Raw genomic sequence first — 58,014 nt, 5'->3', positions numbered from 1 at the left:
TCCCTCTGCCTATGTCTCTGCCTCTCTCTCTCTCTCTCTCTCTCTCTGACTATCATAAATAAATAAAAAAAATTTTTAAAAAAGAGTAAAAGATTGTGCTCATAAAAACAGTGAACAGATTTGTGATCGCCAGAGGTAGGAGTGGGATGGTGAGTGAAACAGGTGAAGGGGGCCAACAGTTATAGATTTCCAATTGTAAAGGAAGCTACAAGGCTGTTGTATAGCATGATGACTAGTTAACAATACTGCTTTGTGTATTTGAACGTTGCTAGGAGAGGAAATCTTGAAAGAAAAAAATTCATGTCATCTGCAAACAGAGACAGTTTCACCTCTTCCTTTCCAATTTGGACGCTTTTTATTTCTTTTCCTTGCCTCAGTGCTCTGGCTAGGATTTCCAGTACTATGATGAATAGACATGGTGAGAGTGAGCATCCTTGTCTTGTTCCCCATCTTGGAGTAAAGGCCTTTGCTTTTCACCATTGAGGATGATGTTAGTGGGCGCTTGGTATATATGGCCTTTATTATGTTGACAAACATTTCTTCTATACCCAGTTTCTTGAGAGTTTTGATCATGAAAGGATATTGACTTTTGTCAAATGTATTTTGAAGCATCGCTGGATCCCAGGCATAAATCTCACTTGATCATGGTATATGTTCCTTTTAAACAGCTTTTGAATTCATTTTGCTGGTATTTTGTTGAGGATGGTTGCATCTTCATTCATCCATGATATTAGCCCGTCATTTTCTTTTCTCATAATGTCCTTGTCTGGCTTTGCTATCAGCATGAAGTTGGCCACATTAAATGAGTTTGGAAGTCTATCTTCCTCTGTAGTATTTTAGAAGAGTCTGAGAAAGATTGGTATTGATTCTTCCTTATGCTTGATAGAATTCACCAGTGAAGTTGCATGGGTGCTTTCTTTTGTAGGGAGACTTTCTATTCCCCATTCAATCTTCTACTAGTTATTGATCTGTTCAGATTCGCTAAATTTTCATGATTCAGTCTCGGTAACTTTTATGTTTTTAGGAATTTATCCAATATTTCTATTTAATTTGTTGGCATTTACTGTCATAATAGAGTCTTATGCTCATACATACCTTTGTGGGATCAGTGGTGATGTCTCCCTGTTTTGTTCATAATTGTATGTATTTGAGTGATTACTATTATCATATAATAATTATTTATATTATAACTATATTAAATTGTATTTATGTAAATATAAATATTTTATGTAAATATAAATGTATGTATTTTATTTATTTTATTTACTGAAAATAATACATTTTTTTCTTAGTGTAGCTAACCAATTGTCAATTTTGTTTTTCTTATCATAAAGTCAACTCTTCATTTCATTGATCTTTTCTAATGTGTTTTTTATCACAATTTCATTTCTTTCCATTCAGATATTTATTTTCATCCTTCTAATAACTTTGGGCTTGTTTGTTCTTCTTTTTCTAGTTTTTTGAAGTGTCACATGAGGTTGTTTATTTGCGATCTTTCTTACATAGGCATTTATTGTCATAAACGTCCCTCTTAAGAAATGATTTTGCTACATCTCATAAGACTTGATATGTCTGTATCCATTTTTATTATCTCAAGATATTTTTCTGACTGTGCGACTGCGTTTAAGAAGGCGGCTGTGGCAGCTGTGCCAGCGGCTGAGGCGGTGGCTGAGGCAGCAAGGAAGGAAACAGAAGATGGCAGATTTTTTTGAAAGGACTGCCTGTCTACGACAAAAGCAATTTTAGTCGATTTCGTGCTGACTCTGTGTGCAAAGCTTCGAACCGGCGTCCTTCAGTCTACCTGCCCACCTGGGAGTACCCATCTGAACAGATCATTGTGACAGAAAAGACAAACATCCTTTTGCGCTACCTACATCAGCAATAGGACAAAAAGAACACCGCCAAGAAGAGAGACCAGAAGCAAGTGGACCTTGAGGGTGAGAACTCTGTACCCCCCCACACCCACACCCCCACAAGGTCGCTCGGACCAACAGCCGGACATGCATGAGGACACTTAAGACTCTCACTCCCCCACAGGCGCCTCCTGTCTTGTCTGCTCCAGGCCCGCCCTCCTTGTGTAAGCGCCCCCTGTCCTGCCCCTACTGGCCCACCCACACCTGACTATCCATACCACTTCCAACCTCATAGGAGCAGAAGTATTTATTTTCCTTGAGTTTTTATTTATGCTGTAAAATGTACCAAGCAATGGTTAAAGGGGACATCAGACCCAGTAGTGTGATGTTGGTAGATGCTTTCTAAAAAACATTGTTATTCACAAACTCCACTACCCAGAATCCCCTTTCACTCCCCCACCCCCCTCCAGGTCTCCTCCGGAAAAACCAGAGTATGTCTGCAAGGGTCTAGAGCCAGGGCCATGCTGTGGCCCAGCAGCATGGGTGGGAGCCTTTCTCCCTGCTCCTACTCTCTAGTCCGGGCCTTAAAGACTTGGCTGGGACCTATTCTGTGCCCAGGCTTTGCTCTGAATGTGTGCCAGAGGGAGAAGTTGGCATTTCCGGATCTTTCTCTTAAGTCATTTTATCACAGACTAGTGCGTGCTCCGTGTCCACCCCAATAAAAAAGGATCTTTCCTACTCGAAAAATAAAAGTGGGGGGGGTATTTTTCTGATCTCCTTTTTTATTTCATCTTTGACTCGTGATTGTTCAGGTGGGTCTTGTTTCATTTCCACTTATTTATCAATTTTCCACTTTTGCTACTGTTACTGATTTCTGGATTCATACCATCCTGGCTGGAAAAGATACTTACACGATTTCAAGTTCTGAATCATGTTAAGGCTTGTTTGGGACCTACGCTATCCCAGATAGTATTCTGTGTGCACTTGGGAAGAATGTGTATCCCCCTCTGTTGAATGTAGTATTCTGGATGTGTCTGTTAGATCTCTAGTTCAAGTCCAAGATTTCCTTATGGTTTTATATCTGAATGACCTATCCATTGTTGAAAGAAAGTGGGGCAATGAAGTCCTTCTATTATTGCATTGCTGTCTATTTTCGCCTTCAGATCTGTTCATAATTGCTTAATATATGTAGGTGCTCCAGTGGTGGTTGCATCCATATTTACAGCTGTTATCTCCTCCTGCTGAATTGACCCCTTTGACATCATATAATGACCTTCGTTGTTTACACTTTTTGTCTGATCCAACTCTAGTAACTCCTGCTCCCTTTTGCTCTCCACTTGCTGCAATACTTTATCTATCCCTTCACTCTGAGCCTCTGAGTGGCCTTAAAGCTAACAATAGTATCCTTTTAAAAATAGCAGAGCCGGGGATCCCTGGGCGGCGCAGCGGTTTAGCGCCTGCCTTTGGCCCAGGGCGCGATCCTGGAGACCCGGGATCGAATCCCACATCAGGCTCCCGGCATGGAGCCTGTTTCTCCCTCTGCCTGTGTCTCTGCCTCTCTCTCTCTCTCTCTGTGACTATCATAAGTAAATTAAAAAAAAAAAAAAAAACAACAACAACAACAGCAGAGCCTTTTCTTAATCCACTCAGGAGCTCTCTTTTGACTGGGGAATTGAATCCATTCACCCTTAGAATCACTGTTGATAGATAAAAACCTACTATTTTGTTAACTGTTTTTCTGCTTGTTTTGTTCCTTTGTTCCGGTCTTCCTCCCTTTCTGCCTTCATTGTGAGTTGGTGATGTTTTGTAGTAGAATGCTTTGGCTCTTTTCTCTTTATCCCTTGTGTATCTACTGTAGGTGGGTGCTCTGTGGTTCCCAGGAGGCTATCATATCCATCCTTGCAGTTATCACAGCCTATTTTAAGCTGATATCAACTTAACTTCAACTGCACAGAAAACTCTACACATCTACTCCTCCGCCCACATTTTATGTTGTTGATGTCACAATTTACATATTTTTTGTGTGTATTCATTAACCAAATATTGAAATTCTAGTTATTTTAACACTTTTGTCTTTTAAGTTTTATACTAGAGTATAAATTTATATGGATTTATACTCCACCATACAGTGCTAGAGACTTCTGAGTATATATTTACCTTTATCATTGAATTCATATCTTCCTATGTTTTCATGTCAATACTTAGTGTTTTTCATTTATTTCTTTTTAATAAGATTTTATTTATTATTTGAGAGGAAGAGAAGCACGTATTAGGTGAGGAGCAGAGGGAGAAGCATGTTCCCTGCTGAGCAAGTAGCTTGATCCTGGGGCTCCATCCTAGGACTCGATCTCAGAACTCTGGGGTCATGACCTGAGCTGAGGGCAGATGCTCAACTGACTGAGCCACCCAGGTGCCCTTGTTTCATTTCTATTTCAAGAAATCCATTTGGCATTTCTTCTAAGGCAGGTCTAGTAGAGATGAACTCCTTCAGTTTTGTCTGGGAAGGTCTTGATCTCTCCTTCATTTCCAAAAGACAATTTTGCTGGATAAATATTCTTGGTTAATAGCTTTTGCCTTGAGCATTTTAAATATATCAAACCCATACACATGGCCTATAAGGTATCTGTGTTAATCTCTTCAATCTTGCTGAGCTTCTTTAAAATAACCATTTGGAATTCATTTTCAGAGAACTCACAGATGTCCATTTCTTTGTGGGTTCTGCTGTCTCCTCGTGATAGTCCAGAGCTTTCCCAGAGGTGCTGCCCTCAATTTGTGTTATTTATTTATCATTTTTGTTGATGTTTTTACAGAATCAAAGTTGGTACACTCTTATTTATTTATTTTTACATTTTTAACACTTGATTTTTGTGTTTGTTGTTTCTATGGAGAGATCAGCAGTGGGAGCTCCTACTCTGCTGTCACCTGACTTCAGCGGGAACATCTGTAAGGCTATTGTTTTAACATCTTTCTCTAGCAGGTTTGCCATCTATTCTTTCTCAGACAGTTCTACTCATTGATTTTTTTCCTTTCAACAGTCAAACTTTCCTGATTCTTCATAGGCTCGTGATTTTTTGTTTTGAAAACTGCATATTTAAATCCTCTGTGATAACTCTGGAATTCAGACTCTCCCCTTCCCCAGAGTTTGCACAGCTTTGTTGGTTGCTATTTGTCACTTCTGTTTCTTGGTCGTTCTGTTGCGTAGTGTCCTGTGGGAGGAATCCACCTAAGGTGTCAACTTGAGAACCTCTCAGATCATTTAGGAGCCTGTGCCTTTCCCTGGGCACATGTAAGGCCGTAAAGTCCCTGTATTTGCAGCTGCTTTTCCATGTTGTAGTCCTTATATCTTGCCTCCCAAAATGGAAAAAAGGAGGAAATGAGGGGGAAGTTCCCAGGCGTTTCAAATACCCGTGAAGTTTCTTCAACCACAGGAGCAAGGTTTGTCCCATGGGTGGTGGGCGTTGCAAACACGGTTGCCTGCATCTTTGCTGCATCCCCGTGACCAAAAGCAGCCAGCAGCGATCAGAACATTTATTCCTGGGGCAGCCCCAGTGGCACAGCGGTTTAGCGCCGCCTGCGGCCCAGGGTGTGATCCTAAAGACCCTGGATCGAGTCCCACGTCGGGCTCCCTGCATGGAGCCTGCTTCTCCCTTTGCCTGCTTCTCCCTCTGCCTGTGTCTCTGCCCCTCTCTCTCTCTCTCTCTGTGTCTCTCATGAATAAATAAATAAAATCTTTTAAAAAAAAAAAGAACATTTATTCCTGATGTTCACAAACAGCGCCCTAATTGCTCACCTTAGCTTCCACTACCTGTGCCAACTGCTGTGGGGACTCCTGCCGGCTGTTGGCCACAGGCCTAGAGGCCAGAGGACAGTTGCCTCATCTATGGCACAGGCTGGAAGTGCCTGAAGTGACCTGCCCTCTACCCTCCCAGCCTTCCCCCTGCAAGAGCAAGCCTTCAGTAGACCCCAGCTTTCCCCGACAGCTCTAAACCCTCAGTGCATCTGTCATCCAGGAGGACATGTGGTCCCAGGTGCTTCCTGCCCCTCCAGCCACCCTGACAGCACCTCTTCACAGCCAGTCAGCGTGATGCGAGGTTCTAGTGGATTTAGCAGATCATCTCATTGTGGGTTTGTTATTACAGCTTTACTGAGATCTTATTCACTCTCCATTCACTGATTTAAGTGTACAATTCAACAGTTTAGGATGTTCACAGAGTTGTGCGACTATCGCTACAACCAATTTTATTTTTCTTAAGATTTTATTAATTTATTTATGAGAGACACGGAGAGAGAGGCAGAGACATAAGCAGAGGGAGAAGCAGGCTCCCTGCAGGGGAGCTCAATCCCGGGACCCCGGAATCACGACCTGAGCCAAAGGCAGATGTGGGACTCAAATACCCAAGTATTTTAGTTCTTAAAGAGTGTGTGTGTGTGTGTGCGCGCGCACGCATACATGTGTGAGACTATGCGTTGTCTTTTTTTCACATGTAGAATTTTATCCAGAAGTCCCTTCACTTATATTGAGGTGAAAAGAGATAATGTTCAAAGATTATGTAATGGATTTGGATCTGTGCGTGTGGGAATCAATCCCGGGACCCTGGAATCATGACCTGAGCCAAAGGCAGATGGCCAACTGCTGAGCCACCCAGGCTTCCTGTTACAACCAATTTTAGATTATTTTCATCAGCCCTAAAGAAACCTTGTGCTCATTAGCAGTCACCCCTCACTTCTCCTGTCACCTCTCCCCAATCCTGCGCAACCACTAAACTACTGTCTGTAGATTTGCCTTTTATCGACATTTCTTAAAATATCACCTTGATTTCTTTGTCACTTTCCCATTTATCCCCCTTCCCACTGCTCACCACGTCTGTGCCCTGGGAGACCATCCTCTACCCTCCACTCAGGGAGTGGACTCCTGTGTCTCCAGATGCTCCTGGCTGCCACTACAGTTTGGCAAATGGGAAGCTCCAGTAAGTAGTGTGTCCGATGCTCACTGATCTGAGCAGCACTGACATGTTCTGTGGGCTAGTCTTGGTTGCTAACATGCATGGCAAAGATTCCTCCCAATACGTGGCCTGTCTTTTCACTTTCTTGATGACGTCTTTAGATGAACAGCACTATTAGTTATAACTAATAACATAGAGGATTCTTTCTCTATTGCAAATGTCTTCCATTGTTCTGCTAAGTTCTTTCTTAAATCAGAGTCATAGTGATATTTTTCTGTAATATTTTCTGAAATTTTATAGATTGTAATTGATTTGTTTTTGCATGTGTATGGTGTGAAGAAAAGGTTCACATCTATCTTTTTTCCTTCATGAATGGCCAGTAGTTGATTCACTTTTATTGAAAACTCCATCCTTTCCCCTCTCTCCTCAAGTCTTACCTCTATCAACAATCCTGTATCCACATATATGTGGAATTATTTCTAAATTCCTTATTTGGTACACTGGTCTCCTTTTTTATCTCTTTGACAATTTTCTTCTTGTTATCCTAGATTTCGGTCCTTTTACTACAAGGGATCTATGGTCAAAGACCAGAGGTAGCCTATGGGATAATAAAAATATTTGGTCCCCAAGCCATTAGGATATCCTGAGTGATAAGAGTGTCTCTGATATGTTAATGAGGTGACTTGGGTGAGGGTCCTAGATAGCTTCACGCTGGGACTGGTGACCAGGAGGACCAAACCATGATTACAGAGTTAGAGACATTGGCCTCACTCACCGACCTCTGGGGAGAGGCACTGGAGGCTGACCTCCATCACCGATGGTCGATGGCCAGTGAATGAATCATGCCTATGTCATGAACCTTCCATGAAAACTTCTCAACAACAGGGTTCACAGAGCTTCTGAAATGACAAACACATCTGAGGGTGGCACATTCCAACTCCACAGTGACAGAAGCTCCTGCACTGGAACCTTCACACTCCCACACTCCTGTACCTCCTTATCTGGCTGCTCATATGTATCCTTATAATAAACCATAAGAGTAAGCAGAAAATTTTCCTGAGTTTCTAGGAGTCATTCTAGAACTTTGAGGGTTCTAGAGTTACCCCCACTCTGTAGCCAACTTGAAGAAAAGTGCAGGTGACATGAATAGCTGATAGTTGAGACTTGCTCATGAGCTGTGGGCAATCTTGCAGGATGAATCCTTACACCTGTGGGTTCCATGCTCACTCCAGGTCGACAATGTCAGAACTGAAATGAACTGGAGCACCTGGGGCTCAGTCAGTTAGGAATCTGCCTCATGTCATGATCTTGGGGTCCTGGGATCGACCTGAGGTGGGCTCCCTGCTCAGTGGGAAGTCTGCTTCTCCCTCTCCCTCTGCCACTCCCCTATGTATTCTCTGTCTCCTCAGGTGGAGGAATAAATCTTCACCACTCCACAAGGAGAAATTCAGAGTAAGAGCAAGCAAGTAAACCTGTACCTCATCTTACAAGAGCAAAGGATAAGGCAGAAGCATTCCTATCATGTCCTTCTGTCTGCAACCAGATGCTCATGGTCCTGTTAGCAGGCCCAAAATGAAGTCATTTATGCTAAACACCACCAAGAACTTAATACTTAGCCTAACTGCAGCTTCAGCTTCTCCCAGAAATGTGACCTATAATCAGCCACCAGAAGTTCCTGGTCAGCACTGGAGGGATGCCACTGAAAGACCACTTCCTTTCCCCTTAGCAGGGCCACCTTGCTTACAACAAGGCATTTTTTTTACCAATAGTTTCCTTTTCTCCATTCCCCTATGCCTTTAAAATACTTTCCTTTCTGCAGCTAGAAGAGGTTCCTTGCGATTTGCTAGCTGGGCAGCTGCCCAATTCATGAACCATTGAATAAACTCCCCTTTTCATTTTCTCAGCCAAACTGTTGTGAATGAACAGTTCAGACTTTGAGGGACACTATAGCTACACTAGAAAACCAGGCTGGTGCTCTGAGTTCTTTCACTGTTTGGTTTTTCATCCTTGGCAAGCAGTCACATAAAAGCTGATAGATGTTAAGAGATTCTCTCCCCCAGGATGTCGCCAGGCACAAGGAAATATAAACGTCAGCATGACACATTGGTACCCACACAGACCCATTGAAGTCGTACAGACCTGGGTGTTCTCCTCTTTGCAAGGAGCCAAAGGCAGGGCAAACACATCCTGAGTCATCATGCCACCAGCCCACAACACCATTGCATGTATCTGTGAGCGAACACTGGAGTGGACAAAAGCTGGATCTAATCATGTAGTACCAAGGGAATTAGAAGACAGGTGTCATTTATTAGACACTTGTTCCTTCGGTCAAACCTGAGTGCCTACAAAGCACACCAGATCAAGTTTCAGCCTCAGATCTGTGCTCCAAGAATGGCTTTCTCCATCCCTCTCCATCCCTCACCCCAACTGCCTTCCTACATGAGGAGAATTCCAAATTTAGGGTCTTTAGAAGAGACCGCCTCTCTCCACAGAGGAGGAAGTCCTATTTTCCCAACATCCTTCTAGTTACACACAGCATGAGACTCCACCAAACAGGTGACAACACGCTGGCCCTGACTCACGACCTGGGGACAGAGAGAAGCTGCCACTATGCAGAAGGCATGGGCATAGGTGGCAGGATGGCAGTGTGTCATCCAGTCCCACAAGCAGCAGCTATGGCAGTCCCAGCCAAGGGGGCCAGTGTTCTGGATTAACTGAGTCAGTGGTGTGAGCAGTGACAACTGTGCCCAGCAGCAGAAGCCATGGTTCCTGTGTGAGACCTGGTTTACTGTGCAATTGTGGATTCTGTTCCTGGCTGTGTAGCCTAAGCCTGTGGTATGATTTTCCCCCAAACAATATTTTATATACATAGAAGACATAGATAAGTATGTATGTATCCCCTATCCTTTGTCTAAGTTCAAGAAAAGTTGGATTCCATTCTTTGCTCCAAGAAATCAATCAGAGGAATAGTTGCAGAGAACAAGCATTCAGAGATGTTTGTCATACTGAACTGTGAACCGCTCCCTAATCCTCCCACCTGACCATATCCCATGATAAAACAATGCCACATATCTTACAACAGCATGTCTCATACTGACAACAAATGCCTTGTCTCTATGAGGGGAAAAAGTCCACATTTAAAAGAAACTTGAATGCCCTCCCCACCCAGGCTTGCTCTGATCACGGATCGCAGTGGTTCCCGCTGAGCACTAGGATCAAGCACTAGGATCACTCATGCAGCTTCTCACAAAATGCACAGGCCTCTCCCCAGACTCAGAGACTCAGAATATTAGGCACAAGATCAAGGAATTGCCTGTTTAATAAGCCCTACAGGTAAGGCTGATGCACAGCCACATGGGAATCTTAATGTACATTCCTGCTGTTAAAAGTATGATGTGAAGACCTGCAGCAGAGTAGCACCTCGTGAAAAACACAGAACTTCACCCATACTTCCCAGATGCAAAACGTGGCGTGTCATGTATCTCACACAACACAGTGTTGGAGTGAAGTGAAGTGTCATGTATCTTCACACAACCAGTGAAGGAGTGACCGGTGTAGAGCATCTCCCTATTCCAGAGTCAGTATCTTTGCTAATGCAGCCTCAGACCACATCTGCTCTGGGGCAGCTCCAGCACTGTGACCTATCAGGCTGCCAGCAGCGCCTCTATGCTTCTCTCACCATCCTATCCCTCCTCCCTCCCTCCCCACTCTCACAGCACCTTTCCTGCACACCACGTACATTCCATTTTCAAAAAACAACCACCCTTGACTCACAACAGCTATCTCCCAACCGAAGAGAAACCAAGGAGACTCTGCTTCATAACACCTTGACTTTGGATTGGAGCCAGCACAGGATCACTAGGGCAGAGCACAGGCAAGCAGGGGATGGAAACACAACAAGAACTGATTTTAAATGAGAAATTACAGCATGCTTCCTGTCTGCCAATCCAGTATCTGTTCCTCTGAGAAGACTGGGGAAACGATGGAAAGAACAGTCGAGCCCTAGAAGGAGGATAAGACTTGAATGAGTCTGAAAATAACCTCTGGATACACAGATGCCTGTGCACAGGGGCTGCCCTGGGCCTTGCGGAGATACTGACGGCCAACCACCTCCTGCTGCTGTCAGACAGGAGACCCCCGAAGATGAATGAGGCCAGAACTCCCACAGGAACATGAGAAAAGGACTGATCCTCTACAGACACACAGAAACAGCAAATAAACACCAAGAGCTGGGGCTGAGAGCCCAAACCCAGGCCCGATCCTAGGCTGACCCTGCCACACAACATTGCTGCCCATGGTCCCGGAGGCAGGACAAGGTCTGGGTGATGCCCAAGTCTCTATGATCACAGGTCCTGGAAGGACAGGTTCTACTGGAGGGACAAGGACAAAACAGCAGAGAGAGTCCTCAGCTGAGTGACCATGTCACACCCTTGCTGCACTGAGCACCAAGTGGGCATGAGGCTCCTCCATACTAGGCTCCTCACAGCGTCTCCTGTCCTCACATAGAGCAGACACAGTACACCAAATCTGCAGGTTCTGGAAGAGTCTCAGTGCTCCCATTTATTTCCTCTCTCAAACTTTAGGAATCTTCTCCTTTCAGATCAGATCTGACTAACTGATCAGCTCCTCATGACAAGAACTGGAAAAAACAATTTCACATCCACAGTCCTATGTTCAATAAGGAAGTAAGAAGTTGTAGCTCGGTGTAACATAAAGACAGGGATGGAGATGACCCGCTCTCCCTCAGCTGCAACACAAAAGCAACACAAAAGCAGAACACAGGTCTGTCGGGGGAGGGGAGTCACGTGGGGAGGGAGCCAGTCTGCCCACCTCCTCACATTATGTTAATAGGAACATATTTCAGACACATTCAGACATGCCCTTTGCAGAAAGAGAAATCAGGGGTGTTGACATCACAAGGTGGGAAAGTGAACAAATCCTGCATCACTCAGTCCCCCACGAGGCAGCTGGTTCACACTATGAAATAAAATAATCATGAACAGATTTGGGTCAGTCATATACATGCTGACTTTCTCAACAGCTCAGCACATGCTCAAAATATCCTACTCAAAGAATCCCCACTACCCAATCACGGCCCAGTCCCCTCCCCACTCCCCCCTTCAGGCCCTCTAAGGTCTCACCAGTAGAAGCAGAGAGAGAGCCCTGGGCACTGTCACTGCCTGGGGCAGAACAGATAGAATGTGGTCAGAGCCAAAGGAGATGAGACCAAAGGAGGAGCTAGTGGGGGGGGTGCCAAGATCCCCATGGGGTCCTGTCTGTACCACCCCGGGGTTTCAGGGATCACCCCCTCCATACTCATGTGCAACCTCAGCATAATTCTTCTTCCACCTGTGGAAAGAAAACATCACATGAGGTGCCATGGAGAAGGCATGACCCGAGATCCTAGGTGAAACTCATAGCCTGGACCACACGGAAGTTTCCAAAACTTTAACTACAGACCTATGGAAGAATCAGGGACATGAAGAAAAGAGATAGCAGGATGAGACCAACCATTCTCCTGGAGTCTGTCCTCAGCAAGGACCTTGCTCTCTGACCTGTGACCACTGGGGATCAGATTCCATCACCACATTCAACAGGAGGGATGAGTTTGTCCTTCACTCTCACACGTGCTTTACTACACAGTGAATGTAGCAATGAGCTGCACAATGGAGTGGACAAGCACATGTGTGCGGGTAGCACTTCCCCTAAATGAGATAGGACAAACTTCTACCTGGGCTTGAAACGCTGAGAAAACTCAGAGCATCCCCTCCCTACCTGAGATCTACTTCCTCCACAGGACAGCTCCAGCCACCATAGTACCAGAGACCACAAAGACAAGCAGACCAGCAACGATGCCCACGATGGGGATGGTGAGCCGAGGAGGGGACTCTGGGAAGAGAGGATGAGGTGAGGGCCTTGCCCCTCAGGTCTCACCCTCAACTCTACTGAAGTTCTCCCACAAGGGCTCCTGATTTCCTTACCCCATCTCCGGGTGACAGGCTCCGCCAGCCCCTCATGCTGCACGTGGCACGTGTATCTCTGCTCCTGTCCAGAGGGCACCACCACAGCCGCCCACTTCTGGAAGGTCCCATCTCCTGCAGGCCTGGTCTCCACAAGCTCTGTGTCCTGGGTCTGGTCCTCCCCATCCCATTTGGCAGGTCAGGGTGACCTCACAGTCAGAGAAGGGGTGGTGGGTGAGAGTGCCTTTGGGGGATCTGAAGAGAAGGGTCAGAAAATTCAGGAACTTAGGGAGGAGTTAAGATGGCAGAGGAATAGGAGACCTTAACTTCATCTGGTCCCCGGAATACAGCTAGATATTTATCAAATCATTCTGAAAACCTGAGAAATAGATCGGAAATCTGAGAAAAGAAATGCTGCAATTGTACAAGTAGAAAACCAACCACTTTGTGGGAGGTAGGAGGTGCGAGGACCCAAATCCAGTGCGAAATATCAGAGGATACGTCAGAGGGGAGGGCGCCGCCCACAGGGGCTACTGCAAAGCATTGTATGCAGCGGGAGCACAAAATGAGAACTTCTAGAAGTCTCCTACAGTGGGGAGTCCCTGGCTTAAAGGGACTCAGGTGGCGATGGAGGCAAAATCCCAGGTGGGACAGCAGAGTCTCAGGATGAAGAATGGGAGTGTCTGAGCGCAGCAGGTCCCAGGCACCCACTGGGGAAGCCAGCTGCCATCAGCGAGTTTTGGTGCCGGGTTTCTGCTCAGTGTGGCCATGAACCACAAACCGCTACACAGTCAGGCAAACTGCTCTCTGAGCAGGGGCCCAGCAGGTGGGAGAAGCACAGCTATACCCCTCTTCCTTCCTGGGGAGGAACTGTATGGGTCCACACAGCTGGAGTGTGTCAGGTTTGGCGGCCTAAAACTCAGTTGCCTGCCTGAGATAAAAATGCTCAGTTGGGCAGCCCCAGTGGCTCAGCAGTTTAGCACCGCCTGCAGCCCAGGGTGTGATCCTGGAGACTCGGGATAGAGTCCCACATCCGGCTCCCTGCGTGAAGCCTGCTTCTCCCTCTGCCTGTGTCTCTGCCTCTTTCTCTCTCCTCTCTGTGTATTCTCATGAATAGATAAATAAAATCTTTTTAAAAAAATGCTCAGTCACAGGCTAGGTGAACACCTGGGAGACAAGGTGATCAACTGCTTTTCATGAGGGCTCACTGAAGAGTGCGGGTGTGAATTTTCAGCTCCAAGACTAGAGAGCGGGATGCAGCCCTATTCATCCTGCTCATGAGAGCCAAAAGCCTTCAGGGAGCAAAACAGGGCCACTTAGTGGAATCCAGAGCCACTTACACTGAGCTCGGCCTCTGTGCAAGAGAAGTGCACTTCCACCGGGGCAAAGTCCACCTGAGGATCAGCGCAGCAGGACTCTCCCACAGAAGACCAGCACAACCAGCGGGCACCAGGTTTACTGATCAGAGCAGACAGCAAAGCTTCAGCTCTCAAGGAAAACAGTATATACCATTTATGTTTTTTTTTATTCTCTAGTCTTTCAGTATTATTTTTCAGTTATTTTCCTATTTTTTCAATTCTTTTTTATTCTTTAATTTTTATTTTCATATATGCATTATATATTTTTATTTTGCTTCCTTTTATTGAATTTTATTTTTGTATATATATATATATATATAAATGTTTCTTTCTTATTTTGGGATCTAGTTTCTTTTATTTATTTAATTTTTTGTAAGATTTTTTTTTTTAATTTATTTATGATAGGCATGCAGTGAGAGAGAGAGAGGCAGAGACACAGGCAGAGGGAGAAGCAGGCTCCATGCACCGGGAGCCCGACGCGGGATTCGATTCCGGGTCTCCAGGATCGCGCCCTGGGCCAAAGGCAAGCGCCAAACCGCTGCGCCACCCAGGGATCCCTTTTTGTAAGATTTTATTTATTTATTCATGAGAGACACAGAGAGGCAGAGACATAGGCAGAGGGAGAAGCAGGCTCCCTGAAAGGAGCCCAGTGCAGAACTTGATCCCTGGATCCCAAGATCATGCCCTGAGCCAAATGCAGATGCTCAACCACTGAACCACCCAGCCATCACTGAGATCTAGTTTCTTTTATAAGCAGACCAAAACACACCCAGGGGATGCCTCAGGGATAAGAGTTCCTTAACCTACAAGGGTAGACACATAAGGCTGACAGCAGTCCTGTCCACAGAAACTGGACAAGCCAGAAAGGGCTGGCATGATATATTCAATGTGCTAAATGGGAAAAATATGCAGCCAAGAATATTTTATCCATCAAGGCTGTAATTCAAAATAGAAGGAGAGATAAAGAGTGTCCAGGAAAAATAAAAACTAGAGGAATTTGGGATGCCTGGGTGGCTCAGTGGTCGAGTGTCTGCCTTTGGCTCAGGGCATGATCCTGGAATCCCAAGATTGAGTACCACATTGGGCTCCCTGCATGGAGCCTATTTCTCCTCCCTCTGCCTGTGCCTCTGCCTCTCTCTGTGTGTCTCTCATGAATAAATAAATAAAATCTAAAAAAAAAAAAAAAAAAGAGGAATTTGTGAATACTAAATCAGCCCTGCAAGGAATATTAAAGGGGATCCTTTGAGTGAAGGGAGAGCCCAAAAGTAACAAAGATCAGAAAGGAAAGGAGACAATTTATAGGAATAGCGACTTTACAGGTAATAGAATGGCACTAAATTCATATCTTTCAAAATTACTCTGAATGTAAATGGACTAAATGCTCCAATCAAAAGACACAGGGTATCATAATGGATTAAAAAAAACAAAACAAAACAAGACCCATCAATATGCTGCTTACAAGAGACTCATTTTAGACTCATTTAGACCCAAAGACACTTCTAGAGGTGGAGGGATGCCTGAGGGTGGCTCCGCGGTTAAGCACCTGCCTTTGGCTCAGGGCGTGATCCTGGGGTCCTGGGATTGAGTCTCGCATTGGGCTCCCTGCATGGAGCCTTCTTCTTCCTCTGCCTGTGTCTCTGCCTCTCTCTCTGTGTCTCTCATGAATAAATAAAATTTTTTAAAATACCAAAGAAATACAAACAATTATAAGAACATATTATGAGCAACTACATACCAACAAATTAGGCAATCTGGAAGAAATTGATGCATTCCTAGAAACATATAAACTACCAAACTGAAACAGGAATAAATAGAAAACCTGAACAGACCCATAACCAGGAAAGAAATTGAAGAAGTAATCAAAAATTCCCAACAAACAAGAGTCCAGGGCTGGATGACTTCCCAGGGGAATTCTACCAAACATTTAAAGAAGAATTAATATCTATTCTTCTAAAGCTGTTTCAAAAAATAGAAATGGAAGGAAAACTTGCAAACTCATTCTATGAGGCCAGCATTACTTTGATCCCATAACCAAACAACGGCCTCACTAAATAGGAGAATTACAGGTCAATATCCCTGATGAACATGGATGCAAAAATTCTCACCAAGATACTAGCTGATAGGATCCAACTGTACATTAAAAGGATTATTCAGGGATCCCTGGGTGGCGCAGCGGTTTGGCGCCTGCCTTTGGCCCAGGGCGCGATCCTAGAGACCCGGGATCGAATCCCACATCGGGCTCCCGGTGCATGGGAGCCTGCTTCTCCCTCTGCCTGTGTCTCTGCCTCTCTCTCTCTGTGACTATCATAAATAAATAAATAATTAAAAAAATTTTAATTAAAAAAAAATAAATAAAAGGATTATTCACCACAACCAAGTGGGATTTATCACTGGACTGCATAGGTGGTTCAACTTCCACAAATTAATAAAAGAAAGGAAAAGAATCATATGATTCTGTCAATATATGGAGAAAAAGCGTTTGACAAAACACAGAATCCTTTCTTTTTTAAAAAAAGATTTTATTATTTATTCATGGAAGACAAACAGAGAGAGAGGCAGAGACACAGGCAGAGGGAGAAGCAGGCTCCCTGCAAGGAGCCTGACGTGGGACTCGATCCTGGGTCTCCAGGATCACATCCTGGGCCGAAGGCAGCGCTAAACCGCTGAGCCACCCAGGCTGTCCCAGCATCCTTTCTTGATTAAAAACTCTCCACCATGTAGGTATCAAGGGAACATATTTCAATATCATAAAAGCCATATGAAAGACCCACAATGATTATCATCCTCAAGGGGGAAAAACTGAGAGCTTTTCCCCTAAGGTCAGGAACAAAACAGGGATATCCACTCTCACCACTGCTGTTCAACACAGTACCAGAAATCCTAGCCTCAGCGATGAGACAACAAAAAGAAATAAAAGGCATCCAAATTGGCCGGGAAGTCAAACTTTAACTCTTCACAGATGACATGATACTCTATGTAGAAAACCCAAGAAACTCTACAAAAAATAGCTGGATCTGATACAGGAATTCAGCAAAGTCACATGATATAAAATTGATGCATAGAAGTCAATTGCATTTCTATACACTAACAAAGAGGTAGAAGAAAGAGAAATCAAAGAATCGATCCCATTTACAGTTGCACCAAAAACCATAAGATACCTAGGAATAAATCTAACCAAAGTGGTAAAAGATCTGCACTCTGAAAACTGTAGAACACTTATGAAAGAAATTGAGAAGAGATAAAGAGATGGAAAAATGTTCCATGCTCATGGATTAGAAGAACAAATACAGTTAAAATGTCTATGCTACCCAGGACAATCCACTCATTTAATGCAATCCCTATCAAAATACCATCAGCATTTTTCACAGAGCCAGAGTAAATAATCCTAAAATTTGTATGGAACCAGAGAAGACCCTGAATAGCCAAAGCAATGTTGAAAAAGAAAATCAAAGCTGGTGTCGTCATAATTCCAGACTTCAAGTTATATTACAAAGCTGTAATCATCAAGAAAGTATGGTACTGGCACAAAAACAGACACATAGATCATTGGAACAGAACAGAGAACCCAGAAATGGACCCTCAATTCTATGGTCAACTCATCTTTGACAAAGCAAGAAAGAATCCCCAAGTTAAAAAAAACAGTCTCTTCAACAAATGGCATTGGGAAAATTGGATAGCCACATGCAGAAGAATGAAATTGAACCACTCTCTTACACTATACACAAAAACAAAATGGATCAAAGACCTAAATGTGAGACAGGAACTCCTCAAAATCCTAGAGAACACAGACAGCAACTCTTTGACCTCAGCCACAGCAACTTCTTGCTAGACTGTCTCCAAAGGCAAACAAAACCAAATGAACAATTGGGACTTCACCAAGATAAAAAGCTTTTGCACAGCAAAGAAAACAATCAACAAAACTAAAAGGCAACCTACAGAATGGGAGAAGATATTTGCAAATGACATATCAGACAAAGGGTTAGTATCCAAGAGCTAAAGAAACTTATCAAACTCATAAAACAAAAATCCAGTTAAGAAAGGTAGAACTAGAACTACCCTACTACCCAGCAATTGCACTACTAGGTATTTATCCAAAGAATACAGACATAATGATTCCAAGGGGTACATGCACCCCAATATTTATAGCAGCAATGTCCACAACAGCCAAACTATTTAAAGAGCCCAGATGACCATAACAGACGAATGGATAATGAAAATGTGGTACATATATACAATGGAATATTACTTAGCCATCAAAAAGAATGAAATCTTGCCATTTGCAATTATGTGGATGAACTAGAGAGTATTATGCTAAGTGAAATAAGTCCATCAGAGAAAGACAAATATCATATGATTTCACTCATATGTGGAATTTAAGAAACAAAACATAAACACAGGTGAATGGAAGGAAAAATGAAATAAGATGAAATCAGAGAGGGAGACAAACCATAAGCGTCTCTTAACTCTGGGAAACAAACTACGAGTTGCTAAAGCAGAGGTTGGTGGGGGGAAAGGATAACTGGGTGATGGGCATTATGGAGAGCAGGTACTGTAATGAGTGCTGGGTGTTATACACAATTGATGAATCATGTAAATTCTATCTCTGAAACTAATAATACAGCATATGTTAACTAAACTGAATTTAAGTTTAAAATTTATTTTAGGGATCCCTGGGTGGCGCAGCAGTTTGGCACCTGCCTTTGGCCCAGGGCGCGATCCTGGAGACCCGGGATCAAGTCCCACGTCGGGCTCCCGGTGCATGGAGCCTGCTTCTCCCTCTGCCTATGTCTCTGCCTCTCTCTCTCTCTCTCTCTGTATGACTATCATAAATTTAAAAAAATAAATAAATAAATAAATAAAATAAAATTTATTTTAGGGATCCCTGGCTCAGTGGTTTAGCACCTGCTCTTGGCCCAGGGCATGATCCTGGAGTCCCGGGATGGAGTCCTGCATTGGGCTCCCTGTGTGGAGCCTGCTTCTCCCTCTGCCTCTGTCTCAGCATCTCTCTCTCTGTCTCTCCCTCTCTCTCTCTCTCTCTCTGTGTCTCTCATGAATAAATGGATAAAATCTTTAAAAAAATAAAATAAATAAAATAAAATTTATTTTAAAAAAGGAAGAAAGGAAAGGAAAGGAAGAAAGAAAGAAAGAAAAAGAAAGAAAGAAAGAAAGAAAGAAAGAGAAAGAAAGAAAGAAGAAAGAAAGAAAGAAAGAAAGAAGAAGAAAGAAAGAAAGAAAGAAAGAAAGAAAGAAAGAAAGAAAGAAAGAAAGAAAGAAAGAAAGAAAGAAAGAAAGGAAGAAAGAAAGATTTAAATTCAGGAACTCTGTATCTGTCTTGGTCCACTGAAGCAGCTTTCATGTGGTCATCCTGAGAATGAATAGGACAACTGGGGTGGGGGAAAGGAGCAATAACCCAGACACCAGCCTGAACACATAATCTCTTCTTGTTTGGAAAGTTCTAGAATTAGGATGAGATGGCCCAGTGTAGAAGGCAGGTTTTTGAGAGGTAAAAAGGAATTTCTGGTCCTGGCCTGGCTGGAGGCCAAGTGACTCAAACAGGTGAGGCCTGATTCCAAACACTTGAGGTACAGGGCTGAGAACAAAGCCTGAGAAAATCCCCCAAGGCTCCCAAAGGGAGTGAGTCAAAAAGAACTGCTCATCAGTTATTTCAGAAATGGTCTCCTCCTCCATCCCTGGAGGGAATGTGACCTTAATGGTCCCTAGGAGAAAGGCAGACCCTTAGGGCCACTCTCTAGTACCGGATCTGAAAACCTAGGCAGAGTTAGTCTCTCCATCCATGACGCATGGGAGGGCCATATACTGGTGTGGATTCTATTTCTTCCTATCCTCTCCCACGGCCTCAGCCTGAGGCGAGATCGGGGAGGCCCGGGGCCCCGGTACCTGCGCGCAGCAGCGTCTCCTTCCCCATCTCCAGGTACCTCCGCAGCCACTCCACGCACGTCGTCTCCAGGTAGTTCCTCCATTGTAGCTCTGCTACACCTGCCGCCTCCCACTTGCGCCGGGTGATCTGCGCCGCCGTGTCCGCCGCGGTCCAGGAGCGCAGGTCCTCGTTCAGGGCGATGTAATCGGCGCCGTCGTAGGCGTCCTGCCTGTACCCGCGGAGGAGGCGCCCGCCGGGCCCCAGGTCACAGCCGTACATGGTCTGGATGGTGTGAGACCCTGGCCCCGCCCCGACAGGCCGCCAATCAGTCCAAAGAGAAAGTAAAACCTCCCGGGAGTTCCCGCGGGTTCGGGACGGGGACGAGGGGGAGGGGCGGGGGCCTCGGACTCGGGGTGACGCCCGGACCCGGACCCTCGGGGCGACCCGGCCGGTCGGGGGGATGGGGGTCGTGCCCCGGCCCCGGGCCCGCGCCGCTCACCGGCCTCGCTCTGGTTGTAGTAGCCGCGCAGGGTGTCCAGGTCCACTCGGTACACCTGTGCGGTCTCCTTGATGGTCCGCGTCTGCCGGTCCCAATACTCCGGCCCCTCCTGCTCCACCCACGGCGCCCGCGGCTCCGTCCTCCCAGTGGCCGCGTCGCTGTCGAACCGCACGAACTGCGTGTCGTCCACGTAGCCGACGGCGATGAAGCGGGGGTCCCCGCGGCCGGGCCGGGACACGGAGGTGTAGAAATACCTCAGGGAGTGGGAGCCTGCGGAGCCGACGGGTGAGACCCCGCCCGACCCCCTCCCGCCGCGGGGCCCGGGGCCCGGGGGAGATGCCCGGGGCGGGGCGGAGGCGGGAGGGGCCGGGGGCGGCGGAGAGGCGGCTTCCCGGGGTCCCGCGTCCCCGCCCGCCGGTCCCCTCGCTCCCGCCCGCACTCACCCGCCCGGGTCAGGGTCACGGCCAGGGCCCCCGAAGGCAGCAGGGGCGGGGGGGGGGGGGGTGCCGCGCATCACGACTCGCATCCTTGAGGTTCCAGAGACCCGAAGAGCCGGCAGGGGTGGCCCCGCAGGCCCGGACCCCGGGGACGCCGACCGGCTCCCCTAGAACCCCGCCGCCCAATGGGGGTGCGCGCTGGGGCCAAGTCCGGAGTATCCAGGCGGGAGGCCCTGAGGCGGGTTGGGAGAGGGGAGGGAGGCGCGCGGGGGACGGAACTGGGCTTCCCCGCCCCCAGACACCGCTCTAGGTCTTCCCGGAGACCCAGGGCTTTGCCCTGATTCCCCTCCACCTGCACGGAGCGCTTTCTCTCACCGTCTCCCTGAGGCCTGGCCGGCGGTCCTTCTGAGGAAACCGGGGACAGACACCAGGCAGGGATCAGCCCCTTTTTGTCCCTTACGTTTGTGGAAACCCTCGACTTGAGCTGAACTACTCCTTACTTCTCCGTACTCTTCTGAAAGAAAAATCACCGCCAGGAAACTGGATGCCAGATAGTGAGCTCGCCTGGGAACGGAGATGGAGAGACAGGGATTTTCTCTTTAAACCTGAAGTTGTGGGCACCTGGGCCGCTCAGTGGTTGAGCTTCTGCCGGTGGCTCAGGTCATGATCCCTGGAGTCTTGGGATCAAGGCCCGAATAGGGAGCCTGTGTCTCTGCCTCTGTGTGTCTCTCATGAATAAATAAATAAAATCTTTAAAAATAAACAAAACAATCTTCATTCCATAGCCCCAAATTTCTGTGAGTTCCCCTCATATCCTCAATACATGGAAGCATGGTTTGATACTATACATTTCGATCAGGAGCATGTACAAACTTGAAGCACCTCAAATTTGCAACGTTCCATGCAGTCAAAATGCCCTTCGCCAGTGCTCCTGCATTGCCTCTTTTTATGCATTATTCACATCTAAGCAGTGCACATATTTCGTCTAGACATTTTTTAAACTGATTTGCATAAGGAGGCAACTGATTTTCAGGCAGCCCCACAGAATATAGTAAATTCTAGATGCAAAAAATATCTTGCTAAGACCTGGAAATAGAGATTCCATTTTTAAAAAGGCTGTATAACAACGTATTTAAATGTGAGGATTCCACTGCTGTAAAACTGGTCACCTCTGCTTCTCTCCCTCCGCCTGGGTCTGCAGCCCTTCTCTCCATCTCTCATCAATTAGGGCCTCTCATCCCGAGTCTCCACCCCCTCTCACTCCTGATTGGGGCCCTGCTGCCACTCCAACACTTGCTACCCTAAGGCCACTCTCGCCACCTGGGACAGACAGCGATCCTGCTGATATGAGTCAGGTTGTGTCATTTCATCACTGAAAATGCTTCAGGGGCTCTATTATTTTTAAAGATTTTATTTATTTATTTGAGCTAGAACACACACACAGGTAGGGTAAAGAGCAGAGGGAGAAGCAGGCTCCCCGCTGAGCAGGGAGCCCAACTTGGGGCTCCATCCCAGGACCCCGAGATCACGACTTGAGCCAAAAGCAGACACTTAACCAACTGAGCCACTCAAATGCTCCTCCATCTCACTTAGGAAGCCTCTAGAGGGACACCTGGGTGGTTCAGAGGTTGAGCGTCTGCCTGTGGCTCAGGTCCTGATCCTGGGGTCCTGGGATCAAGTTCCACAGTGGGCTCCCCACAGGGAGCCTGCTTCTCCCTCTGCCTGTGTCTCTCTGCCTCTCTCTGTGTGTCTCTCATAAATAAAATCTTTAAAAGAAAGAAAAAAGAAGTACTGGAAGGGCTCCTGGGCGGCTCAGTCAGGCATTCAACTCTTTGATCTCGGCTTGGATCTTGGTCATGAGTTCAACCTCCATGCTGGGCATGAAACATACTTTTTAAAAAATAAAAAAGTCCTGAAAAGAAATAGGAAAATAAAATGTTTCTTTTCGGCTTTTCTGGGCGCTGTCATCAAGGAGCTGGAGAGAGGGGTCACAGTGGAGAAGCAGAAACCTGATGGATGACTCAAGGTTCCTACATCTCCTCTCCTTCAATCCTTGCCGCATTCCTGATCTTGACACCTGTGAAGTCCAGGGCTGTTCAGAAGCTTCTTTGTGGCAGTATTGATGATGCTCCCAAGCTCCAGGTCAGCCTCCCCTGAGCAACTTACAGCCCAGACCCTCCCAGGCTGCTCGGTCAGAATTCAGGAGCAGCGCAGCGGCGCCCCCGTGTGGTCACAGGGATGAGGTTGGAAGACCAAGTTCTCCCTTTCTCTTGCACAGCAAGGACCTCCCAGGGTCTCCCTCTGCTCCCAACACCAGATCAGGGCTTTGAACACAAAAGGTTGCCCCTGTCCATGTCAGGCTGGGTTGCAAAATGTTCCCCCAAATCCACAATAACATAGATGTTTTCTTTGCATGATCACTGATTCCGCCCTCAGGGGCAAGTTCTCCAGGCAATCACAGCTGGTTCCCAGATCTGGTATGGACCGCACAAAGAAATTGAGTGCCCGGTCTCCAAAGATAGGACCTAGGACTCCTAAGTTCCTGTCACTTCTTTCTGCTGCTGCCTCTGGGGCTGGACTCAGTTCAGTAAGTCTGAGAACATAGCATGAAGGATGAGGGGCAGAAGCCCACAGTGCATTGGGTCTAGAAAAGGGAGGATGCTCCTGGGGAGTGAGGCTAGGGTGTAAATAAGAACATGAGAGGGGAAGAGCTTCCAAGGAGGGAAGGAGTCAGGGAGAAGAGGGGCATGGGAAGGGCTGGTCTAAGGAACACCTGTTTACATGGAGAGGGCTCTCTGGGTCCTGGACCAGAGTGAAGGGCAGATGCGGTACCAGCCCTATAGGGACCACCAACCCTGGGTTTTCAAGGTCCCACTCCGTGTTAGTACCTTATGACCATGGCTGAGCACACTTCAGTCGTCAGCCTTCAGTTGTTCCTTCCTCCTCTATGGCAAGCAGAGCCTCCCCACCAAGCTGAGGAGCCCCTCAGCTGAACATGTAGTGTGGGCTGGACACTGATGTGGACTACAAGGACCTCAGTAACAGGACCCAGGGTGCTGACCACCCATTTCCCAGCAGTCCCTACACCCTCCATAACTCACTGCCGAGGAGTCTGCATGCTTCCTCTCTGGTAACCCAAGCACCCTGAGAGTGGACCCCTCAGGCCCTGTTCTCTGCTACTCTCAACCCCTGAACTTAGAAACTCATGCTACATCCCCAGTCCCAAATCTCATTTCTACCCTAACCACTGGCCCAACACTATGGCGGTGCTGTAGACTGAATGTGCCCCACCCAGATACACATGTTGAAATATAATCTTCAGTATGATGGTATTAGAAGTTGAGGCTTTTGGGGGTGATGATATCATGAGTAGAGCCCTCATCAACGGGTTTAGAGTCCTTATAAGAGAGACTCCAGAGAGTATGTTGTTTAAGCCACTCGATCTGTGATATTTTGTGATGAATACCCAAGCAGACTAAGACAATCTCCAAAACCAAACACCGCGAAGCTCTTTCAGTTTCAGACCCACTTTAAGGAAAGTGGCCACAGCATGTATTCATTTATTCACAAATATTTAGTGTCTCTGTGCAGGGCATGATTTTAGGCCTGGTTATCATTTAATCAAGAGAAAAAATGCCTACTCTCCTGATGCTTACAGTCTGATAGGAAAGACAGACAATAAAAATAGTAGTATTATGATATTATATAATATGCATTCCTGTTACCTATTGCTGGCTGGGTAACAATCCCAAAATAAAACTACCTTTTTATTAGCGGTCATTCTATGCATTGACTGGGCTCAGCAGGCAGCTCTTCTGCTCCATCTGACATGGTCTGTGGCTGTTGTCATCTGGAGGCTCACCCTCATTCAAGAGGTTTCTCTCATAAGGCCGCAGTCAGTGCTGTCAACAGCTGGCAGCCTTCTAGGACTACTGGCACGGAGCCACCCAGGGATCCCATACCACATCTTCTGTATCCATTCATCTGTTGGACATCTGGGCTCTTTCCATAGTTTAGCTATTGTGGACATTGCTGCTATAAACACTGGAGTGCAGGTGCCCCTTCAGATCACTACGTTTGTATCTTTGGGGTAGATACCTAGTTATGCAATTGTTGGGTTGTAAGGTAGGTCTATTTTCAACTTTCTGAGGAATCTACTGTTTTCTAGAGTGGCTGTACCGACTGTACTCCCACCAACAGTACTCTCTTTCTCCACATCAGCACCAACACTTATTGTTTCTTGACTTGTTAATTTTAGTCATTCTGACCAGTGTGAGGTATATCTCATTGTGGTTTTGATTAAAAAATTCATTTAATACACCTAACCTACCAAACACAGTAGCTAAGTCTAGCCTACCTTAAACAAACACTCAGAACACTTACGTTAGCTTAGAGTTGGGCAAAATTATCTCACACAAAGCCAATTTTATAATAAAGTGTTGAGGGGCATTTGGCTGGCTCAACCAGAACACGGGACTCTTATTCTTGGGGTTGTGAATTTGAGCCCCATGTTGGGTGTAGAGATTACTTATATAAATAAAAACTTTTTAGGGACTGCTGGGTGGCTCAGCAGTTGAGCATCTGCCTTTGGCTCAGGGCATGATCCTAGGGTCTTGGGATTGAGTCCCGCATCAGGTCCCTGTGGGGAGCCTGCTTCTCCCTCTGCCTATATCTCTGCCCTCTGTGTCTCTCATAAATAAATAAAATCTTAAAAAAAAAAAAACTTTTTAAAAAGTGTTGGATAAAATATGCAACTTCTTGAATACTGTATTGAAAGTGAAAAGCAAGATAATTGTATGGGTACAGAATTGGTGTAAGTGTATTGGTTGTTTACCCTCACAGTTACATGTCTGACTGGGAGCTGTGACTCACTGCTGCTGCCCAGAATCACAAGAGTACTATACTACATCACTAGCCTGGGAAAAGATCAAAATTCAAAATCTGAATTACACTTTCTACTGAATGTGTACAGCCAAAAAAAATTGCAAGTCAAACCGTTGTAAATTGGGGACCATCTGTATACTAGCAATGCACAAGTGGAAGTTGACAAAACCCTGATAAAAGAAATCAAAGAACTAAATAATGAAAGATATTCCATATTCATGGGTAGGAAGACTTGATATTGCCAAAATGTCAGTTCTTCCCAACTTGGTCTTTAAATTCAACTCGATCCCATTCAAAATCTCAAGTTTTTTTCTTTTTTTAAGATCTTATTTATTCATGAGAGACAGAATAATCAGAGACATAGCAGAGGGAGAAGCAGAGCTCCCTGCAGGGAGCCTGACACAGGACTCAATCCCAGGAACCCAAGACCTGAGCCAAAGGCAGACATTCAACCAAGCCACCCAGGCGCCCCTCAGCAAGTTATTTTGTGGATAACAAGGTGACTCTGAAGTTTATGTGGAGAGGCAAAAGAGCCAGAATAGCCAGTCTACCATAAGAACACAGAATTACGAGAACTGATACTACCTGACTTCAAGACTTACTATAAAGCTATAGTAATCAAGACAGTGTATACAGTACTGGTGAAAAAAGAAGTATATCAATGGAAGAGAACAGAAAATCCAGAAACAGACCCACATAAATATAGTCAACTTATTTTGACATGAAAGCAAGGGCCATCATAAAATGGAGAAAAGGTAATCTGTTAATAAACAGTGCTAGAGGGATCCCTGGGTGGCGCAGCGGTTTGGCGCCTGCCTTTGGCCCAGGGCGCGATCCTGGAGACCCGGGATCGAATCCCACGTCAGGCTCCAGGTGCATGGAGCCTGCTTCTCCCTCTGCCTGTGTCTCTGCCTCTCTCTCTCTCTCTTTGTGACTATCATAAATAAATAAAAAAAAATTAAAAAAAAAAAAAACCGTGCTAGAACAATTGCTGGACAACCACATGCAAAAAAAAAAAAAAAAAAAAAAAGTGAAATGAGAAAGCTCTCTTGAAAGGTTACTGTGAAGGTCACCTATGACAAAAACAAAAACTGTCCAGCAGATTCAATGGATTTCAATATTCTTAAGGACCCACCTCCACAAGTTTCATATAGAGGGTACAGTAATTCAGGTCAGTCACCTCAGTCCTGCCAATTCACTGGGTAGGATGCAGTACCAGCACATTGGCCTCAGGGAGCTCTGCAGCCCTTCAACCTTGTGGATGATGTTTCCCATAATCCTGTGCTTCTCTCTGGCTGAAAACAGGCTCCTCCTCCAGAAGCCAGACCCAACTCTCATTTGAATGTCTGTATTAAACATAAAAGCCGGTAGATCCCTGGGTGGCTCAGCGGTTTAGTGCCTGCCTTCAGCCCAGGGCATGATTCTGGAGCCCTGGGATTGAGTCCCACATCAGGCTCCTACATGGAGCCTGCTTTTCCCTCTGCCTGTGTCTCTGCCTCTCTCTCTCTCTGTGTCTCTCATAAATAAATAAAATCTTAAAAAAGAACACCTTTAAAAAAATAATAATAAATAAATAAACATAAAGCCAGGATCCCTGGGTGGCCAGCGGTTTGGCGCCTGCCTTTGGCCCAGGGTGCGATCCCGGATCCCACATCAGGCTCCCGGTGCATGGAGCCTGCTTCTCCCTCTCCTCTGCCTGTGTCTCTGCCTCTCTCTCTCTCTCTGTGTGACTATCATAAATACATAAAAATTTTTAAAAAATAAACATAAAGCCTTTTCATATAAAGGGGGGGAAAAAGACTATCAATACACTATGACAGGTTCCCTGCTCAGCAGCGGGGAGTCTGCTTCTCCTTCTGTCCCTTCCCACCCCCACGCTCATTCTCTCTTAAATGATTATTCTTTTCTAAAGAGACACTGTGAGATACCCAGAAGTAAAAAAAAAAAAAAAAAATATATATATATATATACACACAGTAACACAAAATTAGGTAATCTGGCTTACAGATATTTACCTTCATTCCTTCATTTCCATGATTATGAGATCCAAAACTCATTCAATAGAATTGAACTGACTCAAATAGTCTTTCCCTTATACCAATTCTCATAGATGAACATCCAAATTCAGACTCTATTTTAGAGTTCAGGAATATCTACTGTAAATTATTGGAGGTTAATCCATTTTAGAGCTCATAACCTAAAATAGAAAAACTCAGATGGTAGAAATCCCTACTTTTCAGGAAGGATACTTTATTATTAGTGCATCATTTAGATTGTCCTACAGTAGTCTCATCTGCTGTATTTTCTTAAAGGCTACAAATCTTGCTTTTAATTTATAGATGGTGGTTAGTTTAGCTTCAATATTAGTTGCTTATAGTCTCTTTAACCTTATACTGGATAGTTTCCCACATTAGTTTGGGCTTCTTATGTTCCAATAACTAATACTTTAAGCCATACATATACAAGTCAAATATGAATCATACATAACCCTATCGCTAAGAAACATGAAGCTTCTCATCCCCCAAAATCCTACCAAAGTTCTTGGTTCTTTTTCCACTGAAAAGTGAGAACATGGGATGCCTGGAAGGCTCAGTGGTTGAGCATCTGCCTTTAACTCAGGGCATGATCCTGGGGTCCAGGATCAAGTCCCACATTGAGCTCCCTGCATGGAGCCTGCTTCTCCCTCTGCCTATATCTCTGCCTCTCCATCTCTCGTGAATAAATAAATAAAAATCTTTAAAAAGTGATAACATGTCAGCTAATGGAGAATGTGAGGTCTTGGTGGTTCAACTCTCCCTGCCCCAAGTTTGAGAGCCACTGACCTCCAGGAAGGTCACCCTTCCCAGTTCCTGGATCTCCATGCTATGGCAGAGGCCATCTTCCCACCAAATTCAGCATGATGTCACAAAAACAGTGAGCTGGTTAGCAACTGTCCACTCTCCAGCCATCTTGTTTCCTGAGATACATTTTTCTGAGGGCCTACCTTTCTCCCAGATGATCAAAACTGGGACCATCCACTCCCTTCTGAGCCACCTCTACACATAAGGACGGAACTATACACTCCAGCCACAGGACATTTCAGAATATACTGCAAAAAGGTTAACACATGTACACAAGGCTCACATCATACATCTGTTTTACTACAGATTTATAGTGAGGGCTCACAAGTTCAACAAAGCTCAAAATCGATTACTAGTGGTCACATTCTTTTCAAAAGCCAAGGGTACAATGACACAACAGTGCTCAAAACTACTAAAGAATGCAAATCCCTACAACATGCAATGCACAACAGACAAGAAATGTCATTCTGGGCCAGCAAAAAGAGAAACAGGAAATAAAGGGGTAATCATTACTTCAGCCAAGTCAATAGATCTGAGCTTTTCAGGTAGACCTGGGAATGAATTCTCCAGGCTTTCCCACCAACCAGCTGCAGACCTTGAGCGTATCTGGCCCAGAGAGGGACTAAGAGATACTTGCTGAATGAGCCCTTCTGATTGCAATGGCATATTAGATAAAGGGCTAGTATCCAAGATCTATAAAGAACTTATTAAAACTCAACAGCAAAGAAACAATCCAATCATGAAATGGGCAAAGACATGAACAGAAATTTCACCAAAGAAGACATACACATGGCCAACAAGCACATGAGAAAATGCTCCGCATCACTGGCCATCAGGGAAATACAAATCAAAACCACAAGATAACCACCTCACACCTGTGAGAACAGTGAAAATTAACAAGACAGGAAATAACAAATGTTGGAGAGGATGTGGAGAAAGGGGAACCCTCTTGCACTGTTGGTGGGAATGTGAACTGGTGCAGCCACTCTGGAAAACTGTGTGGAGGCTCCTCATCAGAGTTAAAAATAGAACTGCCCTACGACCCAGCAGTTGCCCTGCTGGGGATTTACCCCAAAGATACAGATGCAGTGAAACGGCAGGATACCTACACCCCAATGTTTAGAGCAGCAATGTCCACAATAGCCAAACTGTGGAAGGAGCCTCGGTGTCCATCAAAAGATGAACGGATAGAGATGTGGTCTCTATATACAATGGATTATTACTTGGCCACCAGAAAGGACAAATACCCACCATTTGCCTCAATGTGGATGGAACTGGAGGGTATCATGCTGAGTGAAGTTAAGTCAATTGGAGGACAATCATATGGTTTCATTCATTCAGGGAATATAAAAAATAGTGAAAGGGACTATAGGGGAAAGGAGGCAAAAAGTGGGAAATATCAGTGAGGGGTACAGAACATGAGAGACTCCTAACTCTGTGAAACGAACAAGGGATAGTGGAAGGGGAGGCGGGCGGGGGAATGGGGTGACTGGGTTACGGGCACTGAGAGGGGCACTTGACCAGATGACGCACTGGGTGTTACAGTGTTATGTTGGCAAATTACTCTAACTAAAAAAAATACGAAAAAAAAACAAAACACCAAAAACCCTTCTGAGCCAGTTTCCAGCACACCAGCAATGTAACTTTTACCTTGCAGAACTGAGAAAGGAGAACAGTTTTTAGAGTGTTATAAAGCAAGTTCTGCCTCAACTGGCAGGAACTTTTTCACATCAGTCTTGTCTAGGGCCAGGTTGGGAGGGAGGTTAAGTTAGGGGCAGGGCCCTGGGCAGGGCCAGTCACTGAAGCGAGGCCAAGGCCTGGAGGGAAGGAGCCAGTTCCTGGTGGCTGTTGGGCAGTTCAGACAGCTCCCTGCTACACCAGCCATGGTACTCCCTCTGCCCTGGCTCTCCTGTTGCTGCCGTCGCCTGCTCCTGCCTTCCTGGCCCCTGGCCCCCCAGAGCTCCTGGAGGTGCTGCTCCCAGAGCCCCAAGGCGAGCACAAAAGAGCAGACCAGCTCCACAAGCAGTGGGAAGAGGTCACCCCCAAGGGTAAGTGGCACCAAAAGTAGGGAGACAGAGGGGTGGAGGAATCCCTTTAATCTTATATTCACAGGCCTGTTCCAAATAGATACCAACCCCAACCCAGTCCTTGGACTAGTCCCAACTCCCAGATCCCCAGCAGTTTCCCCACACGCCCTACACCTCGAGGGCTCTCTCCCCACAGCCCTCCCTCCCTGCAGAGTCCAAGAAGTCCTTGACCAGGAATTTCCCCTCCTCTAACAGTTAATTATTTCTTGGTGGGGGGAGGGACAGCCAGTCCTCTCCTCTCCATATCCTTCCTTGCACAAGGAGTCCAGTTTAACCCCTGAGCCGCAAACTGCCCCCCACAGGCCTATGCCTAAGACCAGAAGCTACCCTCGCTTCACAGTACAGAGAACCTTATTAATAAAAGGGGGTGGAAATGTGAGAGGCACAACACCGGACTTCCAGCAAGCCTCAGCTTCCTGCCCTGGCTGATGCTCCCTCCCCTCTGCCCCCCTCATTCAGGGTCCCAGGCCCCGCCCCACAGCTGAGCTGGCCCAAGCTGAGGAGTTGCTGGAGCAGCAGCTGGAGCTGTACCAGGCTCTTCTGGAAGGGCAAGAAGGGGCTTGGGAAGCCCAGGCCCTGGTGCTCAAGATCCAGAAGCTGAAGGAACAGATGAGGAGACACCGGGAGAGCCTAGGAGACGCCTAAACTTTCCATCAGTTCCCATTTTACCTTCCAACACTGGAAACACTACACACCACCCACACTGGGGCCTTTGGGTCAGAAACATCCCAGCCCCTCCTAGGTCACTGAAAAAAAAAAAAAAAAAAAAGGGAAGACACTTTCACAAAGGGCAGAAATTGAAGTAGCAAGGAGCAATGGCTTCTGCAGTCTTAGTCACATCCCCCTCCCCCCCTCTGATCCCTCCCAACTGACCTGAGCCCCACAGCAGGGCACACAGTCCTTATAAGAATGAATATACACTGAATCATGACCTAATCTCACCCCAAACCCAATAAAGGCATGGAGCACTTACAGACACCACAGACGCATGTGTTTTTTAGTTTTGTTAAAAAAAAAAAAAAAATTTCCGACAATTCAGGAAACAGGGATTCAGGAGTGGTGGTGATGCAAAAGGGGGAAGCCATGGGGTGGGGGGTGGGGGTTGTCACGGGTAGGTGGCAGTAGTGTCTCCTTCACCCCATGTCTACTGTCGTCTCCTGAAGAGGGACAGACTGTCACATTCCAAAATGGGTGGGTAAGTCCTCTACCGCGTCTGTTCAACTGGAGAGAAAACATGGCACAATTACAAGACATGGAAAAGGCAAGGCTGGCAGAAAACATGCCCCCACCCCCCACTACATGCAGATGTCTGTAGTTTGTGGGTGCAAAGGATAGACTGGGGGTAGGGAAAAATAAACTAGCTTGTTAAGAAAAGAGACATACAGATCAACTAAACATCCCAGCAGGGGCATCAAGATCCAAAGGACATAATTAAGTGCCTGTTACACACTAGAGGCTCTTTGTGTACATGATGGGATTTAAGACAAACACACTAAGGAACAAGGAGACTGAAGAGTTGAGCCAGTTTCTTAAGATCCATACTCACTGTAAGAGGAAATGTCTATCTCATCTGGCAGCTCACTAATATTGACTTCAAAGCGATCCTGCACATCATTGAGGATCTTGGCATCATTTTCATCTGATACAAATGTGATGGCCAAGCCCTTGGTGCCAAACCGGCCTGCTCGGGCCACCTGGAAGGAGACAGAGGATAGTCCTGGGAGATCCCGAAGTAGGAAGACATCCAAAAAGAAGGGAGAGGCTATCAGGTATGAAGATACAAAATCAGGGGGAGGGGACACTGGAATGCACGTGTGGGTGTGGAGCTTACCCGATGCAGGTAAGTGTCAGAATCCTCAGGCATGTCATAGTTGAAGGCAATGTTCACCCGCTCAATGTCCATGCCTCGGCCAAATAGGTTGGTAGCCACAAGAATTCGTCGTTGAAAATCTTTAAACTGCTGATACCGAGAAAGCCTTCGTGAGAAAGGAAATTAGAAAAATACTGAGTCCCTTCGCTTCAACGGTCTCTTTTCCTTCCCAAGGACACAAAACATCTTTCCATTTCTGACTTACCTCTCCTCCTGGGGCATCCCTCGGTGGATGGCAATGGCTGGGAAGTTCTGCTCTACCAGCAGCTGGGCGAGGGCAATGCAACGCTGCACAGACTTCACAAAGATCACCACCTGGGTGTGTGACAGTTGGGGGACATGGGTCCATGTGGGATAAGTGAGAGATTAAGTGTGAGAAGAGTTTTCAGTAACTACTCTTTTACTCTTCCTGAAACTTCTCCAATCCCCATTACATATTCCTCTTCTGTTCTAAATACAACTTAGCCTTTCTCACTCAGTTCTGATTTTTCCTGAGCAGACATGCTGAAGAGAAGATACAGAGAAAAGTAACTAAAACTACCAGATATGTTAGGGAGACAAGGATGAAGCTAATGGTAAAAATGAAAGTGGTAAAAATTTAAAGTGTGGAAAAAAAAAATTTAAAGTGTGGAGAGTAGTTTCTGCTCATCAAAAACATCAAACATATGCAATTTACCTTAATTTTAGAAAGTTTTTGGTGCAAACGAACCACAGCAGGTAAAGTAGTGGAACATTTCTTCTCAGTAAACAGTACAAGAAAAAACAAATTTTAAAAACCCAAGAAACCCAAGATATTTTGGAACTTTTACAAGTTTATGAAATCCTCTCAAGGATTTTGAGATTTTTCTTTACTCAATACCTGGCTGTGACAGCCAAAGAACAGAACAGCAGCTCCCATCTTGTTCACACTCAGCACCAAAGGCACTTAAATTCTCATTTAAAAGAATTTCATTTGAAGGTAATTTCCCCACTGTTCTCGCTCACATCACCTATGTCATATCCTCAACAAAAAGGTACTTAACCAGGTTTCTGCTACAGTTGGAGACGTGCTCATCCCCCTACTGGACTTTGAACAACTGACCTGATTGAACTCAAGGACATCGAGAAGGTCAAAGAGCTTCCGGTTCTTCTCGTTGTCCTTCAGTTTCACGTAGTACTGCTGCAACCCATGCAGCGTCAGCTTCGTCTCATCATCCACGAAGATCTCCATTGGCTGGGGGAGGGAGGGGGGAGTAGGGGGGGAACGGGAGGAGGGCAGAGTGGGGGGGTTAAACCTGGGGGGGTGGAGGAACTTGATCTCCAAAACACCCCATTGGGGGATGGGAAAAGAGAAGACTGAAAACCCCACCACACCCCCAAAAATATCCTCATTTTAATGTGGTCTCTTCCACGTTAGCTCTAATTTCCTTCCTAGCAGTTGTTTTAAGATTGCCCAAGTATCACGGGAAGGTAACCTGGCAAGGAGTTTGAAAAGGAGCAGTGAGACCACCCAATGGCAAGATGCCATGACCTCAAAAGGAGGTAGCAGAGGAAAGAAAACAATGGGAGAGGATCCCCAAAGGGAAAATGTAATCCAAACACCTGGGAATTGGTGGACATGGTGACTCGAGGTCAGGAATTCCACCACTATTGGTTGTAAAAATAGAGGGGAAGACAGGGATTGCTCCATTTGAGTATTCTCCCAACTAAGAGAATCAGGGGGCACCTGGGTGGCTCAATCGGTTAGGCGTCTGCCTTCGGCTCAGGTCATAATCTCAGGGTCCTAGGATCAAGCTCCGAGTCAGGCTCCCTCCTCAGTGGGGATCTGCTTCTCCCTCTCCCTCTGCTCCTCCACCTGCTTGTGCTTGCTCTCTCTCAAATCAATACATAAAATATTAAGGAAAAAACCAAACAACTAAGAGAATCAGATCCACATCAGGAGGGTGGATTATCTGTCAAGATCAGAATGCTAAAATGAACATAGTCAAAAATACCATGAAAAGTTACTCAGGATGAGTAACAACTCGCCCTCAGACCACAAGGGAATAGTTCAGATGGCACTGGTCTCTGAACTAGGAGTCAAATCAACTAGTGTTACATGGACAGTACCAATAAATGGTGTTAAGAAACAAATTCAGAGCAGCAGATATACAACCATCTTGTAATATATATATGTATATATATATATATATATACACACATATATATGTATATATGTATATACACACACATACACACACGCACGCACACATAAAACCCTTTAAGGGGAGGAAGATAGCAAAAAAAAAACAAACTGACACAAGACTCAACTCCTGAGTCCAAGTTTCCTAGCACTCTTCACTAACCTGGGGACATAATTAACATGAACACCCAGGGCCCAAGGTTTCAGGAAAGGATGAGTGGCACGGGAGAGAACCAGAAGCCCAATCCCAGAAAGCAGGCTTGCAAAAGCAGGCTTTTCAAAATGAAGCTTCATGGCCTCCTTCAAATCTAGCCCCAAGTATAACTAAAGGTAACTGACATCCCACGGGAAGGAGCAGTACAGGATAAGAAAGAATACACTGCACTGTTTATACAATAGGGCCCGTCTAGTGCCAAACCCTAACACCCACCTGGTTACATCCAAGTGGAGCTCCTCACATTACTTTTCCCATATCCCTCTCCTTGGAGTATTAAAAAATTGTTTTAAAAAAGAAAAAAAACTACCCCCCGTTTCAGGACACCCCTCCCCCCAACACATATGGGGAAAAACAGGGAGCACGGCACGCCTTGGATTCAGGAAAAAAACCGGGAACAGAAAAAGAGGCTGGTTTGGTCCTCAGCTTCCTGGTCAGGTTTCCCCGCGGCCTCCGCTGCCGCCATCCACCGCTGGGTGCCGTCTGCATTTCCCCCGCCGTTCCATGGTGCTTCTCCGCTGCCGGCTCACATCAGCCGAGATTCCGGATGGGTGCGAGGAGGTATGGACGGAAGGAGTAAGGGATCGGGGACTGAGGTGCCAAAGGCCCCCACCCCTGGAGGTGGGGAGGGAGCGGATTCATTTGTGCTGTTTGCTCTTCTTTTGGACATGCCCTGCCATCTGTCTGTCCCTCTCTTGCTCTCCTGCCACCGGGGGGTTGAGTTTTGGGGAGCAGAAGGCTCCAACTGTCTGCTCCATGCCACCTTGAGGGTGCGTGGCTGTAAAGGGGTATGTAGGAGACGACGGGTGGGTAGTAGGGCAGAAAATCCTGCCCTCCCCCAAAAAGGAAGAAGAGGTTCAAAAATGCTGTGATGAAAAAAAAAAAAAAAAAGGTCGAACACTACCCGCTCTCAAGTTAACCCGACCAAGTCTTCCGGAGTTTCCCTGGCACCCGCGCAGACCCTAACACTAGCTGTCTCTGCCTCTGTGTGTCTCTTCAAGGAGTCATCACTCCCAGATGGGCACGTGCCCCCTTCTTGGCATTTGAAGGACAAGGGAGTCTGGAGGAAGAGGGCGCAGAAGGGGAGGAGGCAGTGGGCGGGGAGTGGAGGGAGAGAAGGTAGAAGGGTATTTACGTCTTGCATGAACTTGCGGCAGACAGGACGGATCTCTTTGCTCAAGGTAGCACTGAACATCATGACCTGCTTCTCATGGGGGGTCATGCGAAAAATTTCCTGGACATCCCGACGCATGTCTACAAGAAAAAGGAAAAAAATCCTAGAAGGAAAGAAGGAAATGTCATAGACAAAGACCGGAGACAGCCTCCCCAGTGAGGTGAAACTGCTGGAAACAGGTAAGCAAGAGCCATTTCCCACAAAGATTTGTCTCAGGTACTCTATTTACACGAACCACCGTAAAATCACATCCATTGCAGTAACACATGGAAAATTTCAAATAAAGACCTAGAACCAAATTTCAGCACTATGTGTTTTAGCCAGGCAAGAAGATAATGAAACTCCAAATCTCACAAGTATGATATGGAGATGAAGTCTACTGCAGAGGCTCACAAACCTAAGACCCTTGAGAGATGCTTTACAAGGCCCTTCTCCCTACTTTCTCCCCACACCCCAACTGTCTACAAATACTGCACACATAATTATATTCTAGTTGTCAAAGTCTAGTCCATGCTTCCTCTGGATCACTGTCCTATCCAGCCAGGCAAATAAGACCTCTACCCAGAGCCCATCTTATAGTTCACCATCTAAAATAACCGAAGATCACTTGGAACTACTTATCCCTGGGGCTAAGTCCATCCCCACTCCCTCATTTATTAAATGTGAGTTCCAATTTTCCACTCATTTATTAAATGTGAGTTACAATTTTCCTTTCTTGTGGAACACTGAATTACAGAAAATCCCATAAACTCTCCACATTAATCCTAGCACTTAAGTCTATTCAGTTACAAATTCTGATATATGTGCAGGGGATGCCAGAAAGTAAATGGTCTTCCTCCTTCAGTTTATCTCCCCAGTTTATCTACCCAGCATAAGAATCTATAAAGGCAAAGAACAGTGGTGTGACTGATGTCTAAAAAATCAGCAAAGTTAATCCCCTCAAAGAAAAAAGAACTCTCCATCACAGAAAGAAAGGACAAAACACCCTTCCCCTTGATCACCAAGGATGCTTAAAAAGCCTAACAAAAACCAACAGGAGAGCCAGAGCCATCAGTCATGGGTGATAGATTAAGAGTCGTCCTGGCACTAAAGTGCTCCTCTATCAAATAAACATCATTTGGCTCTAAAGAGCAACTCCCAGATCACTAGCTTCACCCCAGCACTGTCACTCACCGAGCTGTTCAAGCATCTTATCACATTCATCCAAGATAAAGTGTTTAATGTGTTTGAGATTGAGGCTCTTATTTCGAGCCAGGGCGAGGATGCGGCCAGGGGTCCCCACAACAATATGCGGGCAATTCTTCTTCAGCACCTCTTCATCCTTCTTGATAGACAGACCACCAAAAAACACCGCGACCTGTATTAACCCAGGAGAAAATACGGTCTCACAAGGAAAGAGTCCAATCTCCCCAGTTCCCACCCTTTAAATTTAATCTACATGAATTCTTAGAACATTTCAAAGCTAAAAGAAACATCAAAGGTCAGCAAATCTAAAATTCTTATTACGTTTCCCAAACACTGAAGCTAAGAAACAAAAGTGTCTTGCCTAAAGTTATGTGGCTAATCAAGGTAGTTAGGACTAGCATTCTTCTGACTTAATCTAATAATCTTCCTTCCCACAGTGCTATGGCCAGACTTCCAAGAATGAGGAATGCAAGGGGTGCCTGGCTGGCTTAGTCAGTAGAGCATGTGACTCTTGATCATGAGTTTGAGCCCTTCGTTGGGTGTAGATTATACATAAAAAACTTGAAAAAAAAAAAAAGAGGACAGCAAGAAATCACCAGAGTGCAAAGTACCACAAAATGCCTCATAGAACATCAAATTTTCCTAAACTCTGATTTTTCTTTTTTTAGTAGGCTCCATGCCCAGTGTGGAACCCAATCAGGGTGTGAACTCACAACCCAGAAATCAAGACCTGAGCCAAGATCAAGAGTCGGATGCTCAACCACCTAAGCCATCCAAGTGCTTCTGAACTCAGATTTTCAAATGCCTTTTTGCACAAACCCTATCAAATTATTGATTTAAGCTACACATACTACTCCGTATTAAAAACGTTACGGGGGATCCCTGGGTGGCGCAGCGGTTTGGCGCCTGCCTTTGGCCCAGGGCGTGATCCTGGAGACCCGGGATCGAATCCCACATCAGGCTCCCAGTGCATGGAGCCTGCTTCTCCCTCTGCCTGTGTCTCTGCCTCTCTCTCTCTCTCTGTGACTATCATAAATAAATAAAAAAAGTTAAAAAAAAAAAAAAAAAAAAAAAAACGTTACAGAAGTATTTGTTGAGAATCTGAGCCTTATTATTATAGTATCGAATAACACCAGAAACTGCTTTCCAGCTTCAAAGAATGAAAAATCAATTACAAGATCAGACTGTTATGATAAAACTAAAAGCACTAATTATGGGACAACCAAGTCTGCTGAAGAACAGGAAATATACAGTGTATCAACTCTGAACAATTCTTGCCAAAAATGTTTAACTTAAATTAGTTGAGCTTTCAAATACATATTTGAGTTAGGAAATACTGAAAAAAAAAAAAAAAAAAAAAAAAAACAAGTTAATACCATAAGGGAGTAACCAGACAAATCCAGAGGTAGGATATTATGTAAAACTAGCCAACCTTGGGCAGCCCTCGTGGCTCAGCGGGTTTAGCGCCGGGTTTAGCGCCGCCTCTAGCGCCGCCTCCAGCCCAGGGCGTGATCCCAGAGACCTGGGATCAAGTCCCACATCAGGCTCCCTGCATGGAGCCTGCTTCTCCCTCTGCCTGTGTCTCTGCCTCTCTCTGTGTCTCTATGAATAAATAAATAAAATGTTAAAAAAAAAAAAAAAACTAGCCCAACCTCAGACAAGTCACTTTAGCACAATTTTAAAGAAAAGTAAGAAAATGTCACGACAATTTGATCTTAACACCAAAAATATTGTTTTGGGGTGCCCGGTTGGCTCAGTTGGAAGAGCATGTGACTCTCGATCTCAAGGTTTTGAGTTTAAGCCCCATCCTGGATGTAGAGATTAAAAAAAACTAATAAACTTTAAAAAAAATCTCTTTTGAGCAGCATAATCTGCTAAATTGGACCTACAGAGGTCAAAATACAATCCTCACTCACTAATGAGCCCAACAATAAATGTTTCAATGGTCATAACAGTGGAAACCATTTTCTGGTTTTCCACTTTTTAGAATCAATAGGCCATCGAGCCTGCTCAATGAAAGGACATAAAAGAAATGCTAAGGATAGCTACAACATAAGGAGATATGACACTTAAATTATTGTTAAAGAATTAATCTTCAAATATAAAAAAAAATCGCAACCAATCTCTCATGAAAAGAAATAAAAAACACTCATAAGGTTATAAAACGAGAGAATAGTACCTAATACTTGGTGTCACAGAACCATAACGAAAAAAAAAAGGTTAACAAATGATTACCTTCTATGAAGTTCGATTAGAGGTAAGAGAACACAAATCTTTTCATCATGAACCTTCTATTACTTCAGCATATTTACTGCATGTTTACCCCCACATTGTTATTTATTACTACTTTGGTTCTTAAGACTACTTCCAATTTAGGGGTGCCCGGGTGGCATAGTCCGCTAAGTGTCAGCTCAGGTCCCAATCTTAGGGGTCCTGGGATATAGCCCCATGTGGGACTCCCTGCTTAGAGGGGGAGTCTGCTTCTCCCTCTCCCTAGACCTCCCTCCCCACCCGACCCCATCCCGTTCGTGTGTGTTTGCTCGCTTAAATAAAATCTTTTTTAAGAATTACTATTTTTAGTTTAGGGCTAGGACTCAACACATGAGTAACAGGAGAATATCACAACAATCCAAACAAAAGTACTGTTTTTCACCACATCCTAGTCAGGAAGGTAGGAGGTTATACACATCAGCGCTTCTCAAACTCCAATTACCTGAAGATTGTATTAAAATGCATGTTTAAAAAATAAATTAAATAAATAAATAAATAAATAAATAAATAAATAAAATAAAATAAAACAAAATAAAATAAAATGCATGTTTATACTCAGTTAGGTCTGGGATGGTACCCATATAATCAGCATTTCCATCAGGCTTCCAAATGATGCTCTAACTAGAGGTCTGGGAACCATACTATGAAAATCAAGATCATATATGGAAAACCGCCCAAACCTCGTCTGTTGTGGCCCCTAAATATCTTTCAATTTTCTGCCATTTTAAAGAATCCTCAAAATTCACACACCACACACTTAAAGAGATATTTTGAAGCTTCCAGCTTTCTCTTGCACACATCCTAGAATTCTCAAACTGTCAACCAAAGCACAATGAAATCATTCAAAGTCAGTATAAAAAAGTAGTAAACCCAAGTGTAGTACTGTGGTAAACATCCTCCAGAACCCATTCCATGCAGTCTTCCGCTGCTAGCTATATTAACATGATGTGTTAAGAACAAACTAGCTTCTCCAAAATTGGAATATAGTGAACATATCAGAAATTGCAATGTGTATTCAAGTAAACCATAGAATGTAAATCTCCTGCACACCAAAGTTTGCAGAAACTGACCAGCTATTACAAGTAAATGACCTTCATATAAAGTTAATTAATCATCTGAGAAAATGAAGACTGCTGGTCTACAAGTCTTCAATGTCTCCAACTCCCCACACTCTCCCAGGTTTATCTTGGCTTACCTTGACATTGGGCATGTATTTAGAGAAGCGCTCATACTCCTTGCTGATCTGAAATGCCAACTCCCGGGTGTGACACATCACCAGCACAGACACCTTGGGTGGAGGGGGGAGTACATGGAGATAAACAGTATATACTTACTATCCCCTCTGGGGAACCAACTGTCACAAAAGCACATCTGACAGATCATAAATTACTTCAATTCTGAGATCTAAACCATTAACCCCATGATTACTATGTAATATCCCCCAGGGCCATCAGTCAAAGGTGACAGAGTTCATCTTAGCCACAAACACTCATGGCTCTAAAAGCATCACACAGCTGAGACAAAACACCCTTCTCCAATATTCCTAACCAAAAATGTCTTCCATAGCACTCTCCCCAAGTGTACCTGTCCAGTAACTGGCTCCAACTGTTGTAGTGTGGCCAGCACAAACACTGCTGTCTTTCCCATCCCTGACTTGGCCTGGCATAGGACATCCATTCCCAGAATGGCCTGAGGGATGCACTCATGCTGGACTAGAAGCAGGGGGAGAAAAAAGATAAATTAGACTTCAGTCTCCAGATAACTCCACAACCTTTTTTCACCATGTCAAACCCATTTCCCACCCCTTCTTAAATGGTTATCAATTTCCAGACCCCTTCTACCTCTCTGCTCCCTCAGATTTATCTCAAAACCAGATAGACCTTCCTAGTTCCTTCTAGCTTTAGCCTCCTCCAACTCCAGTGCCCTCCCCCCACCCCACAAACTGCAAACAACCCTCTTGCACCTACCAACAGTTCACCTTTGGTGCTTCTGACTCTGTCCCGACTTTCCTTGATCTGTAACAATCCAGGACATGTGACTGCCTGCCCCAAGCCATTTCTCCTACTTAGCTTCCCTTGCTTTAAGGCTACAAAACCTTGCAACTCTGAAGGGGTTGGTAGCTGATCCAGAAGCCACCCATTTTAGACCAGCTATGAAGATTTCCAGAGACCAGAGGTGGCCTGGCCCAACAGGGAGAGACTAAAGGTCCAACCAGTCCTCTCAGGAAATTCAAATTTAGAAACCTAAACAACAAAATTAATAACAAGTAGACAAGAATAAATGCTGGTCACAAGCACAAACCTCTAAGTTGCTTTTAGGTCACTAGCCTTTTCATGTTATCGTGAACAAAAAAACCAATCTATATAAATCTTTCCTACTGCTGAAATAGTTTTTGACCTTTATTTCCTAAAGTAGCCTAAATAAGAACGTTATTACATTAAGTGACTGTTTAACACACCTTTTTCTTGTATCCTTAGAGAGCCTAGTGAACACTATGACCTGCAGAAAATTTACCTTCTGATGGATGTTCAAAGCCACAGTCAACAATGGCCCGGAGCAACTCTGGCTTCAGCAGGAAGTCACGAAAGCCAGAGCTGTGGATGGAGACGTAGGAACCCTTGACATCCTTCTTGGCAGGGGCCTCAGACCCGTCTCCCCCAGCTGCTGTCTCTACTTCATCTTCTTCATAGTCCAAGAGTTCATTGTCCACATCATTTTCTGCCATAACTGGGCCGGCAGGGGGAGAAGGAGATGGGTCTCTGGATGGGTTCACGCAGAATAAGTAAAAACAGAGGAGGAGAGTGGGGGCTGGAGCAACAGTTAAAAAAAAAAAATACCCTAGTTTGTGATAGAAGAGCTAGGAAAAAAATAGATGGAGGACTTATTAGTCAGGAGCAGAGCCTTCGCCCCTCTTTTCCATCCCCACACTCTTCCCACTTTCCCTAAACTGTGACCCCTTTACCTGGGGATAAAACTAACAGGAACACAAAACATAAAAGCAACAGCAAACATAACACAGTGGTCCCAAGTGAGGTGGTTGAGACACAACTTTTCAACAAAATTAGGATCAGAATAGCATTAAGCAGGAAGTAGGAAGGGGACAACCAGCCCATGAATTCCTCATCTGTAAGCAACAGTAATGAAGAAAAACGGGTAACGAAAAGCAAAGTAGGACAACGGAGTGAAGAATGGAGATGACAAGGTAAGTGCTGAAAATCCTCACAGGACCTCTCTGCTTTCCTAGTAATCTCCCTAACAAAGCAGCCATCAGTTACTGGTGATAGATTAAGGTCATCCTAGCGCAAAGCGCTCACTCCTCGAAATAACATCATGTGGCTGCCATCCACCTCCCACTCCTCAGGAACCTCCCGGTGTCTAAGGGGTCCCCGTGTAACGTGGGGGAGGGGATACAGAAGACGTGGCTGGGACGGGAAAGTACTCGTCTCTTCTCCATAGAACGAGAGAGAGACAGCATTCGCTCCAGCTCTACCAGGAACTATAGCAAAGGGTCTTCTGTTACTCCTCAGATCAGACTCCTCTCCGATAACCGACATGACACCACGCATGAACAAGTGGAAAATGTTCCAAGTGATGGTTGGTGAGCTCACAGAAGGGTCCAACCAGGCTCAGTAGTCGGCTCCTCCTCCAGTTCCCACCTTGGGCCATTAAGAGGACCCACAGAAGAGAGGAAAAGTGAAAGGAGCCCCGCCCTCCGCAAATGCCCTGGACTAGAGGACATCTACGCCGCCTCTCACCATAGCTAGGGCCTCGGATAAACGAGAAGCCCAAGCGAAGAAGCAGTGAGCGAAGGGAACACAATGGCGCTGGGGCCACCATCTTGGATTGGGCCCCCTAGCATCGCTACCCCCCCCTCCAGAAACTCTTAAGAGCTCTGAAAAGGGATGCAAGCAATAGAAATAATGACCCAACTAGGCCCCAAGGACCAGACTATAGCCTGTGGAAGGGGTATCAGGAGTCCAGGGAACAGGATGGCCGCAAAGAAACGCAGATGGAGGCGGATGATACCGAAGGCCAAAGCTTACCTGAGCAAGGCGAGCGCATATGGCGGCGGCAGCAGCGACGAAAGAGGGACTCTGCCTTCACTTCCGGTTTTCGCCTTCTCTCTCCCAGGCGCCTCGCCTTCCCGCCTGCCAGCACGCAGGCGCAGGAGACCGGAAGAAGACCCTTTCAGATTCGAGAGTTCCGCGCGCTCCGAGGTTGCCTTTAGAAAACGCCTGTGTGAATTTTTTTTTTTTTAAAGGCACTTCTAACTCCTTCGCTACTGCAAGTAACAAAAGCCTTGAAGGAAACTAGCATCGTCTCCCACTGTTACCTCTTTTCTCTGTCCTCGTCCACTCCGCGTCCCTCACCTCTTCCCTCGGGTTCTTGCCGGCAGGTCTTCTCTCTGGTCACCCCTCCGTGGGCGCCCCGCTCGGCAACAGGCTGGCGGGGCTGAGAGTTCCCACGGGGTCCTCCGCCCGGTAGTCAAGGTGACCGGCGCGTCCTCGCTGGAGCTAGTCTGACCCCAGCTGAGGGGAGGGAGTGAGCCGGCGCTGCGCCCGCGGGTCCTCCCCTACCCCTTCCCCAGCGGTGGAGACGGTGGGCGGTGTCTTCCCAAAATAATTTGGCCGGTGTAATTGACTGATGGGCAGGAAATTCGAGTCAAGAAGGTGTTCTGCAACCAACGGGTTGGATCGTCTCCAGGTGTTAAAAATAAATGGTAGGACTCGAGGGTTACACAGTATCCCATAAATATTATTTCAATCAGAATGTCGCCAACCCCGCCTCCAGCAGGCCAGCCCCATTATTCACCTTGAATTTTATCCTGAATGAAACCTTCGATACCCCCGTCTTTGATATGCTAGATAAGTCAGATGTGATGTCCACAAAAATGACAGCAAACGTTTGGCCCTTGACCACAGTTAATCATCTAACACTAAGGAATAGGTACCATTAGTCCCAGCCTGTAACAAGCAAACGAAGCAGCATGTCCAAAGTAACAAACAGCTAGTAAGCTGACAAAGCCAGGATACAAATACCTTTTGTTCTCTATTATATCCTGCCTCTCTGCTGAAGGAGTCTGGTTAATATTTACACTGTGGATTACCTCATTGGTTCAAGTCTTCGGTCTGGTGAAGCAGGGATTGTTTTCTGAGAGAAAACACCGTGTCCAAGAGAACGGTGACCCAAGAATCGTGTGGTAGAAGGGCGGTTTTTCCAACCCTAAGTATCCGTCGATTCAACAGTATTTATCCACTGCCTACCTTATGTCGAGTGCTAACCTAGGATCTGGAGACTCAGTGAACAGCCCTGTCATCACAGAGTTTCCACTCCAGGGAAGAAAACAAATAAGCAAATGTCAAGTAGTAATAAATGTCATTAAGAAAAATAAAGAGGGGATCCCTGGGTGGCGCTGCGGTTTGGCGCCTGCGTTTGGCCCAGGGCGCGATCCTGGAGACCGGGATCGAATCCCACGTCGGGCTCCCGGTGCATGGAGCCTGCTTCTCCCTCTGCCTGTGTCTCTGCCTCTCTCTCTCTGTGTGTGAGAGATAAAAATTAAAGAAAGAAAGAAAGAAAGAAAAATAAAGATAAGGGGCAAAGAGCGCTTGTTCAGACACTGTAGCTTTTCACTACAGTTGCCATCTATAGTTCTCAGGTTCCCAATGAGTAACCACATGTTTCTCACTTTGGAAAAATAACACACCAGTTCCTTCTGTTTTTCCAACAAGTTTTAAAGAACAACCCTTTTGGGTATTTGGGGAATACATAAATAAGACACGAGAGAGGGTGTCTGAAAATGAGAAATGATGAAGTAAAAGGAAGCTGCTTCCACACACAAATTGATTTGTCCATAGTTTTTTATTGACACTTTTTCAGTGTTACATAGGGGAAGGTATTGAGGATGTAGAAAGAAAAGCCATGCATACAAGGGAATGCAGCATCACTTTAGATCTCAGGAAAGTGAGCATCTGGTGGGTCTTTGGGGAAATTGGGAAAGAGGAAATCCAATAAAGAGAAAGACCAACTTAGAGACAAAAGAAAGACTAAGAAATGTAACATCTTCCTGGAACCATAATAGAGAGGCTAAACTAGGTCTTCATTCTTTTTCATGGACCATATAGTCTCTGGGAAAAGAGAGGTGGGAAAAACTAATTCTTCAGAGAATTACTAGTTCACAATGAACGAGTAGAATTAGAGAGCCATTGACAAACGTGAGGAAATAGCTGTGTTTAGGTTTTGGCAGGTGGGCAGGGAGTGGTAATAATATCATAGGGCTGCCATTTAATGAATCACAACTATTACATGCCAGAGACCATGCTACGCCCGCCCTTTACAGAGTGATTCTTAAGCATTGCAGCAACCCCATGAGGTAGGTATCATCATTATTGTTATCATCATCATTAGCATTCCAATCTTGTAGAGGAGGACACTGGACTACAGGTTAAGAAGCTTATCCTGTCCCAGCAAGTGGCAGGGTTAGGAAAAGGACCAAAGCCTGCCAGGCTCTGAAGCCCAAGTGCTTTACATATCCCTACTTCTCCATGCTGCAAATTTCAAAGAGGGGTCGGGTGAGGGTGACTTGGGAGTTTACAAGTTCCCATTGAAGGTTAAAGAACAATAAGATTCAGATCTGAGCAAGTTATCTTGCTAAATTTCACAGAATTATTGGATCTTGCCCCTAGAATTTCCCGGGAATGGAGAGAAAATGAGAAAGAACCAGTGAAGATGGTGGGAGGTAATTTTGATTGGGGGATTTCTTTGAGGAAGGGACCTGGAAGGGAAGAGTCAGGCCCTGCGGTGGATCCTAGACAGCAATCCGGTAGTTGGGATGGACCTGGGGCCTGACGTCGCAGACCATGCCAAGAAGCTGGGCCAAGACGCGTTCACGGTTTCTCTGCTGGGAGCTCTGCATGCCCTGCACCTGGCGTCTGGTAGCCTGTTCCACCTCAGCCGACAGGTTCCCCTGGGAGCCCATGGCCTGGGGGGATTGGGAAAGAGATGGAAGAGAGAAAGGCAAAAGCAGAAAACAGAGAAAGAAGGGTCCAGGCATGTGGAGGGAAAGATTCTGGAGCAACCAGGAAGAAAAGCCCTTGCCAAAACCATCCCCATCCCATCAAAATATCCAGACACCAAAGAAAGCAACACAATTCCCTTTCCTCTGAGACTTGACATGCAACTGCATCCAAAAACAGTAAAATCCCCTCTACCTTACCACACATAACCGTAAAACTCTGCCTTCCACCCCAAATGACATCATATTCCATGTAGACAGTGGCAATCCTCCCCCAAGTTGTTCAATTCTTTCAAAACTCTCAGATTCTCTTATCACACATCTTTATCAATAATGTGGTCCTTGCTAAGGGTCCCTTTCAGCCCTTTATCATGTTATTTTCTTGTAGAGCCACCCTGTACACACCTTATCATATACACCCACCACCTTGCACCTTGGGGTCCCACCTCAACTTTCCCACAACTCACCGCCTGTTGCTTGCTCTGGAACTCCTGCTCTCGTTCTCTGCGGTACAGCTCCACCTCCATCTGTGCCTCCTCCTTTGCCTGCTTCAGACGCCGGGCCTTCCCTGGAAGCAGAAGAAAGGAGGGGGGGTGGGGATAGACCCCCTAACACCATCCATTTCTTCCCTCCCAATCAGCCATCCCAGTCCCAGCTTTCTCCCACCAGCCTTAGATTTTCCCAGGGACTCATATGTTTGCTGTCCCCCCCCACCCCAATTTTCTTTCCAGACTCCAAAGGGAGAGGAGACTCACTCTTTCTGGCATCTGCCACCTTCTCAGCCGCCCGTTTCTCAGCTTGCAGGAGCTGCTGGATACCCTGGGACTGACTGGCCATTTCTGTGGTTATGGCTGATGCTGTTTTGGATGCTACAGAGGTACCAGGTGGCTCCCCCCACCACCACTACACATGCACCCTCCGAAATCCTCCCCTTCCACCAGCTCCTTGCTGCAGTCCTCCACTACCCCTGGGTCTTAGTGCTCCCCTGTTCTGCTCAGCCTCCTGCACCAGGTGTCTCCCCCAAATTGATCCTCCCATGGATGGCTGGTGTCTTCTCCCTCTCGCACCGGCAGTACCTAGGAGGACCACCTGGGGGCAGCAGAGGCCAGGCCCAACGCTGCCCGCCGCGGGCACAGCAGGTGCCGCGTTTTCGCCGTCGAACATCCAGGAATGGGGGCAGGGGCAGAGAAGAGTGAGAAGGGGGCATAGAGGGGTTGAAGATGGGGTGACAAGTAAGAAAGTGTGTCTTGGGAGAAGAGGATGCTGGCTTTCTCTGAATTCTTCCTATTTGTCTTCCTTTTTTCGCTCTCCCTCCCGTTTCCTTCTCTCTTTTTTTCTACATATTTCCCAAGTCTAATTTATGCATCCATTTCAATGCCTTCTCGTACGGTTGTTTATGTCTTTCACACATGCCTTTTTTTTTATCTGTCCCTGTTCTTGGCTTCGCTGTGGCTTGAGTTTTAGTGTTGCGTTTTCACTGTAATTTTTAATCTTTTCTCCGTTTTCTCTCTTTTCGTCTATCGCTGAACCGTCTCCTCTCTTCCCGGTTGGGGGAGGGGAGGATACATTAAGTCGCTGTGTCCCCCCCTCCCGTGCTCGGCTCCTCTTCCTTGTCTATGGTCCAGTCTTCCGGATTCAGGCGGACCCTTATCTTAAGTTCCCAAGTTTCCCCCCGAGGCCAGACTGAGGAAACACACACACACACACGCCCGCCCCCTCGGAGAGAGAGGACATCCGGTAGCGCGTTCCCTTCCGGCCTTACCTGCGTCTCGGCTTGCGCCATTTCCGGCCGCCTAGAGCGTCCCGCCCTTCCCGCCTCCTTCCTCGGAGCATCTTAAACCCAGGCCTCGGGCCTGCAGCTCCGGGGGTGCTGAGGGGGCGGGGGGCAGGTCTGATGAATAACCCCTCCCCCCAGGCCCCAGCGGGAGAAGCCTCCACATCTGTCTGCCGGGTACATCGTGTTCCATTTCTAGATCGTTATTTGAAATTATCTGTGACTTTAAATTCAGGGTTTTGTTGATAACAATTTTCCCCATCATTTTTCATTCGCCTTTTTCAAAGTCTTATTAAATATTACCTGGGCTCGTGAGCCTCAAAGCAATTATCTGTCCTTTTCTCAAATTTTACGTTAAAAAATCTGTGCCCCGAGCCCCCTTCAGGATTTTCTTCAGACCCACGGTGTGGTAAAGGGGTGAGAGTGGGAGAGGCCCGATTCCTGCCGATGGGGAGGGGCGCGGGGAGGGGCGGGGATGTCAGAGCCGGCGGGACCCTGACCACTGCCTTTCGTCCTCCGTGCGCAGCCCAAGACGTCCATGGCCTCCGGGTCCCGCCGCCAACGCCGAGAGCGTCGCTTCCGTCGTTACCTGTCCGCGGGGCGGCTGGTCCGGGCCCAGGCCCTCCTCCAGCGACACCCAGGCCTCGATGTCGACGCCGGGCAGCCCCCACCCCTGCACCGGGCCTGTGCCCGCCACGACGCCCCGGCGCTGTGCTTGCTGCTCCGGCTGGGGGCGGACCCTGCCCACCAGGACCGCCACGGGGACACGGCGCTGCACGCCGCTGCGCGCCAGGGCCCGGACGGTGAGTCTGCCTGCTGGGGAACAAGGTCGTGACCCGGGGACATGACGGGGAGTCCGCCTGCTGGGGAGCAAGGTCGTGGCTGGGGACAGGGCGCTGCACACCACTGCGCGCCAGGGCCCGGACGGTGGGTTTGCCTGCTGGGGAACAAGGCCACGAGCGAGCCCCTAACTGACGGGGAGGAGATGAAGGCCAATCGTTGAAAAATCGGCTACTTCTATCTAGGAAGGTAGTTGACCCCATTGGCATGTGGCAGTCGTTTCTGACTTTACATCACTGAGCTACCATTGTCCCAAGAGCCCAGCATTCTCAAAACAGCAACTTCAAATTTCCCATCTTTCTAGATGAGTTGCAAATTTGTCACTTGACTGGTGTTCCCCTACAGTGCAAAAAGTGAGAGAGAGGGTAGGTTCTGCAGTTAGGTTGCCTGGGTTCGGATCCCAGTGCCACACTTAGCTGTGTATTCTTGAGCGACTTACTAAACTTCTGAGGCTTAGTTTGCCCTCGTATACTATTAACAGCAGCTCTTGCTGTGTATGTGCCGGTACTTCTCACAAAACAGCTCATTTAATCGTCACAATAAGTACTAATATTATCCCTGGTTTCTCAGATGAGAAAACAGCACAGAGGGGATCCCTGGGTGGCGCAGTGGTTTGGCGCCTGCCTTTGACCCAGGGCACGATCCTGGAGACCCGGGATCAAGTCCCACATCGGGCTCCGGGTGCATGGAGCCTGCTTCTCCCTCTGCCTGTGTCTCTGCCTCTCTCTCTCTCTCTCTCTGTGACTATCATAAATAAAAAAAAAAGAAAAGAAAAGAAAAGAAAACAGCACAGAGAAGTTAAGTAATTGGCCAAAGTCACCCAGTCACAAAGTGGTAGAGCAGGGATTAGAACCCAGGCAGCCTGGCTAGACCATCTGTACTCTTGAGGACTGTTGTATACATTATAGGATTATTCAGTCATAGTGCCCATGTTCACAGCGCCCATGCCATCACATATGTTTAGAGAATCACCTGACACAACGTGTAATTAGAGCACCTGACATGTGATTAGCACTCAGTAGATGCTGGCCAGTGTTGTTCCTGTTATCAACAGATCCATACCCTTTACCCTCAGTTCTACAACAACTAAAAAACGGGATCCCTGGGTGGCGCAGTGGTTTGGCGCCTGCCTTTGGCCCAGGGCGCAATCCTGGAGACCCAGGATCGAATCCCACATCGGGCTCCCGGTGCATGGAGCCTGCTTCTCCCTCTGCCTGTGTCTCTGCCTCTCTCTCTCTCTGTGTGTGTGTGTGTGACTATCATAAATTAAAAAAAAAAAAAAAAACATTCAAAACAACTAAAAAACAGCACTAAGAGCCAAACATTTTTCTCATCAGTCTGCCAGCAGACCCGTGTGGTGAGAAAACCCAACCTGAACTAAAATGAGACTGTGATTCATTTTTATCCTACTAATTGTCGATATCCGTACATTTCTCTGCAGTGTCTTTCATGTGTTTGGTTACTGGAGCTGCCCAGGCCCTCTAGGCTACTTAATACACAGTGTATGTACTTTAGATCAGCTCTACCAAATCTGAGTTCTGAAAGACCTTTGACACTGAGGGTTTCAGATGGGGACCTATTGACTGTGGAAGCAGCTCTGTAGAGATAATAGCCTTTAGGAAAATAAAGCCTCGTAGAGACTTTTCTTCTAGAATAAGAACATTAGAGGAAGATCCCTGGGTTGGGATGAACAACCTTACCTCAGTATGATTGCTCCTATTGCCATCTTCCAGCTCCCCAACAGAAACCCCTCTTACCCCAAAAACTTCCCTCATAGAGTAAAAAAAAAAAATCCTCTTTTCTTTAATTCCCCTTAACAGGGCAGCCCCGGTGGCGCAGCGGTTTAGCACTGCCTGCGGCCCGGGGTGTGATTCTGGGGACTCAGGATCGAGTCCTGCATCGGGCTTCCTGCATGGAGCCTGTTTCTCCCTCTGCCTGTGTCTCTGCCTCTCTCTCTCTCTCTCTGAATAAGTAAATAAATAAGTAAATAAATAAATATTTTAAAAAGTATATTAAAATAATAATAATAATAATTCCCCTTAACATAGTGAGATAGGCTGGCATATTCAGATTTTTTTTAAAGATTTTATTTATTTATTCATGAGCGATACAGAGAGAGAGGCAGAGACACAGGCAAAGGGAGAAGCAGGCTCCCTGCAAGGAGCCGGATGTGGGACTCAATCCTAGGACCTGGGGATCACGCTGTGAGCCGAAGGCAGATGCTCAACCTCTAAGCCACCCAGGTATCCCTCAATTTTTTTTTTTAAACTTAAACAGAGGAGGTTTGCAAAATGTAAGCATCTAATTTGACAGCTGACATTTTACATGGCAAGAGAGCAGAGAACCCTGTGACAAATCTCAGTCCTGTTCATTCAGCCTCTAACACTTATAGGCTATGTACCAGGGACATGCAACTTAACTTCCATGACCCTAATTTGCCTCTTTTCATTATTATTAAGTTTTTTTTTTATTTTGTTTTTAAGATTTTATTTATTCGTTCATGAGAGACACAGAGAGACAGAGGCAGAGACACAGGCAGAGGAAGAAGCAGGCTCCATCCAGGGAGCCCGATGTGGGACTTGATCTTGGGACTCCAGGATCACACCCTGAGCCAAAGGCAGACACTCAACCACTGAGCCACCCAGGCATCCTGGAGTTTTTTATTTTGTAACTTGTCTCTCTAAAATGGAAGCTGTGACAATTAAATGAGGCAAGCACTTGGTACAGGTTTGGCAGTCGCCAAGTGAGAAGTATTGTTATTTGTATTCTTATATTATCCAATTATGGCTTTGGGGGTAATAAAAAGATCTCTCATAGTATGGTAGGATATTCTTTCATTATATTGACATCTAAGAAGCATATGAGATCAATACTGTTATCCTATTACAGAAGACGAAACAGTGTCTAGAAGGTTCAGGAACTTACTGCAATCTAATAGCCAACAGGTTGTTGTCTTCCCCGTACTTGGGTCACTCCCAAGCCTTGGGATCCTCTCAGGCCTTACTTCCTCCTGTTCCTCTGACAGCCATGCCACCAGATGGCCTTCTGGCTCTTTGGTAAATGGCTCATCATAGTCAGCTTCAAACTGCTTTAGAGACCATTAGGTCTTAAAATGCAAATATTTTCTTTGAACAAATGAAATGACCCAGGATCCCCTAAGGAAGGGGAGGTTTTCCCCCATTCCCACGTTAGCTATGTTAGCTGTTAGGTTCGAGGGATGAGGCAGTTGATGCTGGATTGACTGGGCTCTGTGATCACAACCAATGAGATGCTAGTGAATGGCTTTTGGTAACTTCCTTTTGGGACCCATCACCTCAAGGGGAAGTGGTCTTAACTGTCAAAGGCCCCCATATAAACATACCTTAGTCAGACAATAACCATTCTCTACACACGAGTATTGGTGAACATTAAGAAACAGTGGGTCATTTTCTCACAGACTTTGCAAAAAGAATGAAGTCCAAAGCCAGACGGCTTTTTTTTTTTCTTTTGATGTAACATTCACCGCACTTCTGCTCTGCGCCAGCACAGTACCAGACAACTGCCATCCATTACTCACTTTGACCTGCACAGTAGGAGTAAGCTGTGGCCCTATTTGGCAGATAACTGAGCCATTTTCTGGCGTATGTTCCATTCGCCTTTCCAGCCTTTCCTACCACAGCACAACCACAAAACTGCAGTTTCAGCTACGTAGCTCTGTTTTGTTACTCTTGATCTTCAGGATCATGAGTTCAAGTCCCACATTGGGTATACAGATTACTTAAAATCTTTAAAAAATGGAAAGAAGGGGGGCACCAGGGTGGCTCAGTGGATGAGCATCTACCTTCAGCTCAGGTCATGATTCTGGGATCAAGTCTCACATCGGGCTCCCTGCATGGAGCTCCTTCTCCCTCTGCCTGTATCTCTGTCCCTCTCTCTGTATCTCTCATGAATAAATAAATAAAATCTTTAAAAATAAAATCTTTTAAAAAAGGAAAAAGCCAAAAAACGTATTAAAAAAAGAAAACTTCATTAATAAAGTCATCTTTTTAATCTATCTGATGAGCAAAATTACAGGGTTAGTTGGTGATAATCTTGGTAAAGGATGACACATGCACTCATATTCTTTGTAGGAGTGTATGTTGGCACAAATTTGAGAGCAAATCGGTAAAATCGCACATGTTCTTTGACTCAGAAATTCCACTTCTGAGAATCTACCCCACAGAAATACTGTAAGGAGTCTACAAAGACACGTAGGAGGCCAAACATTTTTGGAAACAAAGTCTCTTGACCAGGGGTGGTGAGATGTTTATTTCATACACATAGCGGAACACTACACAGTCATAAAAAAGAATGAGGTAGACTTGTTTATGCTCCTGTGGAAAAATACAAATGAGACATCAGGTGAAAAAAGCAAGTTGCCAAACAAAAACATATAGCTTGGTTACACATCTCTGAAAAAAAAGTCATCCTGTGTATGCATTTTGTTTGTTTGTTTGTTTGTTTGTTTGTTTCTGTGTATGCATTTATATGCACCAAGACAGGACTGAAAGGGACCACAATAAACTGTTACCAAGATTAAATTTATTCTTCGTTCTTTAAAAAGAAAAGATTTAGGACACCTGGGTGGCTCAGTGGTTGGGCGGCTGCCTTCAGCTCTGGTTGTGATCCCGGGATCCAGGATCGAGTCCCTGCATGGAGCCTGCTTCTCTCCCTCTGCCTATGTCTGCCTTTCTCTCTCTGTGTGTCTCTCATGAATGGATAAATAAATCTTTTTAAAAAATAAAAATAAAATATTTTTCAAATTAGTTAAATCCCTTTCACATTAAAATGTTACCCAGGTAAGATTGGAGGACAGCCACCCATAGTCCTACCACCCAGAGACTAGGATTTTTACACATTTCCTTCTAGCCTATTTTTTTTTTCAGCCATAGGAATTAGCCCCTTATTTTACACAATTGTGATTGGATCCTATGTATAGGTTTTTAGCCAGCTTTTTCCACACACAAACATCATTTTTAGTGGCTATTGAATATTCTGTACCATATTTTACTTGCCATGTTTTATAGTTGGAAGCCTTACTCCTTAGAGCCTATGAATTTAAAAACCTCCTATGCAAGTCTGAACACCCACCCACCTTCATACCTGCTGTGAACCCTGTCAGGGAATAAGCAGTTGAAAGACAGGACTAGGTATATGTTGGGTGGGACAAGTTGGGAGCGCTGTGATAGGTCATGTCAGTAGTAAAGAGACATAGCCCCTCCTCTCATCCTGATGTGGTTTGAGCTGGGCAGCACTCAAGTACCAAGCGTGATGAGTGAGGGGCAACAGGCCTTGACCAGCCAAGGTGGGCCCATTCTGTCTTCCTACCTCCCTAGCAGTGACAGGACGACCCTTCCCTTGTCCATCCTTTTGCCAGGTGACCAGTATGTTGCAGCACCACAAAGTAAAGATTTAAGGACTGGTGGCCCATTTCCTCCTGCCCTAGGGAGAGAAAGTAGGTCCACAGGAAGGGAGGGTGCCTCACTCACCTTCCTCTATCCCTGCAGTGAAAGAGGTGCTTGGTAGCCATAGTGGGTGGGCTTGGCCAGGGGTAGAGCACTGGGTTGGCAGTAAAGTGAACAGCTTGACCTTCAGCTTACGCTAGAATGGATGCAGTAGGTCAGGGCTCGGGAAGAGAGGAATTCAGGAATATCAGTCCTGCTTCTGTTTACCCCAGCCTCCTGTCAGCAAGCCCCTGGGCAAGACCCTAAATCTCAGCCCCTTTCTCCTGCCCTACATCAGTAGTCATTTGGAAAGAACTTGATTTGCTGCTAGGAACATTTCTATGGCTTGAACTCGTTGCTAGTCTGGACCCTCATACCTCCTCACCCCCCTCCCAGTATGCCCTGTATGAGGTTGGCTGAGAGAAATTCCCCTGAAAACATTTATTTTACTCAGTTTATTGAGCAGCAATATGTAAAGGTCTCTGTTATTTATTCGTATGTTTATAATCGTGCAGAGTAAAATATTCAATTATTTTACAGTCTGAAGTACAGTTTTGGGTGAGAAACACAATAAGAGTTGTAAAGTGACAACATTTTCATATGAAATACATAGAGGTTTTTGACATTGCCCAGGGTGGCTGGAAGCAGCCTGCAAAATGTCACTTAACATAGTAGGACTCCTATATTTGTGGACACTAATAAAATTGTTTGTAGGGACGCAGACTAGAATATTTTAAACTACCATGCTTATCACACATGCGGTAAACTATCAGTAAATATTTGTCAGTGATGGTGATTTCCTAATACCCAGGAGGCTACCACGTGGGCAACTCTCCATGGCTCTAAGACCAAGGGAGTGAGTGACCCACAGGATTCAAGATGGCAGTCCTGCCGAGGAGTGGGAGTCCCAGCTAACGTCTGCTTACTGCTCTTCCACCAACAGCCTACACGGACTTCTTCCTGCCACTACTGAGTCGCTGCCCCTCTGCCATGGGAATAAAGAATAAGGATGGGGAGACCCCTGGGCAAATTCTGGGCTGGGGACCCCCCTGGGATTCTGCTGAAGAGGAAGAAGAAGACGAGGCCTCTAAGGAGCGGGAATGGAGGCAGAAGCTGCAGGGAGAGCTGGAGGAGGAGTGGCAGGAGGTGATTGGGAGGTTTGAAGGTAAGGAATCCATCCCCATCTATAGCTGCCCTCCTTCCCTTGACCGCTCTTCCTGTACCACCGCATGAATGCTCCCGTTGGCCCGCTGTACCCCCTCCTCTGTACTCTCCTGCCCCTCCTGCCTATCACCTTCTCACAGCATTTTCCTGGCTACCCTCATCCTGCCCTCCCAAACAGATGACGCTTCCCATGAGACCCAGGAACCTGAGTCCTTCTCAGCCTGGTCAGATCGCCTGGCCCAGGAACACGCCCAGAAGCACCAGCAGCAGCACGAGACACAGGGAGCCTGCCGACCCCCACGGGCCGAGGGTTCCAATCACAGCTGGCAACAGCAGGAGGAGGAGCAGCGGCTCTTCCGAGAGCGAGCCCGGGCCAAGGAGGAAGAACTGCGTGAGAGCCGAGCCCAGAGGGCCCAGGAGGCTCGTGGGGACCGAGGGCCAGAGCCAGCCAGGGCTGGGCCCAGCGCAGAGCACCCACGAGGAGCAGGGAGAGGCAGCCTCTGGCGCTTTGGTGATGTGCCCTGGCCGTGCCCTGGGGGAGGGGACCCAGAGGCCATGGCAGCAGCCCTGGTGGCCAGGGGCCCCCCCTTGGAGGAGCAGGGGGCTCTGAGGAGGTACTTAAGGGTCCAGCAGGTCCGCTGGCACCCTGACCGCTTTCTGCAGCGATTCCGAAGCCAGATTGAGACCTGGGAGCTGGGCCGCGTGATGGGGGCCGTGACGGCCCTTTCTCAAGCCCTGAATCGCCATGCGGAGGCCCTCAAGTGATCTAGGGAAAGAGTGAGAACTGCAGGGAACACAGTGTTAGAGGCAGGGCCATAGGAAGGGGAAAGTCAAGTATGGGGATGACGAGGAAGAGGCCAATGCCACAGGATGAAGGATATGGGGTGGGAGCAAAATTTGTATTGAGTGGGAGTGGGGAGGATATGGGCCACCACCACTGCTGCTTGGCACCTCCATTTCCTAATAAGACCTGGTTCCACATCTCACTCCCTGTGTCTCCTCTGCCTTTTTCCATTGCTGTGGTTTTCATCATACATGACATCTCTTTCCTACCCCGCCTGCCCAAACCCGCAGCTCCTACACACCTGCAGCACACACGCACACACTAAGATGTGCTCTCAGCTGGAGCCAGGAGGGCCCTGCATGCCCACCCACAGAGGCAGCCCTTAGGAGACCCAGTATGCCCACCAGTCTCACTCCATTCCCTGCACTGGGCTCCTCCACTGTGCAGTCAATGACTGGAAAAATAGATGTGAACTGAGGCAGAAAAGGGAACAAAGCCAGTTTCCCTCCTCTCCCCAGTTCCCCAGGCAGAACCACATCCTCCTCCCCATTTAACACCCCCTCCCCCAACACAGGGCTTTCCCTTTGCTGAGTCACTGAATGCTCTGAATTGGGGGCAGCTGGAGCTGGGGGCCCTGAGGAGGTTGTGGGAGGATGGAATAGAAGCAGAATGGACAGAGGAAGAGCCCTGGGGGGGGGGGGGGAGTGGAATTTTGGTTGCTAAAATTAGGAGCAGGGGAAGGAGATGGAAAGAGCCAAATTATGTAACCTGGGTTGTCTGTTCTTGGGCAACTAGAGATCCACACCCAAAGCTATCTCCCCTGGAGCTCCTCAGTCCTCTGTATCCTCCAGGGCGCGGGTCCTCTCCAGCTTCTGCTCCCATCGCACCCCTGGAATTCATCTCTGGGCAGTTCAGCTCAGCCTTCCAGATAGACCTCTTGTGCTGAGGTTGAAGGAAAGGTCCTGAGGAGCAGAGGGAGAGGGTCTGGCGCCATCCCCTTCCCTGTTCACACTCCATTTCCACTCCAGCTCCCCAGACCTGTAGACAGTACCAAACCCCACTGCCATCCCCCAGGACACAACAAGGAACTCCGTGAAAAGAAAGGAAAGTACAGGCATGCGCCGGCCTGTGCAATCTGCACAACTCTACATCAGAGCATCTTATGAATCAGGAACTTACTTTCCAGGCTTGGAGCCCTGGTTTACTCAGGAGGATCCCAGGAGTGGAAGCAGAGGGCAATAGAGGATAGGGAGGGGAAGCCCGTGGAAGCAGGGGTATGCAGAGTGGGCAAGGGACCTGGGAGAAGACAGCCAGGAGACCCAAAGCCTCCCAGACCAGGCAGCTGTTCAGGGTCAGGAGGAGGA

At 46.4% G+C, this 58,014-nt stretch overlaps 4 protein-coding genes, 1 long non-coding RNA gene, 2 other non-coding genes and 1 pseudogene across 17 annotated transcripts; 3 read left to right on the top strand and 5 right to left on the bottom strand.

Annotated features, from left to right (window-relative positions):
• Window positions 1–1,720: 1,720 nt before the first annotated feature.
• On the bottom strand, window positions 1,721–20,983 carry LOC140636430 (DLA class I histocompatibility antigen, A9/A9 alpha chain-like; annotated as a pseudogene).
• A 9,472-nt stretch (window positions 20,984–30,455) lies between these two features.
• MCCD1 (mitochondrial coiled-coil domain 1) lies at window positions 30,456–31,722 on the top strand. Its single transcript, XM_072833778.1, has 2 exons — window positions 30,456–30,700; window positions 31,199–31,722. The coding sequence occupies exons 1-2, from the start codon at window positions 30,536–30,538 to the stop codon at window positions 31,382–31,384; spliced, it is 351 nt and encodes a 116-aa protein (XP_072689879.1). The 5' UTR covers window positions 30,456–30,535; the 3' UTR covers window positions 31,385–31,722.
• Window positions 31,709–44,273, bottom strand: DDX39B (DExD-box helicase 39B). 8 transcript variants are annotated; one of them, XM_072833768.1, is made up of 12 exons: window positions 43,948–44,273; window positions 43,658–43,836; window positions 42,129–42,471; window positions 41,199–41,326; window positions 40,810–40,902; window positions 37,332–37,515; window positions 36,120–36,238; window positions 33,691–33,822; window positions 32,815–32,924; window positions 32,571–32,715; window positions 32,286–32,433; window positions 31,709–31,960 (listed from the first exon to the last, which is right to left on the bottom strand). In XM_072833768.1, the coding sequence occupies exons 3-12, from the start codon at window positions 42,337–42,339 to the stop codon at window positions 31,944–31,946; spliced, it is 1,287 nt and encodes a 428-aa protein (XP_072689869.1). In that variant the 5' UTR covers window positions 42,340–42,471; window positions 43,658–43,836; window positions 43,948–44,273; the 3' UTR covers window positions 31,709–31,943. The 8 variants fall into 8 exon arrangements, 6 of the variants coding, with proteins under 6 accessions (XP_072689869.1, XP_072689870.1, XP_072689868.1 ...); XM_072833769.1 differs by having other exon boundaries at window positions 43,658–43,849; window positions 43,948–44,181; XM_072833767.1 differs by having other exon boundaries at window positions 42,129–42,341; window positions 43,658–43,849; window positions 43,948–44,153.
• On the bottom strand, window positions 37,204–37,280 carry LOC140637438 (small nucleolar RNA SNORD83). The gene has a single exon (XR_012034551.1). It is a non-coding gene; the product is annotated as a small nucleolar RNA SNORD83 (small nucleolar RNA).
• Window positions 42,168–45,461, top strand: LOC140637334 (uncharacterized). Its single transcript, XR_012034507.1, has 3 exons — window positions 42,168–42,816; window positions 43,142–44,334; window positions 44,691–45,461. It is a non-coding gene; the product is annotated as an uncharacterized lncRNA (long non-coding RNA).
• Window positions 42,877–42,951, bottom strand: LOC140637437 (small nucleolar RNA SNORD83). The gene has a single exon (XR_012034550.1). It is a non-coding gene; the product is annotated as a small nucleolar RNA SNORD83 (small nucleolar RNA).
• On the bottom strand, window positions 45,455–49,202 carry ATP6V1G2 (ATPase H+ transporting V1 subunit G2). 2 transcript variants are annotated; one of them, XM_072833775.1, is made up of 3 exons: window positions 48,990–49,202; window positions 47,094–47,194; window positions 45,455–46,593 (listed from the first exon to the last, which is right to left on the bottom strand). In XM_072833775.1, the coding sequence occupies exons 2-3, from the start codon at window positions 47,151–47,153 to the stop codon at window positions 46,420–46,422; spliced, it is 234 nt and encodes a 77-aa protein (XP_072689876.1). In that variant the 5' UTR covers window positions 47,154–47,194; window positions 48,990–49,202; the 3' UTR covers window positions 45,455–46,419. The 2 variants fall into 2 exon arrangements, with proteins under 2 accessions (XP_072689876.1, XP_072689877.1); XM_072833776.1 differs by lacking the exon at window positions 48,990–49,202 and adding an exon at window positions 47,382–48,310.
• NFKBIL1 (NFKB inhibitor like 1) lies at window positions 47,733–56,852 on the top strand. Of its 3 annotated transcripts, none has more exons than XM_072833773.1 (4): window positions 47,733–47,858; window positions 48,927–49,203; window positions 55,646–55,867; window positions 56,045–56,852. In XM_072833773.1, the coding sequence occupies exons 2-4, from the start codon at window positions 48,939–48,941 to the stop codon at window positions 56,629–56,631; spliced, it is 1,074 nt and encodes a 357-aa protein (XP_072689874.1). In that variant the 5' UTR covers window positions 47,733–47,858; window positions 48,927–48,938; the 3' UTR covers window positions 56,632–56,852. The 3 variants fall into 3 exon arrangements, with proteins under 3 accessions (XP_072689874.1, XP_072689873.1, XP_072689875.1); XM_072833772.1 differs by lacking the exon at window positions 47,733–47,858 and adding an exon at window positions 47,928–48,577; XM_072833774.1 differs by lacking the exon at window positions 47,733–47,858 and adding an exon at window positions 48,628–48,817.
• Window positions 56,853–58,014: the final 1,162 nt, after the last annotated feature.

Source organism: Canis lupus, chromosome 7 (genome assembly GCF_048164855.1).
Source record: "Canis lupus baileyi chromosome 7, mCanLup2.hap1, whole genome shotgun sequence".
NCBI lineage: Eukaryota > Metazoa > Chordata > Mammalia > Carnivora > Canidae > Canis > Canis lupus.
Note: the sequence above shows the minus strand (reverse complement) of the source record. Positions and strands in the feature narration are given on the sequence as shown.

Bases quoted from the DNA above. Each gene is read 5' to 3' on its own strand.
- MCCD1 (XM_072833778.1), top strand. From the start codon at position 30,536: ATGGTACTCCCTCTGCCCTGGCTCTCCTGTTGCTGCCGTCGCCTGCTC. The intron at 30,701-31,198 runs GTAAGTGGCACC...CCCCTCATTCAG, and splicing joins GGAAGAGGTCACCCCCAAGG to GGTCCCAGGCCCCGCCCCAC.
- NFKBIL1 (XM_072833772.1), top strand. From the start codon at position 48,521: ATGAATAACCCCTCCCCCCAGGCCCCAGCGGGAGAAGCCTCCACATCT. The intron at 48,578-48,926 runs GTACATCGTGTT...CTCCGTGCGCAG, and splicing joins CCTCCACATCTGTCTGCCGG to CCCAAGACGTCCATGGCCTC. The intron at 55,868-56,044 runs GTAAGGAATCCA...CCTCCCAAACAG, and splicing joins GGTGATTGGGAGGTTTGAAG to ATGACGCTTCCCATGAGACC.
- ATP6V1G2 (XM_072833776.1), bottom strand. From the start codon at position 47,463: ATGGCCAGTCAGTCCCAGGGTATCCAGCAGCTCCTGCAAGCTGAGAAA. The intron at 47,195-47,381 runs GTGAGTCTCCTC...TTCTGCTTCCAG, and splicing joins GGTGGCAGATGCCAGAAAGA to GGAAGGCCCGGCGTCTGAAG. The intron at 46,594-47,093 runs GTGAGTTGTGGG...CAATCCCCCCAG, and splicing joins TCCAGAGCAAGCAACAGGCG to GCCATGGGCTCCCAGGGGAA.
- DDX39B (XM_072833770.1), bottom strand. The intron at 41,327-42,128 runs GTAAATTTTCTG...CCCTGCTTCTAG, and splicing joins CTTTGAACATCCATCAGAAG to TCCAGCATGAGTGCATCCCT. The intron at 32,434-32,570 runs GTAAGCTCCACA...GTCTCCTTCCAG, and splicing joins CTGACACTTACCTGCATCGG to GTGGCCCGAGCAGGCCGGTT.